General features: G+C 34.9%; 3 protein-coding genes and 1 long non-coding RNA gene across 5 annotated transcripts; 1 reads left to right on the top strand and 3 right to left on the bottom strand.

Annotated features, from left to right (window-relative positions):
- Positions 1–6,740: 6,740 nt before the first annotated feature.
- LOC148779261 (uncharacterized) lies at positions 6,741–11,914 on the bottom strand. Its single transcript, XR_016046779.1, has 2 exons — positions 11,692–11,914; positions 6,741–8,072 (listed from the first exon to the last, which is right to left on the bottom strand). It is a non-coding gene; the product is annotated as an uncharacterized LOC148779261 (long non-coding RNA).
- Positions 11,915–21,416: 9,502 nt separating this feature from the next.
- SIC (hydroxyproline-rich glycoprotein family protein) lies at positions 21,417–27,864 on the bottom strand. The gene is made up of 2 exons (XM_006852857.4): positions 27,293–27,864; positions 21,417–22,899 (listed from the first exon to the last, which is right to left on the bottom strand). The coding sequence occupies exons 1-2, from the start codon at positions 27,582–27,584 to the stop codon at positions 22,106–22,108; spliced, it is 1,086 nt and encodes a 361-aa protein (XP_006852919.1). The 5' UTR covers positions 27,585–27,864; the 3' UTR covers positions 21,417–22,105.
- A 3,123-nt stretch (positions 27,865–30,987) lies between these two features.
- On the top strand, positions 30,988–48,767 carry LOC18442641 (double-stranded RNA-binding protein 7). Its single transcript, XM_011628123.3, has 4 exons — positions 30,988–31,218; positions 43,647–43,906; positions 46,756–46,981; positions 47,807–48,767. The coding sequence occupies exons 1-4, from the start codon at positions 31,194–31,196 to the stop codon at positions 48,349–48,351; spliced, it is 1,056 nt and encodes a 351-aa protein (XP_011626425.1). The 5' UTR covers positions 30,988–31,193; the 3' UTR covers positions 48,352–48,767.
- Positions 48,768–54,563: 5,796 nt separating this feature from the next.
- On the bottom strand, positions 54,564–60,045 carry LOC18442640 (Exostosin family protein). Of its 2 annotated transcripts, none has more exons than XM_088854785.1 (3): positions 59,379–60,045; positions 55,880–56,168; positions 54,564–55,240 (listed from the first exon to the last, which is right to left on the bottom strand). In XM_088854785.1, exons 2-3 carry the CDS (start codon positions 56,120–56,122, stop codon positions 54,689–54,691), a joined length of 795 nt encoding a protein of 264 aa, XP_088710911.1. In that variant the 5' UTR covers positions 56,123–56,168; positions 59,379–60,045; the 3' UTR covers positions 54,564–54,688. The 2 variants fall into 2 exon arrangements, with proteins under 2 accessions (XP_088710911.1, XP_006852917.1); XM_006852855.4 differs by having other exon boundaries at positions 55,880–56,133.
- Positions 60,046–60,948: the final 903 nt, after the last annotated feature.

Raw genomic sequence — 60,948 nt, 5'->3', positions numbered from 1 at the left:
CATTTTTCTTGTTTTTTTTGGCATGTGATCGAATATGCAGGCTTTATGCAGCTTTTTTCAGCCTTTTCATAGATTAAATGGAAGAGAAAGTTCGTGTTTTTGGATCATGAAAGTTACGTTTTTAGGGTTTCTGCCTTTCCTTGTGTTTCATGCCAAATAGGGCATGAATCTGTGAAAATTTGTAGGCATTTTGATGGTAAAGTTGTTCATCAAAAAATTCTGTTACGAATTTGTGATAATCGTTGAAAAAAACAGAGTAATTTGAAGATTGAAGGCTCGGGTTCACGAAACCAGGTAAGAACTTTGGGTTTTTTTTTTTTTTCCGCCATATGATCAATTTCACTGCATATTTTGAAAATAATAAGTTACATTTATAGGGTTTTTAATCTTTATTGTGTCTTTTATCATTTAACATATTCAATTTTATTTAATTTGCTCAATTACAACCTGATTTTTTAGATGAACACAGTGACGTCTGTGAAAAAAAATTTATGCTGTTTTTTTTTTGTTTTCCGCCTTTCGATTTTTTGTTCACGATATATTACAAATAATGCGTTAGATTTCTAGGGTTTTTAATCGTTATAGTCTTGTTTATAATCAGATGTATTCAATTTGATCTGATTTATTCAATTTGAGCTTCATTTTTTAGATTCAATGACTGTTGTCTGTGAAGAACTGCAGTTTTTTTTTGCTCAATTTAATCGATTTATTTGATTTATTGATGATAATGCGTTCATAATTTAGGGTTTTGATTCCTTATATTATTGTTTATCAAAAACTGTACTCAATTAGATGTAATTTATTCGCTTGGAGGTGGATTTTTGAGTTAAAATGACTGATGGTAAGGTGGCTCTGTAAAGAACAATTTTTTTTTTTTTTTTTTTTGTAATCCATGATCGAATTTTTTTTGTAATCCATGATCGAATTTTTTTTTAATTCATGATCAAATTTTTTTGTAATCCATGATCGAATTTTTTTTGTAATCCATGATCGAATTTCTTGTTCTTTTTTTTTTTTATAATCCATGATCGAATTTATTGTTTTTTTTTTTTTTTTGTAATCCATGATTGAATTTTTTGAAAATTTGTTTTTTGTTTTTTTTTTTTTTTGTAATCCTGATCAAATTTATTGTTTTTTTTTTTTTTTTTTTTTTTGTAATCCATGATCGAATTTTTTGTAATCCATGATCGATTTTTTGTAATCCATGATCGAAGTTTTTGTAATCCATAATCAAATTTTTTGTAATCCATAATCCATGATCGAATTTTTTGTAATCCATGATCGAATTTTTTGTACTCCATGATCGAATTTTTTGTAATCCATGATGGAATTTTTCGTAATCCATAATTGAATTTTTTGTAATCCATAATCCGTGATCGAATTTTTTGTAATCCGTGATCGAATTTTTTGAAAATTTGTTGTTTTTTTTTTGTAATCCATGATCGAATTTTTTGAAAATTTGCTGTACTTTTTTTTTTATTTTTATCCATGATCGAATTTTTTGAAAAATGATGATTTTTCGAAAATATGTGAAAAGCGTGACAAGGTTTTGATTATCATGAGGTATTAAACCATATTTTTAATTTTTATTGTGAAAGTTTATGTTGAAAAAATTGTATGTTGATAGATTATTTATGCAAAAAAATGCATGTTATTATATTTTTAATGCAAAACTGTATTTTTTTAATTTGTTGTTAATGCATTTTTGAGTTGGAATGACTGATGTTAGGTGGCTTTGTGAAGAATTGTTTTTATTTGTTTTTTTTTTTTAGTACATGATCGATTTTAAAAAAAAAATCGTGATTTTTCTAAAAGATGTGAAAATAGTGACCAGGTTTTGATTATCATGAGGTATTAAACCATATTTTTAATTTTTATTGTTAAAGTTTTTGTTGAAAAATTGCATGTTGATTGAATATTTATGCAAAAAACATACATGTTATTATATTTCTAAATTCTAATGCAAAACTGTATTATATTTTTAATGTAGTTTTGCATTAAAAATGTATTTTCAATTTTAAAAATTTTGAATGCAAAAAATACATGTTAAAAATACATGATGAGCAGCATGAAAGAGGAAACAGTCAGCCAACGTATCCACAAATCGTCAGAGATGTCGGTGCTATTGCACCTAATGAGGGAGAGTGGGAAGGGGGTCTAAGGGAAAATGAGAGAGATGATGATTCTGAGGCCACCCCATCCCAGCCATATTATTCACATATCGAGTCCCAACAGCAATAGGGTAGGGATGAGCACGAAAGTGTAGGTAAGCATGAAGGATGGACAAGCTTCGGGGATTTTGGATTGAGAACATGACAGAATACTAACACTCAAGGAATTGGATATAGTCAGATGCCTGCTAATATCGATGATTCGTTTTTAGATCGAATCAATGAATTGTCAAACGAATTCAATCAATGGCACCAGCGTGACCAAGAAGAAGAACATCGTCGTCTGTCATTTTATTTTTAGATCATATGTTACTAATTATATGCTTTATTGTCGTCCATGTATGTTGATATACTTATTCCATAATAATTCTATGTTTATCCTTTTGTGTGACGTAAATTAAATGGTAAATATTAGTTCATGCAGGGAAAGAACATATCAATATTCGCATATTCATGTAAAGAAATTAAAATTCTTAATAGAGTACCCACATTTTTATTGAATTCCTAAAAAACAATATTTATAATGAATTTTAATAAATTTTTCGGATTTTTTGGAAGCTTTAATCTGACCGATTCACTCGATTCCCGATCCGGATCGCCGATTCGGATCGATTTTTGAGGTGCCCGATCCGGGTCACCGATCCGCTTTTTAAACCATTGCCTATGGTTTAAAAAACGGATCGGTGACCCGGATCGGGCTTCCAAAAAACCGCTCCGGATCGGCGAATCGACGATCCGGATCGGGAATCGGGTGAATCGGTCATAATAAAGTTTAAAAAAAATTCGAAAAAATTATTAAAATTCATTATAAATATTGGTTTTTAGGAATTCAATAAAAAATGAGGGTACTCCATTAAGAATTTTCATGTTTTTGAATGAATATGCGAATATTGATATGTTCTTTCCCTGCATGGACCGCCATTCAGCATTTAATTTACAGTATTTCGTGCTCATCCCTACATTGTTGCTGTTGGGACTCGATATGTGAATAATATGGCTGGGATAGGGTGGCCTCAGAATCATCATCTCTCTCGTTTTCTCTTTGAATAATATAGATTAAAAAAAAAAAAAAACAAATTTTCAAAAAAATCGATCATGGATTAAAAAAAAAATCACAAATTTTCAAAAAATTCTATCATGGATTACAAAAAAAAATTCGATCATGGATTAAACAAAAAAAATCACAAATTTTTAAAAAATTCAATCATGGATTACATAAAGTTCGATCATGGATTACATAAAATTCGATCATGGATTACAAAAAAAAACAAACAAAAAAAACAAAAAATTCAATCGTGGATTACAAAAAAAGAAAAAAATAGTTCGATCATGGATTACAAAAAATTCAATCATGGATTACAAAAAACTCTATCATGGGTTACAAAAAAAGCAAAAAACAAAAAATTCAATCATGGATTAAAAAAAAACAAACAAACATTTCGATCATGGATTACAAAAAAAAAACAAACATTTCGATCATGTATTCCAAAACATTCGATCATGGATTACAAAAAATTCTATCATGGGTTACAAAAAAAAAAAAAAAAACAAAAAAATCGATCATGGATTACAAGAAAAGAAAACAAACATTTCGATCATGGATTACAAAAAATTCTATTATGGGTTACAAAAAACCAAAAAATTCGATCATGGATTACAAAAAAACAAAAACAATTCGATCATGGATTACAAAAAATCGATCAAGTATTACAAAAAAATCTATCATGGATTACCAAAAAAAAAAAAAAAAAAAAAAAATCCGTACGGAATCGCCGATTCACTGTTCGGACTCGCCGATTCCGTACAGTGAATCGGCGATTCACTGTACAGAATCGTTCGGTTCTCTCTAGAACCGGACGATTTTCGATTTTTTGACGATCCGGTTCCTTTTTCACTATTTCCGAGTCGAACCGGGCGAGTCCGGTTCGACTCGGCGTTTTTTAAAACGCTGCCTAAAACCCTTCATGCACTATAAATAATGGGAGCACCCTATCCAATATTCTTTACACTTAAAGTTTCTATCTCTCTCTCATATCTCTCAAAGGGGGCACGCCCCACTCTTAGAATATCCATTTCTCTTGAAAAGTTTATATATATATATCTCCCTTGTAAATTAAGGGGCACGCCCCACTCTCTTGTTCTCATGGAGTTCTCTCATCTCTCCCATCTCTCATCTTGTGTTGAGGCTAAGCTTTGGGGTGTAGTAAAAGGGACTATATCTCTCTCAATTAGGTTATTAGGGGGTTCATTTATGTTTGAGTTTTGTGATTGAAAAACAGTTCATGTTTCGTTGGTTTGGCTTGGCCTAAACTTGCTTTTCCAGTTCCATTGAAAGTTAACCATTGATCCTACGTCATCGGAAGGTGGTGACTCAATATGGGGCGTAAGAAGCTTAGTTAAGGTAATCCCTGACACCATCTTTTGTTTCTTATATATTTATTTATTATATCTTTTATTCCTTAACATAGATTGTGTCTTTTTTTATTATTGAAAACAAGGTTTTGAATGGCTTCAAGTTCTTCAATCCTTGTTGTATTTTTTTTTATTATTCTATTTGAAATTGTTTTATTGTAAAATGACTACTTGTAAGTGATCTAAGTCGAGAAGAAAAAGAAGAAGAATTGAAAAAAAGACGAAGAAAAAAAAAGAATATATACTCTAGCTAGATCACACGGGTCCTTCTTTCAAAAGTTTCCACTCCTAGTGAGAGAAAGTCTCTCATTGCTATCAAGATTCTCTTTCCGGTAGCGGTATAGTGGTAAAAAAGTATGGTTGATCGACGGTATTGCTCGATCGGGAAAGTGGGTTTAGAAAGGAAGATCGGTAAGGGTATCGATGTTTATAGAGGTATATCTCTTGTAACCCAAAACTGTAATCTTCATTGTGATAGTGGACTTCTACTTACCGAAGCCGTAGACATAGCCCTACTAGATAAACTACATAAATCATGTACCATTGCATGATTTTAGTTTTTTGCTTTATTTATTCCACTAAATTTATAGTTGTATTCATCTATTTGGTATTTACTCAATTATATACACGATCTAAGTTCGGATCTTGTAATTGGGATTTCCGATTGCGATGGGTTCCCAATAACCCCACAAATGGGAGCCTTCTTTTTTAGTTATGGTTATCAAGCAACGTGGTTAAAGGCAAAAGTGGTGAGCCTTTTTCTCTCTTTGCAGTTAGTTGTGTAAATGTGTAATTAGTGGGGTATGTATAAATCTCAATCAAGAGACTCTGAAATTTTTTTTTGTGGTCTCAAAGAAAGTTATGTGTCATGTGTCGTGAGAGAGATAAGGGAGTTAACAATACGATGGGAGGAGATTGGAAGCTCAGCTCTATCTACCTTTTTCTTCATTGATAATGCCGGACCATAGTGATGTGATTGACCTTCACCCTCCTTAATGTAGCAAAGGGGCTGACGTCGTGGTGGTAGCATCCCCACACCCAGTTACCACATCATGGTATCCATTCTTGTCGTTGATACCTCCAATTAACACTTTCAAAATATAACTCCTCAATCTATTGAAAAAACGGATAGGGACCCCTCTTCCCCACTTAATTATCCAAAACAAAAAAAAAAAAGGCCTCTTCAATGTAACATTTTGCAAGAAAAAACTTGTATAAGGTGTCAATCTTGTATTGTACATTTCGAGATGTGTAGATATTAAAAAAAAAGGTTTTCAAATCATCTTGAACTTCGCCATGGCATGCCCAAATCTTATCATGTTGGTCCCAAGTTTGTATAAAGGATGAGGGTTGTGTTAGATAGGGCTGTAAAACTTTGCCACATCTTTTCGTGTATTAACATTTCAAGACTCGGCCATGTTACTCGGACTCTATCCTTTGACAACCCAAGTTATCTCGAGCTATTGTGTACAGTTCACGGTATATTAAAAAATAGAATACACTAAAAACTATATAAAAAGGTGCGATTAATGTATAAAATATTTATATATAATTTTAGATTTTATAGGCAAAGATTGGTGAATTTCTTTTGCCATATTCCTATTTTATATTTCTTTTTTTAATTTTTAAATATCCCCAAATATGATTGAAGTTTTTCAAATCCATGTTTCCTTAAGATAAGATAGGGGATTGTATATAATTAGAGCATTTATCTTTGGTACAAGGTGGTTACAATTAATCTTCATCATTGGATTTGAAATTAGATGGCTACATTTATTTCATTGACGAAGCTTAAACATAGAAATGAATTTTTTCAAACTTTGTGATACACCCGTGATTTCATTCAAAAGTAAATGGTCTCCTTGCAAACAATCACGAAAGATAAAATCCACATGAAAGCCACGGTTTTAATAGCATTAACCCAATACAAACAACTAAGAGGTGATGAAGGTATCTCTTTTCAATATGTGGGAGCTTTGGTGGCGCCCCAAGGGACTAAGTTGTTTGGTCTTGCCCAATGTGACTCTGACGAGTAACTCGGCCTTAGCCTACGACCGATTTTTTAGGTGTATCTCGTCTTTGTTTAAAATTAATATAAAAATTTACAAAATTTGTTCAAAAATCTTTAATATATGATTTATAAATATATTTGTATATGGTTTTAAGGTTTTTATGATGATTTTGAAACTTTTTTTAGTAGCTGTTCTAATTTTTTAAATTTTTCTTTTTTGGTTTTCTCAAATATTTCAAGATATAAATCAAAATTTTCTTAAATCTGTCTTTTGTATATTTTTTGGACTTTTGTAGACTTCTAAATATTTCTATTAGTTATTTTAGTTTTTGCTTACTTTTAGTGGTTTTTAATTTACATTTTGTTTTTGAATTTTCGCCATTCCTTTGTCCAGAACTCGCTGAGTCAGCTTGGACTTGGCCGAGCTACTCGGCTCAGGCCTAGGCCGAGTTTGAGGCCCGAGTTGGGTTTAAAAACATTGGTCTTGCGTTAAAACCCTAGTTAGGATTTAGGAGGCTGTGTGACCTAAACATTTCATATTACATGCAAGTTAAGATCAATTTAAATAAAAAAAGAAAAGAAAAAAAAAAAAAAAAAAGGGTCTTGAGCTATATTTTTCCTATGTGTGGCTTTTATCGAAATTCGCGGTTCAAGCATGGCCATGGAGAAAATTATCATCCGGGGAACTTCTTTTGCTCTTAAATTCATTTTCCACAGAAGATGCTTGGGGTGTTATGAACTTCTTTTGCGAGTTCGGAGGTCCATCGAACCACCAAAAGGTTGACTTGCCGGACAAAATTAGCAGAATAGTCCTGCAGGACAACGCAACTACTTTTCTGTTTACAAGAATCTCTCCTCGAATATCAATGTCTCCCCAATAAAAAGACATATACTTGTATGCTTCTCCTATAGCGTAAAAGTCCAATTCTCCTATAGCATAAAAGTCCAATTTAGATATAGTGAGCCATTAACTATTTAATTAAGATCCGAGGTCTCTGATTATTACTTTTTTAAATTTTTTTTCTAGTAACTATATGGACATGAAATTCAGTACGTGGCATCACTTCAATGGGGCGCACCTAAATAAAATATTAAAAAAATATTTTTGATAAAATACAACGCTAAAATACCCATTAAACTTTCAAGGGCATTTTAATTATTTTATTTTGTTGGGAATAATTATTTTTTATTTTTTATAGGTGCGAGTTCAAGAGAGGATGGGACGCCCAAATTTTGGTGTCAAAATTTTGTGTATAAAAAATATTAAAAATAAAATGGTACAGAAGGTGACATTGTGATTGGGGCAATCTATGCCATCCATTTAGAATGGACCGCTGAAATAGGGAGGTACATAAGTTTTATGCTGTAGAGAAAGCATAGAAAACTTGCTTATTTGATTTTACCTGGTGTTGGAAATCTTACTCGGTACTCGACCTACGCCGGAGCAAAGTACTTGGACCGAGTTGAAGCAACTTGGCCTGAGTAGGGTGGAGTAATGGAGCAGCAAAAAAAATATTAAAAATATAAAAGACAAAAGATAGGAAATTTTAGTTAAAGTAAAATTAAACAAGACACATCTAACTGTGGTAAAAAAAAAGTAGTGGAAACAATAGATTTTCAAAAATCAGTCCGTGACGGAGGTAATTTTGAAATTTTTTAAAAATAGAAAAATGTAAAAATAAGCATTCATGACCGATATACTTTCCATTATTTGTGAAAATGATAGAAAATATAAAAAAACATACTAAAATAGATTTCTTATTTTTGAGATATTTTTATAAAAAAATTTGAATTTTTTAAATTTCTCTAAGTTGGACCCGCGACTCAAGACAAGTTTGGGCACAGTGGCCGAGCCCGTGTAACTGGGCCGCGTCCAGGCTGGCTCTGCCGATTTTTCAAAAACTGATTTTACCCGGTAAGAGTAAACAGTGGATATGCTCCTGCGGGGTCATGCTACACACTGCCAAAATATTGGACTTTTCATATCGAGAGTATTTCTTGAAGAAGTAGCCCCAAACCAGAAAAGGACAAGAGGGAGATTGAGACTTGGTGGGGTTGCATGAAAGAGAGGACCTTTAAATTTTTTTGGATTATATGCAATGAGACCATTTATTTGGTACTAATTATTTATAATTATCAAAAATTAGAAAAATTTTCTTTTAAAATTTGAGCTCGGTCAATTGAATAAATGTAGCAGCGAATTTCACATCCATAATCAATTAAATGGCCCTCATTTTATACTTTTTTTGTTCTTTTTAATTATTATTACTGAATGTTGTCAAGATGGAATTGGTTATTCGACTGGTGAGGGATTTGTATTAGAAAATGACATTGCGAAGTAAGAGCCTTAAGAGATTAATATGTTGTGTGACATAGCTAGGATTAAATTGAGTCAGAATTGGGCTTCGCAATTCATGTCAAATAGTGCGACATTTCAAGTTCAATTCTTACCACTGAACTACCCAAATAAAATTGAGTTATCCAATTATTGGGGAATCCCATTGAGATTTAGACTCCATTGTCATTAGAAAGAGCATGAGGGTTTACCTAGAATTTGCTAAAGTCAAAAGTCTATGTACAGGTGAAGGACAAGAGACCTGAGCCAAGTATATGGGTTTGGCTTTCGTGTGAGCTATTAGAAGGAAAATATTTTGATGGAGTTGCAAATATTTTGATAGAGCTGCAGCCCTATCAAAATCAGCAAAAACTCACCCCAAAATTCATAAAAAAATTGCAATTATGGTATCGAAGAAATTTTAAATCGCTCATCTCAGCCTTGACTATTATAGTTGTGAAAACAATTTAGGATTTCAAGACCTCAAAATTGTATATATATTGTAAGACATTATTTAGACCACCCATTTTGTCCTAAAAATAAGTATTCACATAACTGCAAGATATTGCACACAGAATTAGAACAGGATGGGCAAGGTGGAAATGTGCAACCGAAATTATATGTGAATGTTACATATCAATAAAGTTGAAGAGAAAATTCGATAGGACAACTATGAGATTAGCTTTATTTTACAAGGCAGAATGTTGGTCAGTTAAAAAATAGCATACCCATAAGATGAGTGAAAAAAGATATGAAGACTTACGGCCTCATTAAAGGTACGACCTTTAATAGAGTAAAATAACGGACTAAGATTCGTATAGTTGAGTTGAAAAAAGATTCCGTTGATGAGAAAGAGAAGCCATCACGTCATGTATAGAGAGAAAAAGAGCAAGAGTCAAGGGAAGTCATTGAGCCTAGTTAGAGGGAGAACATTTGTAGAGAGAGAGATATATATAGCCACCCCGTCGAGACCAAAGACTTTTTAAAATAGAAGTTCTCTTTCCACCCTAATTTTTGTGTGTGCTTTCTAGTCGCATCAACACTAAAAGCTTCTGCCCCTACTTTCAACAATTTGGTTAAGTCAAAACCTTTGATTATCGGTCAAATTGACTAAACTGGCTTAAGAGAAAAAAAAACAAAATTAGATATTATAGTTTAAAAATATAAAATATACTAAAAAGATTTGCCTAATTTCATTTATCTGGTCAAATTAAACGAGCTGATGTGGCTGTCTAAAACTAATCAAATGTTGGTTTTAATTAATTTTCAACCGATCCTAATTTTAATTTTGAAAGAGACCTACCAAACTATTGGTGAGCGGTCTGATGGGTCGGACCACCGATTCGGTTTCATCTTGATAAATATTTATTACCTTTCAAGAACAACACGTATTCCTTCAAGTAAGCAATACAAATCTCTCCATCTTTTAAATAAGGGTGCGGTTTGTATAGAGCCTACCTTCAAATAGTGTCAAGAAATGTGGTTTTAATTCCGAAAATCTTTGTGATAGCCTTAAAATAAAAATATATTTTCATCTTTATTTATAAAGTTTAAAGCTTCAAAAACAGTGTAGATCGACTGATCTCTGAAAACTTGAAAATCTTGAAAATTGACGGTCCAAAAATACATTACAAAATATATCATTTTCAACACTTGAAATCTATTTTTTTCTCATGTCCATGATTCTTGATGGCAAGATGATCAATTTGAGGATATTTTGACATCAAAACAACGTCTTCTGGTGAAACTTTTGAGGTAGAATATAATTTGATTGTTTAGAGCTTCGGCTCTATATAAACTTTTCCCTTTAAATAAATCTTGTTTTTAAAAAATAAAATTAGTGCAATGATTTCCTACTCCTGCAGGAGTATATAATCCACTTGCTCTCTCGAATAAAACCCAAGCCAAGAATATTTCCAGGACCCCATATCCTGGAGATGTAATATCTTGAACCTAGCGGCCAAGGGATGTCCAATTTTTGGTTGGTAAGTCCATTTTTTGGACAGAAGTTCGAAGTGTTGAACACCTCAAAATTATCTCTTTTTTTTATACAAGCATTATGATTTTGATCCCAAATTTCTTATCAAAATAAATTTCCTAAGTGCTTTTTTGTACTGTATTCTCCAGCCGGATCATGCTTTATGCCCTAGCTTTTTGTAACCTTAACTTTCTTTGCCAACTAAGAAAAATTGTAAATCAAAGATTAAAGGATGTAGTTTCTATACGGCCTAGCCTTTATGAAAACACAATAAAGCCTCACCTCAGATCCTCATCCTGAAAACACTTTCGGCAAAGAAAATCTCTATAATGGCTCTAAAATCAATTTTCAAAACGGACAAAAAAATTTAAAACTTAAAAAATAGTACAGATCTGTGAACATTTATTTTTACGGTGAAATGGATGGTCTAGATAATTTGATACAATATACACTATTTTTAGAGCTTGAAATCTTAATTTTTTTTCACAACCATAATTTTCAAGCCGAGATGATCGATATAAAGGTTTTCCAATACTTGAAATGCAAAAAAACATTTCACGAGTTATGAGGTGAGGCTTTATTTATTTTGATAGGGCTGCAGCCCTATCAAACCATTTTCCATTTCTAAAGGATATCTATTTTGTTCTATAGTGTTTTGTAAAAGCAATCTATTGAAAAATGTGTTTTGTCTTTCTATGTTGAGAGAGAAGTAATGGATTTTTCAGGCCTTCATTAAGGAATAGAGTGAAAAAAGAGTGATATTTATATGGGAATACTCTCATACCTTATGTTCATCGAATAAATTCTCGAGTTCCATATTTCGAGATTTTGTAGAGCCCCAAAACTCCGCCAAATGCCCCTCCCCCTTCCCCTCCCCTTCCCTTTATACAAGGTTTCAACTTTATGCTACAGAGGTAAGATGCACCTCAAAACTCTAAGAAAATGTTGTTTTAATGATAGAAGACCATGAACCTTCCCAAAAAATGATAAAAAAAAAAAATTCCTATAATTTATCATCTCAACATTGAGATATATATATATATATATATATATATATATATAAAAGAAAGAGAGGACATATTTTGTACTAGTTTTAAAATTTCCATTGAAGGACATCATTGCTTATTATTACTTAGGTTGATGACTTAATAACATATCTATAAAGTCGTTAGGAGTAGGTTTGCTACTGGTAGATAAGATGCACCTCAAAAACTCATCAGAAAAGGTTATTCTAATAGTAGAAAACCCTGACCTTTTAAAAAATATTATAGAAAAATATAATATTTATCATCTCAACATTGAGATGTACGTATATAGAAAATAAAGAAAAAAGAGAGAGGGAAAACATCTTTCTGATTAGTTTTAAATTTTCCACGCAACATCTTTCAGAGTAATTTTAAAGTACATATAACTTATTATAATTTAAGAGTGATGCCTTAATAACATACCTAAAAAGTAGTTGGATGTTGCTTTCCATACTATTGAGGTAAGACACACCTCATAAACTTATTAGAAAATGTTTATATATATATATATATATATATATATATATATATATATATATATATATATATATATAACCCTAAAATTTATCATTTTCGACATCGATATGTACATATGTAGAAAAAAAAAAGCAGAGAGAGAGAGAGGACATATTTAGGACTAGTGAACGGCATCTTTCAGAATAGTTTTAAAAGTATACATTATAATTTAAGATTGATGCCTTAATAACATACCTAATAAATATTTGGGAGTCGCTTTGTTAACTTATACTATTGAGGTCATCAGAAATGGTTGTTCTAATGATGGATAACTCTGATCCTTCAAAAATTAAAAAAGGAAAACCCTAAAATTTATCATCGATATGTACATATACTAAAAATAAAAAATAAAATAAAATAAAAACAACCAAATTAGATCCCACATAAAAAATTCCATTAGAAGATATTGTTTTGATGTCCAAATATCCTCAAATTGATCATCTTGACATCAAGATGCATGGACGTGAAAAAAAAAATAGATTTAAAGTCTCGAAAATAGTGCATCGTGTAACGCATTTTTAGACCGTTAATTTTCAAGATTTTTAAGTTTTCATAGATATGCTCGATTTATACTATTTTTTAAGCTTTAAATTTTATAATTAAAGATAAAATATATTTTATGGCCATTATAAAGATTTCCGATATTAAAACCATATTTCTCGACCCTATTTGAAGGTGCGCTTTATTTTGATCGTTTAGAGCTCGGCACCATGCAAACCAGACCATTGCTTATTATTATTTCCAGTTGATTCCTTAATAACAAACCTATAAAGTAGTTGGGAGTCGCTTTGTAACTTAACTTTTCGTGGAGGAAAATAAACTTCACTTATTGTGGAGGAAAATAATGAAGCCTATATAAATAAGCAACCTAACACGTACGGTGCTCTTAAATTTAGGCCCTTCAAGGTGCTCTTAAATTTATCCCTTTTAAAAGAAGGGAAAAGTTTATATAGAGCCAAGGCTCTAAATAATCATATTGGAGCCTACCATAAAAATTTTACATGTTTAAATATCCTCAAATTGATCATTTCGTCATCAAGATGTATGGACATGAGAAAAAAAATAGATTTCAAGTTTTGAAAATAGTGTATTTTATAACACATTTTTCGATAGTTAATTTTCAAGATTTTCAAATTTTCATAGATATGTAAACTTTAAACTTTATAAATAAAGTTGAAAATATATTTTAAAACTATCACAAAGATTTTCAATATTGAAACCATAGGTCTCGACACTATTTGAAGGTAGGCTCTAATTTGATTGTTTAGAGCCTAGCTCTATATAAACTGCACCCTTAAAAGAATGGACCAATCTTCATTGCTATGCACAGATGCGGGACATTAGGAAGTCCCGTCGATTTAAAAAGTGGACTGGTGACCTAGATTGGGCATCGCAAAAACCAATCCAGATAAGTGAGTAGGCAGTTTAAATCATTGTTTTACTTTGCAAAAACAATAGTATATTGGAAAAAACACGTGAGATCAAAAGCCGGTCCTGATCAGTGAATTGGTGTATTTACTATAGACTACAGAAAAATGCCATTTTACTGTAAAAAATTGCCAATTCTCTTTTAGACCCAGACGATTTCCTATATTGACAATACATGAAAATGACCAAAACAGGAAAGCACAAAGTTTTGGTGAGTCGGCCAACTCCTTCGTAGCCCTCTTTCTAAAGGGTGCAGTTTGCATACAGATGCATCCGTAGGTGTCGAGGTAAGGTGTACCTTCAAATTTATCATGGTATATAATTTTGATGTAAAATGTTCTTAAGATTATTTTAAAATTTATTTTTATATCTAATTATAAAATTTTAAATTTTAAAAATAGTTAAAATCAAGTAGACCTATAAACATATGAAAATCTTGAAAATGAACGGTGTAGATAATATGTTGTAAAATGCATTATTTCTGAGACTTAAAATCTTTTTATTTTTCATGATCATACATCTCGATGTCGAGATAATCAATCAAAGAGTTTTTCAACATTAAAACTACCTTTTCCCATGAATTTTTGAGGTACATCTATAGTTCTACATTATAAAGTTGCATCCTTATAAAAACTTTTTCTCTTTCTAAAACCTATCGTAGATAGATTTTGGACAGTAAAAAATTATGGATTGAAAATCTCAACACGATGAACATGAATATAAAAGAATAAAATATTTTTTAAAATACAAATAATATTTTTTAATGTATCTTTTGTTGGTACATGTAGGTATGTGATGCCATGGGCGTCACATGTGCGACATTTCCTTTTTAATCTAATTAATATTTTTTTCTAAAAATATTTTGTATTAATTCGTGTTTATCTTTAAAATGTGTTTTAGAGATAGAAAATCATTTTTTCAATGGATAATGGATAATTCCTCATCTTTCGGGTATTAATGGTCATTTGTTATATATTTCAAAAAAAAAAACCGAATATTAGATAACAACCTCCTCCCATCTCTCTATAAATCAGAGTTTCATTACATGAAGAGACCAAAAAAAAATATATTATCAATCGTTGTAAAAAATCTCTGACTCTCGCAATTTACAATCCAACTATGTTCCATTCCAATACCTAGGACATTTAATTGCAGGTTTCGTCTACTCTCTCTTTTAAATTTCAACATCTTTAACACTATTCATTTTAAATTTTTGTGGGTTCCTCATCCGTTTCTTTTAGCTAGATGTTGAATGAGCGACGGGACATTCAGGTGGAATTGCGTCCCCTGACACATGAAATAACACATGAAATAATCTTCCAATAGTTTTTTGCAATATGTGTATTTTTTTTTTAATACTATTAGGAGTAATCTTTTTTTTTGAAAAAAACCTAGTTTATTGACGAGTAGTACACTTCTCTTTGTAAAAAACTACTATAAGCTGCAAGGTGGAATAGTTGAGGTTGGAAGGCTCAGATTTAACCTGGCTGATCTAGATGGCTGATACTAACAATTTTTGTTTTATTTGGAATCTAATGGACTTGAAATTAAGACAAATTAGGTGTTCCAAATAAAAATAAAATAAAATACACCAAAAAAATTGCCTTGGTTGTTCCGACCAGGTGGCTCAAAAAATCTATATTCCACTCTTTTATATTTAAAATGGTGTGGAGAAATTTGTCTTTGACTAAAAAGGCAAGGGGGTATCTTCCCTATAACATAGTCACTTGATATGCATATCATTTATAAAGAGCTTTTGCCCAAATCTTATTGTCTCAAATAATCGAAAAGAATTCTATTATATTCCAAGTTTCCAACCATATAACTTTAAATTTAAGGCAATGCAGGCAAAGGGGTCGCAAATTTAATTATTTTTTGACATGTGAACAATTTTATTAATGAAAGAAAATTACAATACACGAGTTACAATCATCAGAGACCAATAGAGACCGCAGGGAGACACCCCTTCTCTCAAAAGCATAACATTTGCTTCCCTACACATAAGATGAATTGAAATACAATACTCAACGACTCCGTCAAATCTAGAACTTCAAACTGTACTTATTTAAGTTCCCAATGCACTTTTTGCTCCTTATTGCACCATCTAATCACATTCATCAAATTATTTTCCACCGAGCAAAAATCCGGCAAAAGACCCCTGATTTTTGCCTATAAAAAGCTTTAAGCTTTGGGGAGGAGCTGAAAATTCAGTATGGTTAGCAATAACAAGTCCAATGGGGCCAATAAAGATAAAAAATAACAACCCCATTCCAATCTCTAACTGCTCCCATAATACTAGCCTCACCCGATTATCAAATTAACTCCCATGAAAATTGAGCTTAAAACAGCCTTGCATTAGAGGTTCCAATCTACTTTTCAGCCGACTTTTAAAAACATCTAATCGGAACAAATTTGAAAGATTAAGCATAAGATCCACTTCCAAAATACCCCAACCATCCTTACTAACTACCAACCAACACAACGAATGATTGGTGTTGTTGAGAACTCTATCAAAAGATAAAGCGAACCCATTAAAAGTTCTCCTATTACGTAGGGTCCTGAATATTATTTCAACCAATTTTTTGTCGTTCTATACGTGTGTAGTAGTTATAACCCTTAATTTCAACTCCACAATCATTAATACCTAGCCTACTATGATTTATCACGATGGGTTCATATACCTACTTTGCTATAAGCAGATAAAATAGACAAAAATTTGTCCACCTTTCTTTGCTTTTCTAACATTTAATAAATATATGCACTAATTTTAAAAAATGGAGGGAGCTAGGACAGCCAGGTCGACCTGGACGTAGACCCCACCCAACTACATTTAGGTTAGACTCAAACCTGGGTCAAGTCCAAGTGAATTGGACTTGGACCCAACCCATCATGTTGGTTGGGTCCAAATCTAGAAATACAAAAATATAAAAGATAATATTATGTTATTTTATAGTAGATATTCATTATATATTTATATATGCCTTACACATATGGGGATTGGTTAGATATGGAGGACACATGGCTTCACTGGAGATACGACCATTAAAAGAGCAGAATGACACCTTAGGGTCCATTGTCTGATGAGTTCAACCCAGATGTGGTCAAGTTGACCTGTGGGGTCCACAAGTCGACCCGGCCCGTTTCTCATTCCTAAAGGGAGCTATGGAGATGCCAAGGGCTAGATATGAGGGTGTACTTTCATCCCCCATAGCTTACTAGAGAGCCAACTCCTATCAATCAGAATGTGATGTAGGCAGAGGTAGTTATTGTGATGGGTGCAACGTTGTCTATAGTTACTCTCATCAAATTCCAAGTTAATATTCAAAATAAAAACAATCATATTGACTTTTAGTTTTTTTTCAGACGGCTTTCGGGTTGTATGTAATTGTCAGCTCCATTTGATTGTAACGGACTCGAAAACAATTTTTTCAGATTGACTCGACTGATTTGTGAGTCACTTTCCAGCTAATGTTTAACCGAAAAAGAACATAAATGCTTAAAAATGGGGAGAATAAGGTGATTATAGAGTTTCCCAAACCAAAATCGCCCGACTCCCAATCCTTGCAGGCGATTTCGAGACAGCTTGGTGATTTTTAAACCACTGCTGTTATGTGTTGGCTAATTTATACTATACATGATAGTATTTTTGCTTTGGAAAAATAATGTCATTTTAAGCCATAGTCTTATAAATTGTCTTCTCGTAAAGAGAGTAGTGGGTTTTTAGTCTGCTTTGAGAAGGGATGAGAAATTCATGATTTAATGTGGGCATACCCTCTTCCGTTTGCTTTTGCAACGGATGGGAGACATGACTCATGTGGAGTGGGCAAAACGTGTGACGGACACAATTGCGAGTGCGAGTGCGAGTGCGATGGCACAAGGCACGTAAGGCGTACCAACTCACATCGGCAGGTATAGAGGGGCCTCCCGGTGGAGCTCGCGACTCAACTCGCTTTCTTTTTATTGAGTCATGCCGTTTAACTTCAAGTCTTCGGACCAAGACGCCCCCGACCGGATGTTATGTTGCCTTAGCCGACATGATGTTTTGCGACTAGTGCATTGCATTGCATTGCATTGCATCAACCATAACCATACATCGGGTCGGGTCGGGTCATAGACATTGCACATGTGACGCTTGTATGTGATGGTTCATTTTGACTATTGGCAAATCAATTATATAAGTGAAAGGGTTTATATAAGTTTGTAGGTGCACTTAAAAAATCCATGCTGTTTTAAAGTTGAAAAACCCTCTAAATTATCATCTTTATGTTGAGATGTATAAATATTAAAAAAAAAAAAAAAAGATTTCAAGTCCTAAAAATAATGCATATTACAATATATTATTTGGACCATTCATTAACAAGATTTTCATCTGCTTATGGATCTACTTGATCTGAATTATTTTTGGAGTCTAAAATTTTATAATTAGAAATGAAAATAGGTTCTCAGGCTATCCAAGAATTTTTTACACCAAAATTACATCTTATAATAAAATTTGGTAGTGCACCTTAGAAAGCCAACTCTAGTGCTCTATGATCTCGTTTTTCTATTGCATTGAATTGGCGAGACAAGTGCTAGGTCTCTTGGACAAATCAACCTAGAGAACCTTAAGCACACTAATTATATCATTAGGAGGTAAATATTTTCTCAAATAGTGCATTGACATGCTTGAAAACATAAAGATCTCTTTCAATCGTTTGCTAATCTTCTCCAGACTCTGATTTTACATTGCCCCTTTGCACCCACACCCACATGTTTTTAACAATGCACACGAAACATATTTACATGTACATTCAATGTTACAGGACTTCGCCGAGTCTCAACCAAGGTTCTCAGCCTTGCCCTAAGGGCGAGGGCGAATTGCCCTAAGTTGTACGAGTACATAAAAAGACTTGAAAATATCAAAAAAAAGTAAAAGATATGGGAACTTTTGAAATTTTCTTGCATATAATTTTGATGCTTTTGGCTAATATTGGTGAGTGTCTTTTGCCATAATCTATATTTTTATATTTTCTTTTTATTTGATTTTTTAAATGTCACCAGCTATAAATCAAATTTTAATCCATTTTTCTATACTTTTCTAGAAGTTTATTTGGACTTTTAGAGGTTCCTTTTAGTTTTATTTTACTTTTACAATCTTTATTTTATTTTTTATTTAAAAAAAAAAAACCTCTAGCGCTTTTAGCCTTGTAATGACTCCTAGGAAACCACTTAAACTCGCCCCAATAACTCACCTCAAGCCATGGCCAACTGCAAGTACAAAGTGCACCACCATCAAGCACCCTTGCACCCACCTTTTGCTCCGCGCATCCACCATCATTCTCACTTTTGTTATAAGAGTGTAAGGCATGATAATGTCTACAATTAAATACCACTCAACTCACACTCTCCTCCTTCTGTTTGGGATTAAAAACCCATACCTTTCTCTCTACAAAACACAACTTCGATGAACAACACAAAACCCTGGTGTTACTTTGACATACACAACTATTTCTCAAAACCAAAAATACGAACATTTTCCTTCACTATTTCAAAATAACAAGAAAATACATTACATATCATGAATGCATCTTTCGATTTGAACATTCACTTAGAGTGTACACTATAATTTGACGAAGTGCCAGTATTAATTTAACTATGATTATCTTTACATTTTATGTAATAATAATACCAAGAGCATTTCATATGAGAGAAACTTATAAGTGCATAACAAGTAAATTTACACACAATTACCATAGAATCCTCACCTCAAAAGTCGGGCTTGCGCTTGAGTGCTTAGTTATTGAATTAGCAGCAGTACATCTCAAGTTCGATTCTTGCAACTGACCCATCAAAAATAAATAAAAAATCCACTCTCTTGATTCTAAGTACATAGGAAGAGTCATGGAAATATCCAGCATGACCCACATTATACAACAGTAAAAATGCAACAGTTTGGGGTCCATGAGATAACATTTGATAGCTGCAGCTATGTTGCTCGGGGTGCAAAACAGGTCGGGTCGGCTGAACCATGATCCAGGTTTGGACCTAACAAGAGGACCAAGCGAATGAGATGTGGTTCCAATGGACCTAGACCAGACTAGGTTCAGAACTGGTCTAGCCCAGGCCTACCAAGGTTGGGAATACAGATATATGCTATATTCAACCCAAACCCAAACCCAACCCAGGTCAGGTCCAGTTTGCAAGTATGACAGTCCTGGACCCTGCTAGCTATGAGTTTGACCTAAACCTTGTCTGGTCAGGTCGACCGGACCTTGATCGGACCCTTTTGTAGCCCTATCCATATTATAGGAAAAGTTTGTTACAACACCGGGACACTTCAATGACCTTCCTTAGCACTGACTTCCCGAGGACTTAACCAGTGGATGCTAAAATAGAACTTTAAAGATACTGCTGAAAGGCAATAATTTTTAAATTTTATTGCCGATGGATTAATTCTTCAACTGTGTTCTTGTGTTGCGAATTCATGCTTGAAAGGTTAACCAGAAAGCCTGCACCATCAACAAAATCCCCAAAGTCTTCTTCCACAAATGAAATTTTCCATGTTAAATGCATTTTCTTGTTCAGGGGGTAAAGGGGTAGCACATACATAATTGCTTTCATAGTTAACTTGATAATACACTGTTGCCAAGATTGGACAGGCAACCAGACCAGTGAGGTCCAATTAAAGTCGGTAAGACCGCCGGTGAAAACTGTTAGACCAATTTAAAAAGAATGAAGAAAAATAGTGATAATAGTTTAAAATTATGAACTACATTAAAAGATTTGCCCAACTTTATTTAACAACCAATCTAACCAATCAACATCAATCCGATCAGATAAAACTGGTCCCATATTTTGCTTGTGACCGGTTTTCGGCCAAACCCAATTTTTTCTTGAGATCACCCTAGTCAAGGCATTACTCTATAGTCCGACAAGTTGGGGACTATCTAGCCCAGTCAGGTCTTTATAACTATGGAAAATGGTTTACAAATGTTCAAAAAAAACATGAGCAAGAATAAAAAAAAGAAAAGAGAGTATTTGGTTGCTATTTCCTCTACATTCCTTATATTACTCCAACAACATCATGATCATCAAAACCTCCATTTAAATGTCGAAGAACTCCAATCCAAACCTCAAATATATATCCAAAATAGACATTTATGGATGATTCGCATCAAAGCATGGACAAACATCCAGGAATTACAAAAAGTTTGGTCAAACACCTTACAGCTACATAAGAGCATAAATATTCATTGCATTTTTACTGAGGAACTACAACCACATATATATCAACGAGTAATGAGCATCCAAGATTTTAATTGCTGACATTATTATCATCATCATCATCATCCAAGCCTTATCCCAATTAATTGGGGCCGGCTACATGAATCATGTTCCTCCATTCTAATAGTTGACATCAAAGGGAGAAAATCCAGAGAGACAAAGCATGCGAATAAAAGAAGTGGAAACATTACGTGTTTCTATTGGGTAAAACCTCATATAGGAGTAATTTTTAGAACCGAAAAATTAAGAGATATGACATATGCAACTTAGCAACCAATTAGTAAAAAGGAGCTTCCAAAAAAACAATCAATATACACTGCTAGTACAGGAGCAAAATCATACCCTAAGATCACATGCAAACCATTCGAGTTTTGGATGGTTTGGTCTAGAGGTTTAGGTACTTTGAATCCAATTGTTTTTCTAAAAATACTAATATGGTGAATCTAAAACAGATCCCAAAACTTTCGGTCAAAAATTTCTCCCAAGTAGGTCATTTGCCACAGGGATTAGATGTAAATTTTGCTCCACAGTAGCAAAGTACAAATGCTAATAAAATAATCTATGCATTCATAGACACGAAGTTACAGGGATCCATCTTATCTAAAGGGTCAATTGCCAATAGCTAGAAGTAAAGGAGGTTTAAACTCCAATGATTCACTTACCCGAATATCTTCATCTGAGGATAAGCAATTGAAGGCCGGGCATATCACCCATAAATAGGCATAACATCCATCACATGCATTTGGCTGGGTGTGCTTAGAATCCAATTCCCAACTTGAAAATGAAGGTCGAGATAGAGCTGTAAACCATTAGGGATTCGCTCAGAGCGGAACCTTCACCAATTTTTTCATATGGAATACGAATGAAATCCATCAGCAATTTCCGAAACCTTGCACCATATCAACAGCTTTAAGAAGCCACAATTTTTTAGAGCGAATCTACTACTCTCCACCCATAATCAGCTTGTCAAACATCTGTTCTGTCATTGGCTGCATCTTCGAAGGCAAGAACGAGGCTATCTGCAAGGCTTGTCTCCGAATTAAACTCATCTTTAATATCTGAAATCCTTGCTTTCTTACTGATTGATTTTGGGAGCCATGATCTTAGAGAATCAGGCGTGCCACTTTTGTTTGAATCAGAAACCACTGATCTGTCTCCAGCTATACCTAGCCTTTTTGTTACAGCTATCAGTGAACTCCATGGATCTTCCACCATGGATTTGTTATAGAACCGCTCTGGATGCTCCTTGGCTGAAACATCTAAATGGTAACCTCTTCCTCTCCCACCACCACGCCCTGAACTATGGCCAGGGCTCCAACTAAAGTGACGACCCCTTCCCATGCCTGAACTAAAGTTAGGGCTACTTCCTCTTCCATAATTAGGGCTAGGGCTACTTCCCCTTCCATAACTAGGGCTAGGGCTACTTCCCCTTCCATAATTAGGGTGGGGGCTACTTCTGCTTCCATAGTTAGAACTAGGGCTACTTCCCCTCCCAAAATTTGGGTTAGGGCTACTTCCCCTTCCAAAATTAGGGGTGCGAATACCTCCATGAAAGTTGGGGGGAGAGGTATGAACAGGTCGTGCATTATTGTTAGTCCATGAACCAGGAATTGGGCTTCCATGAGAGAAAGGGCTGCCGGTCATCATAGGGCCTCCCCAAGACCCAGACCTATGAGGTGGTGTTTCATATTGTCTCTGATCGTTGTAACTTATCTGCATCGGATAGGCAGTGGCGTGGGTCATGGCTGCATTACTTTGTCCTAATACAAATCGATAAATGATGACTGTATTAGTGTTCCATTTGAGTTCAAAGCAACCAAGCAACTTATAGTAAGAATCTTACCCAGGACTAATTCTAAATCTCTGTCTCTCACACACACACACACAGCACCAACAACAGTGACAACAAGGTAAAGGAATAAACAGACAAAAATTAAGATACATGGTTCTTGAAGAAGTAGTACACATTAGAAAAGAATTAGCAAAGAATTTCCATAAGTGCAAAAGCATCACACTTCCTAGAAGGGAATATCTGAAACAATGGCCCACACAACAATTTTAATCGACACTTAACTCTATGACAATAAATTTTAATTATTCAAGATGATTTAGTTTAACCTCAAAGTGGAGTTGAGCTGTTCATGAAAAAAAAAAAAATTTATTCCTGAATCATAAACAATTTATCCCCACTTTTTTTTTTTTGAAAAGCAATTTATCCCCACCAATTTATATTGCAGTTAGTAAATAAACCAGTTTCCTAATCAACTTCTAGTTTATTCCTGAATCATAAACAATTTATCGCCACCTTTTTTTTTGAAAAGCAATTTATTCCCAACAATTTATATTGCAGTTAGTAAATAAACCAGTTTCATAATCACCTTCTAGTTCATAAAACAGAGAGTACAGAAGAACAATTGCAATAGAAAATCCCATTCATACACCCAACAACAATGGATAGGCAACATCAGCAGCTCTAATGGCCAAGTCCTTCTCACGTTACAGACCCCAGCCTAACTGATGTGGTTAGGGTTTACCATTTTTATGTCATAAGGGTTCACCATTTTTATGTCATTAGGGTTCATTTCGGTAGGAATCAGTAGGGTTACTACGATATTCAATTTTATATAAATTTTTTAGGTATTTAAGTCAATTAGTTCTGTAGAAATTTTAAGGTGAATTATGTCTTTTATTATTTTAGCGATTTTTAGGTCTTTTTTCTTTATTATGAACTATTGTAAAGAATGGAGAACCATAGGAAAGCAAGGTAAGACAAAGAAGTGATTTTCTAGAGATATTCTCAAGGTTGACTCCTCGCAGACCTAGAGAGAGGGGCCAAATATCATTTGGGGTGAACTCCCCTACAGACTTATAGAGAGGGTAAATTGCCTCAATCTCCAAATTTTCCCCTTTTTTTTTGTGCCTTCTTCTTACATTATTAGCCACAAAATAATAAATAAAAAAAGCAACCCCCCTTGGCCTAGTGCTAAAGGAGTTTCTGTTAGATTTAAGCTTCAATATCCTCATTCAAGAAACACACTAACTCCTCCTTTGGACTATAGCAAGGGCTTCACAACTAACAATCATTCTACAATACTGGGTCTGAAAAGCTTCAACCATTCTTGGGGCTCACACCTGATAGTGGAAGGAGATTCACAAAATATTCTCTCCTGGGCAAGTGGGACGACTTCTCCACCATGGCACCTAACCTCAATTTTTGATGAAATTGCTCACATTTGCAGGGATATGGATGTCTCCTGGAAGCATATTTGGAGAACGTCCAACGAGTTCGCAGATCTCATGGCAAAAGAGGGAGAAAGAGGGAGCTAGAATCCAAGTAGAAGACCACGCCCGGTCCGACTCCTTTTTCGTTCTGGACCACAGGCACACAACATAGACACTGTGTATTTGGGCATCTTTCAGCCCTGGTTTATTTTTTGGGTTAAATCCTTGTAATCAGGCAGGTCCTATAAGCCCATTTTTTGTACCTGGCAGGTTGACACAATTTTTTACTGAGAGACATTCCATGTGGGTGCTCTCAGACTCTCAAATCTATGTAATTATCACTTCTCAGTAATACAATGTTAACTTTCTCAAAAAAAAAAAAAATCATTTTACATTAATGCATCAAAATTTTCCACTTTTAACTCATGAGAATGCCTCTCTAGTAAGTGATAAGTGCCCGTCAGATAGCATGCATCCTAATCTGCTTGTACACAGTTTCCCTTACATCCCTCACCTTTCCAGAGAATCCATTGTCTCTCTCACTCCACAGCCCCTGAATGACCACCCACAAGGAGCAGTTACAGACAAAGCCAATCTATAACACCAACCAGAGAACAAGGAAACATCCAAATGGTACAAAAGAAGCAAAGAACTCATTCAAAATATCCCTCTAAAATTTGATAATGGAAAAGATGCCACACCCACTTGTCTGCCTTCCTGGACATATACAAATATATGGAAGCTGAAGGCCCTTGTTTAAGACACAGTAAGCCTCAGGATCCTTAATAGTAGTGATCGTTCTAAAACTGCCATCTATGGGGTGAACAAACCTGCCCCACCAACTTCACTGGAAAATTGCCAATGCCCAAACCTCACAGGATCAATGCTCGGGCTCGGGCTCGACCGAGCCGAATAACTCGGGTGAGTCTGAGTGGACTCGCCTGAGTCATGGACGAGCCCAAAAAGGGCTCAAAATTGCCAACAAAAAAATATTTGTTAAAAATAATTAAAACCAGTTAAAAAAACAGAAGGAATTTTAAAAAACAGTAAAAGTCTACAAACGAATATAGAAGATGGGTAATGGAAAAGATTCATTTATATCTTGAAAGAACTCAGAAAAGTCCCAAAAAGAAAGGAAAAATAGAAAATGTGAGCATATACTATAAGAAATTCACAAATCATCATAAAAACATAAAACTACATAGAAACATATTTATGCATCACTTATTAGTGATTTAGTAACGAAATTTCAAATTTTTTAAGAGCTTTTAATAAACACAAGTTTGTCAATAGAACTCACCGCAGCAAGGTAACGAGGCCAAGTTATTCACACGAGTCCAAGTTAACTCGGGTTCTAGAACGCTGCAAAAGACACTACAACATTTGCAAAGTTTACCCTTTTGAAACACACGTGGTACATACGTGGTTTCCCAAAATTCCCAAAATACTAAAACCTAAACAGCTTAGAAATTGTGGTTCCAAAATTCATTCATGTCCAATAGATCAACTGAAAACCCTTATCATTAGTTTAAAAAAACAAAATCCAATCCTATTGAGTTCCCTGATACCAAACCCAATACCCATAGAATTTGCTTACCCATCCTGCATATTGCCTGTCATGGCCCAAGTCCTATAAGCTCTTTACAACACTCTTCAACCCCCTCATTCACTCCATACTTACCCACAGTCAACTCCTTTCCAAAGATGTTACTTTTATGAATATCTATTGTCACAATAAGAACCTAACTCCCTTAAATTCCTAATGCAAAAAGATATAGTACGTACTACATACATCATCCATGCCTCCCACATCATTGAATGTATATCAACCTTCTCAACCACTTCCTAAAAAGTCTCATCGTATCCTCTCAAACATCTCCAGAGACATTGGCATCTGAAGAAAGAAAATCGTGGATGAACAAGGTCGCTTTAAAACGAGCAATATTCCTCTCATGTAAGGTATTGCAGTTTCAAAGGGACTGATACAATTCCAATTTCGCGACTACCTGACTCTAAGGCCTTCTATGTACTAGCATAGGAACCAACACAACACCACAATCAACTTGGGATAGTGTAAGTCCCACCAACTCGACACTTGTTCACACCTTTGTCAAACATTTAATTATTCAGCAATGACTAATGGGTGACATTTCCTCCCAAATTAATAAATGACGGAATGGTGTTGTGCGAGGTTTTTTAAACAGCACTGACAACCAGGGAAAGTTATTGTTACAATGGCAGTTAGAATGGGTGTAGTGACTGTTACTATCCCCTGCCACTTGCGATATTGATGGAACAGACAATGTACAATAGCCTTATAATGGATGTTATACTCACAAAAATCACGAATTTTAAGACCTTGTTTTTGGGTTTCCACCAATGTGGGAAAGATTTGAATGAGTTTCTTCAAAAACCCCATAGGGCAGGTTATAAATAACAAAAATAGGTTAAAATTCACCCTATGAATTGGTACAGAACCCATATCTGTGCTATATAAGTCATTTGTTTTGGGCAAGCTAACTACTTTTTCTAATTATTATTAAAACAGATAAAACTAACCACTTTTCTTTATTGGGTCATTTATGTGGCAGAGCTCCTAGTTCTTGTCCATGAATCTTCTTTTTTTTACAGTAATTTATTATTTTGTTAATAACATTGTTTTTCACTTGTATTGTTGTCAGCCTGGTAATGCAAAAAGAATCACAGCAAAGTCCCCTTTCCAGTGAAAACATTACAGAAGTTTGGAACATTATTTCCGTTAGAGAGAGAGAGAGAGAGACAATAGTTTGCTTTAAAAATCAAACTTTCATAATACTAAAGAAAAACTCAAATTAAGGAAGGCACTCAAAAATTACAGGGAGTCAGCTTCAAAAATAAAATAAAGCAATTCAAATGAAGGGAAAATAACACAAGAATCATGAATGGTATTACCTGGAGTCGGCGCCATAGGAGACTGAGCAGAAAGACTGTGTTGATTTGAGTCGTTGTATCTTTCGCCTTTCCTATTCATCGAAGAGAAAGCTGACACTGGGTTAGTGTAGAAATCAAACCTCGAAGCTTGGGTTGAAGCACATAATGTGGCAGAGAGGTCGTTGAAGGGGTTCGAAAGTGAAGAAGAAGAAGAAGAAGAAGAGAAGGTTTGGGGTGGAAGATTTGGGGTTTGTTCAGCCTCCAAGCGCATGGCTTTCAGTCTTTCTCTCCTCTTCTCAGAGGACTCATCCATGATAAAACCCTAGTTAATACCAGATTCTAAAGTCCCAAAATTTAGAGAGAGATGGGAGTTCCAAGCCCTAAAGTCGAGCAGGACTCAGAACTTCAAAATCAGGGTTCATGGCTTGGGAGCCTATAGGGTTTGTGAGAGACAGATGGGTTTTTAAAACCCCAAAGTTAGGGATTGGGACTCCAAAAATTAGGGTCCTCAACATGAACTTAGGGCAAAACTCCAGAGTTGGGGGGGGGGGGGGGGATTGGGACTCCAAAACTAGGGTCCCCAACATGAAATTAGGGCAACTGGAACTAAGATGGGGGACTTATCGTATGTTTTCGTTTTGGAAACGTTATATTATTACAAAAATACCTATAACTTTTCATTATTATCCTTATATTATTTGTTTTTCTATCTACACAATAAAAAATAAAAATAAAGCTCGATTTCGATTTTAAAAAAATTAAAAAATTAAACTGAATTCGATTTTTAAAAAACCAAAATATAAGGCTGTCCATTTACCTCCATTTCCCATGTTTCTCTCTCGTCTCAACAATTTTTTGAGCTCTCCTCTTTCTCCATTTTTGTGCTTCTCTCTCTCACCACTCTCACGAGATCTCATTTTAAAGATTGGATTGATTAGTTTCAATTATGCCACTCTTTCTAGAGGACCTGATGTAAATTTGGTTAAACAAGTGGTTTAACATGTAGTTTAAAGCATTAATACACGGATCCTCATTCTTTTTTTTCCTTTTTTTTTTAGTTGTTGTGGTTTAATTTTAAACCATCACGAAGAGATAGATGATGTTTCATTGAATTAACTATATCTTTTGGTATTGACTTACGATCCAAAAGTTCTCATGATCAAACCCAACCAATCTTCGAGCCCACATTCACATGGCATTATGAGTGGTGAAAAGTGTTCAAAATGGTCACGAATGCTATGTTAGAACACACCAATTTAACCAATCACAATCACCCATTACAATGGTTGGCTATTACGGTTGAACCTGGTTGAAATTGAGTTTTCGGATTTTCAAAAACCAAAATTTGAGATTTTTGGTTTTTAAAAAATCAAAAATTTAATATTTTCGATTTTTGAAAAACCAAAAATCATGGTTAATTTCCAGTAACTTATTGGAAATTGAAATGAGTTTTCTGTTTTTGAAAAACCGAAAATCATTGTTAATTCCCAATAACTCATCGAAATTGAAATTGAGTTTTTTGGCTTTTGAAAACCTAAAAACTTAAAAAAATTCGGTTTTGAAAAATCGAAAGCAGGCAATTAAGTGTTATGAAGTTGAAAAAATGGATATAGGTATTATAATAATGTAAACTTAAAAATTTTTATAATTACGGTAAATATAACTAATATATACGTAATTTTCCCTTTTTTTAAGGCCCAATTTTCTAATAGCACATCAAATATTTTACTAAAAATATTTATATAAGGTTGCAACTTTAAAAATGAAGAAGGGCATGGTTTATATAGGGCGGAGGCTCTAAACAATCAAAGTAAGGTGCACATTCAATTAGTGTCAAAATATGTTGTTTTAATAATGAAAATATTTGAGATAGCCTTAAATTTTCATCTCTAGTTATAAAATTTAAAATTTCAAAAGTAATGTAGATCGAGTAGATATATAAACATTAGACAATCTTGAAAATTGACGGTCCTAAAATGCATTACAAGATGCACTATTTCTAAGACTTGAAATCTATTTCTTCCCATGTTCATACATCTTAAGGTTTAGATGATCAATTTGATGATTTTTTAGCTTCAAAACAACATTTTTTACTACATTTTGAGGTGCGCCCATAATTGATTGTTTAGAGCAACACCCTTAAAGATAAATGGTCTCATTGTATACTATCTCTAAACTTTCCAATGAGTGAATTAAGGTGCACATAAAAATCCATTGGGAAAAGTTGTTTGGACATTGGGAAAAGTTGTTTGGACATTGAGAAACTATCTAATTAATCATCTCGATATCGAGATTATGAATATGAACAAAAAAAATATTTTGAGTCCCATGCATTTTGCAATAATTATCTAGACCATCCATTTTCAAAATTTTTATGTGTTTATAGATCTACTTGATTTTAACCAATTTTTTAAGTTTAAAATTTTATAACTAGTTATGATAATAAATATTTAGGCTATCCTACAAAAATTTAATACCAAAATTACATCTCATGATAAAAATGAGATGTGCGTCTTAATTTGATTGTTTAAAGTTGCTACCTTATACAAACCACACCCATTAAGTCATTTTATTATTTTACAGACACGGTTCTATGAGTCCATGTAGAAATGAGTCGCCTCTTAAAATTTTATTTTTGAGATTAATTTTTTACCAATACTTATTACCATTACATATATACAAGTATAAATATTTAATTTACATGAATAGATAAATTAATGGATTGGATTACCCAACCCAATCCAATTGGGTCTGGGCTGGGCCCAACCCGACCTCACTCTTGAGTCCATATTGCTGGACCCAAACTTAACCCTCAAGTCTAGAAAGTGGACCAGAACCCAAACTCAGATCGACCTGATCCATTGGGGTCATAGCCAGCACTGCCTCATTCGACAACCATATATCTTAGCAATTACAACCATAATTTTTTTGTCATTTATTTTATAGTAATTTGTGCAAATATCATTTGTTTTTTAATTATTTTTTAAAAGTATCTCCAATATTTTATAGCTTTCGTTTATGTCCATTTTTTTGAGAGCAATCTAGTATTTGGCTTTTATCTGTTAGTTTACATGTTGGATTGAGCTTAAATTTTATATATCCATACTTTTACTTTCTTTAAATTTTATACATCCATAAATTTAAAGCAAAATACCCAAAAAATTGCACACATATTTTGGTAACTTGATTTTTATTTAATTTTATTTATATTTTCGGACCAGAACCCAATTGACTGGCCGGTTTTGGCCTGATAGTGTGGTCAAACCAGAAACTTAATTTTCTTTTTTAAATTTAGAGATAAGAATTTTGTTTGGAGTAGGTTTTTAAGTGTTTTCTATTGTTTTGGAAAAGATTGGAAAATATTTTTGCTATAAATACTTATTTTGATATAAATTGATTTTTTTAAATCTATTTTTTACTTATTTTTTAATCTCATGTGGATGCATTTTGTTTACTTAAATGTAGTTTTCATACTTTTTGGATTTTTTTATTTTTTTAAATCTTTTTAACCTGGCAGGGACCTGCCTGATTAGGGTTGGCCGGGTTCCGTTCCCGGGTCGTTTTGTCTAACACTGGGCAATAGTAAAGAAATATGGATCACATTGAAATACTTGAAATGCTTTTAAAATTGTAAAATATAAAATATTATTAAAAATAAATTTGAAACTTGAAAAATATGTAAGAGATATTCGTAAATTTCGCAAGATCACGAAAATAACCATAAAGAAATTTCGTTTAATTTCACCGCTGCGAAACCAGTTGTGTGCGTCGCAAAACGAATTATCGGGGAAACGAATGAGGTTACGAGAGCCTACTCAAATCATATAAATATATTTTCTCTCTCTCTCACCTTATATTCCCATTTCGGGAAAGCAACGCTAGAGAGAGAGGAGCGAGAGCGGAGTTCTCCCCTGTTGGAAAAATGTTAAACGGCAATGGTTTTGCAGGTTTCTCTCTCTAAACTCTCTCTCTCTGGTTTCTCTTTCTAAACTCTCCCTCTCTGGTTTCTCTCTCTATTTTTCTGCCCCTACTCTCTCTCTCTCTCTCAGTGTCGTTTCATCTCTGAATTCCCTCTCTCTCTATCTATTGTTCTATATTTCCTTCTTGTTACTTCCCCTCCATCTCTCTCTTCCTCTCTCTTTCTCCCTTGTTATTCGTTTTTCAGCAATATTTGTGCTTTTTTTAATTTCCTTTTATATTTAGGATCATTATGCTTTACACGATATGCAACAGTCTGTTTCTTCGATATGTTTATCAGTGATCAGATGATTTATTCTACTTGTTTGACTGCTTAAGCTCATGCCTTTGTGCATCATAATCTTAGTGTGTCTCTGTCGCTCTCTTTATCGGTATCTTTCCTGTATATGCTGTGTTTGTGGTCATGGGTTGTGATTTTTAGGTTTTCAAAGGAATGTATTAGACGAGGAAACTAGAAAAATCGGGAGTTTTTTTTTTTTTGCAAAGTTTGCTCACCTAATTAGCTGGAAGTTTAGAAAATCCATAATTAAGAGGACTGATAGCACAGAATGCAATTTAGTGGGATATCTGGTTTTTGTTTAAGGTTAGGTGTGTAGATTAAATGTGTTTTTGTTTAAGGCTAGGTGTAGATTAAAGGAGAGAGTCATAGAGATTCTAAAATGATATCATGATATAATGCATTTTAGAATTGAATAGAAGGTTGGCAGTAATGTAATGCAGCCACTGATCATTATAAAACAAAATGCAGTCTATTCTAGATTGAGTATATCATATAGAAGTTGCAGATTAGTGAACCACAGCTCATAGCACATTGGTGGTTGACATTTGTTCGTAATGCTCGGTGATTGTTTATGTATAGGATTAATGCTTCGGAGAAACAGCAGAAATGTCGTTGTTTTCTAGATAAACAAGCAAACAATAGTTGCCTTGTGAACAAATTTATGGTACTTTATTTTGCCAGAGAATTGGGTTGTGATTATTTTTATCCTTATTTTCTACTTTTCACATGAATAGCACAAGAGTAAAAAAAAAAACGAAAAGAAAAAGTACATTCCGCTCTGTTATCATTCATTTTGGTGATGTATATGTAGGATTAATTGTCTGTCATTTGAGTCTCAATTTGAACACTAGATGCTCCCACACACTCCCAAAGAAAAAAGAAGAAAGGAAAGAGTTTATTATTAATGGTTAAAAAAGTGCTATAGAGTGAGAAAGACTGTCTGAAGGAGGTGCTTTCCATTTTTCTTTTGGTCAATATTTTCAATGACTTCTTGTGGCCATTTTTTTCTTGTACCATTTGGTAGCATTCATTTTGGAGCCACCAAAGAGGGCTCACTGGAATTTCATGGATTTATATGGATTGTTGAGGAAGGCCTTTGATCAGGTGTTCATTCTTTGTGCCATCAATAGAGAACCAGCTGGGTTTAAACTTTTACAACAAAAGCACCTATAATACATTTCAGGTTTGCTTTTATTTAAGGGATTATATAGTATGATACCATTTATCTTTGTTACAAGGAGGTCACAATTACTCCTAGCCATTAGATGCTGAATTGGATGGCTTTGGCTGTACTATGAAGTTCGAGAGAGTTTGTTTTGAACTTCGAGTCTAGTCAATGACACACTCACAACCTCCCAATTTGAAATATGACAGACAAGTGTGACTGTGACCTCCTTGTACTAAAAGTAAATGGTCTCTTTCTATACTTTTCTTTTATTTAATTATTCCCTAATTATTATATAAAAAAGGGGATTTGCTAAGTAGTGACTGTTTGTTTTATAAATAGTGAACTGGTAATAGATTTGACTCCCATTGTTAGTGTGTTCTAGAAGTAGGTGTAATGTTAGCAACTATGTGTAGTTTCCTGACATGTAGTGTTATTTAGTGCTCGATGCACCCATGAAGCATTAAATCCACCTCTTGTATCTACACTGTCATGCTCTCATGTGTTTGTTTGTTTGTTTGTTTGTGTAGTATATGTGTGTGTACTTGCATATATCCACACATAGACATTATATGGATCGTCTAGTGTGTATGTTAATGTTGAAAGTGTTGATATTTCACTCCGTTCACCAAATAAAAAAAGAGGTTTAAAAGTTGATTCCATACTTGGACCTGCAAATTGAATGAGATAGGAATAATAGTGCAATGTAGACTCTCCATCTCCCCTCTACACGTGTTGACACTTAGACACATGTCGACACACTTGTACTCGTGTTCAACACGTTAGCTATACGTGTCGGGTGGGATTGTTGAAATTCAGTACGTATCATCACTTTATATAAAAGCGCCGTCAATTTTTGACAACTGAAGGCTCGTGGCCTGTAAGTAGACTGGACACTTTTAGTACAGGAGAACCCCATTCCATTCCTATGATGTTCTTTTGGAAGTGGGCTTTTAAAATACCATGATGTTATTTTTCTAAGGTGGGCTTTTAAAATAGCGTCTCATGAAGCAAAGATACTTGTTTGATGTTAGCAAATAGTAATTATAATAGTAGCTTTATTTGATAATAAGACACCTTATTTGAAGACAACAATTGTTTGTGAAAGGAAATGTCAATTTGTTTTTTAATTTTAGAAAGTTTTATAGATTTTGAAATGTTTGGTGGCATTTGAGCTTGGTTCACTATAGGAAAATAATAGTTCTACTAACACAATTATAAAAAATATTGACAATATTAATAAAAACAAGTATGTCTATATCCTTTTTTGCATAGACCAAAGTACTAGACACTCAAGACATGTACTAGACATGACACCTGTGTCCGTGTCCATGTACACTGCTGCTTATGCTCTGTTTGGTTAAATCTTGGCCGAATATGACTGTAGAGCATCAAGTAATAGTCGAATTTGGCAGAGTCTGGCTGAATCCCTGATAACAATGATCTGTGATCCAATGGCTGTGAAAGTCAAGCTGACTTGGGTCAATCCTTAGCAGCCACTGACAAACACGTATTATACCATGAAAACACACTCTATAAATACACAAAGCAAATAGATATAGAGGACATGCATAAATTTACATAGATATGCTGGTATCTTCTTGTTTATATGGCCATATGGACACATTGTTTGTGTGTAGTTTGTGTCTTTCATTTTTGAGAGAAGATAACTTTAGTATGTGTCTTTCGTTGTACCTGTATTTATGTTATATCTTTCAGTTCATGCTTAAAAAGCACAATCTGCTCATTCACTTGATCAGCTATGAAACGGAAAATTTTGGTCATCTCTATTCTGGCTTTTCTTGGAAATAGTGATGGCATATTGTCTTAAGCAAATTCGATGAATATGAATGCAATTATCTATTGCTATAGCATGAAGCAATAAATATTACAATTCTTTTCATGTTCTCTGTGTAACATATTCATAGAAAATATGTAGTGAATTTGAAAAAGTAGCGAGATCATATGCAAAGAATAAGTTATTGATAGAGATTCTGTAGATAACATTCTTTATTTATCAACTTGTGTGTGTTATCTTTATGCAAAAGCCACTGCTAAGAAGTGTAGGGTGATTATTTATCAGCTATTGGAATTTAGATGCAATATTTTTTTGGTTGAAGGTTTTTTTATCAATGGAACAAGGTTCGCAGGGAAAGGAGATTAAGAATTGTAATCAAATGCTAGATTCTAAATATTTTAGGGCAATAGGCCTGAACCCCTAATCTTTAAGTACAAGCTTAGGGATAGTTTTCAGATTTCCCATCCCTAAAAACCATCTCATTTTTTCCACAGCAAGTGGAATTACAGTACACTGGGAATCCGTGCCAATAAAGTTGGAGAGTTGGTGTCACTGAATTACTTGGGACTGGCAACCTGCCAGTTCTGGACCCCCAACTTGCTGGCAGCCGTGTATTAGAGTAAACCTCCCAGCTTAACATTCAGACCAGGGTGGTTTCATGTTGGATTTAGCCCTAATTCTGGTTGAATCAAGCTGGACACGTCAAGTCGACAATTAATTTTATATTTTCTCCAACAGTGGAAACAAAACGAAAGTTCTGTTTTCTGGTGGGTAGCCTTAAAAGAGGGCTATACTCCTATCTTCTATTCTTTATCAGATCTGAAAATTAGAAGACCAAAGGAACTCCTAGGAAACTCAGATTAGTGAGATACTATTTGGTTTTTCACATTGGACGTTGGGAATGTAAGTTTTGGATCTTCTAGATCAAAAGTCCAACCTCCTAGAAAGTTTGAGGTTCATTTTCGTTATTTTTGCTTCCATTTCTGGTGATTTGTCACTTAGATTTCTTTGCTTTGATAAATTGGACAGATCTGGTACAAACCAACATTGAAATTGGGGATAAGGCAATATTTAATTTGTTTCTGGAGTTTAAAATGCTATAGTTGAATCTGATTCGGCCAAATATCACTAGATATATAGAGATATATATATAGTGATGTTTTTGTAGGTTTAATATCTTTGTTACATGCAGAAATCAACTCATCAAATATGCTAAGGGAAGTGTCCCTAAACGCACACTAGTTGTGCTTCAACTAGCCGCTCCACCCCGATCAGATCCCTTTGATGATCATTCCTTTGATCACCTTTGTACGCCCACACAATGTTGCTCATCCCCTCCCACATTCTTTTTTCTGTTTCTCCACACCAATTTTTGTACCCCCTCTTTAGAGATCAATTTTGTAACACTCTTTTCTGAAATACAAGTTAACATTATAATGAAAATGCTGAGAAATTCATAGGTAATAGTAATTTGTATTTTTGTTTTTTGAGAAAACCATTTTATCCTTTTAAATGCTGTTGTGAACCATATTGGTGCATTTTTCTCTTAGGGCTGCCTGATCAAGGACTTCAAGGGACCCAAGTAATAGTCATGAAATCCATGGATGTGGCCATGAGATGGAAATTTCTCTTTTCTTTTGAGTAATAATCTTTATAAGGATGCAAACTAATGTTTTAAAACCGGAGCTAGGTTTAGACTCAGGCAAGACCCAGGCCAAGTCGGCTTGCTGAGTTTCCCCAAGTACTAATTAAAAAAAAAGTGAAAAATAAGAAACAATTCTGAAAAATAGGGAAAATGTGAATTTTGAAAAAAAGAAAAGAAAAGAGAAGAAAATTTGTATGTATATGGAGATAAAAATAGAGTACTTATAGATAAGTAGTGTTTACAATAGCCAGTCATGTATTCAATGGTCCAAATTGGAGTACATAACAATGATCACATTTTCATATTTATAGGAGCATGCCAAATTATGAATGTACCTTGAAAGGGACTCAAACTATAATCAATATGAACGACTCCAACTAAAACCAATATTAATGGCATTGAAGATCATGGTCATCTCTACTCTCTCTGTAACAGTTCAGGAAGGACTCTGCTCATTGGGTAACTTGGTAGACCCTCCTAATCCAAAATCCCCAAGGTTAGCTTAACCCTCTTGCTCGCTCGCACCATATTGCTTGTGCTTGTGCTTGCACTTAGGGGCCCCTTTTTCTTCATCATCTGCTTTAGTGGCTTCATCATCGTCATCATATCTTACTCCATCTTCCCCTTGCTCCTCAACTTCCACCTGTGCCAACTTGAAAATCTTCATTCCTACCTTCCTCTCTTTCCTTGTCAATGGGCCTATTGACTCCTTCACTTCTACCATCCACTCATTTGCTAGATCTTCTACAAAGTGGTGACCCAAACTGATAGATCCTGTCTTCCCCCTCCTCAACTGCTGCTTTCAGAGGTTTATGTTGCAAGGGACATAGACCAGCTTATGAAGCTTGACTGCAGTCAACCTGTTTCTATTTGGCGTGTGGATCCACTAAAATACCTCATGCCCTGTTGCCGAACAAATTTGGCTAAGCATCTTGATCGCAATACTTTATAGGTGGGGAGCTCTAATGCTATGTATTTCTCACCACTTCAGTGAAAAGCAAAAGGAACTCATAAGAAAAGAGTCAAATGATTGTAAAAGAATGTGCAACACAATAGTGTAGGTCTACCACAGGAACTTGAGATGGACTAGCCAAGTGCTGGGTTTTCTAGCCAAAGTTTGTTAGAAATTTCCCTATCAATATATATACAGAGAAAGCTAAGATAAAAATTTGAGGTTTAGTGGTTTACAAATGTGGTAAATGCCTGAACTTGGGCAAACTTTTTCGCAAAAATGTTTTTCTTACCTCCTTGAAGCTTCAATTTGCATTTTTCCATCTCGCTTAAATAATTTGATGCAATATTTCAATTCCTCCATGATCTCTGGGTGGGTTGATTGTCTAGGGGCATAGAAGTATGTAAGGTTAAAGAAGAAACCTAGATAGCACATGCATTTAAGACAATATCTCATGATTAATAACATGAATGCTCACCGATCAATCATCCATAAGCATGTAATCCACTAAATGGTTGTACCCATTAAATGCTTAAATGGTAAACTTTTTTACTTGCTGGACCTATTGGTTAATGCCACTGCTTCATACAAGAACCTTATAACAATCTTCCCATTGGAGTCCGTCATCTTCAAAATTGCTACTAGATGAGTTGTAGCCATTACAATCTGCTCACACCTATCCCAGAACCTCATACTATTTATTATCACTTCAACTTCTCTTGCAGTTGGAGTCCCTTAAAGTGCCGCTGATCGATTCTTTGGAAGCAAAATCTTTTTAAGTCCAACTTGCTACCTGACTATCGAATAAATGGATAAGTACAAGGTATCGAATCATGAGATGGCTGGCTTAATTAGCCCCCTCCTTTCTCATCAATAATAAAACCCACAGATGGCTCCACATGAATTTGGTAATAGTTTTTTCCCTTCTCAACATAGTCTTTTTCTTGCTTAAGTTGCCAGATATATTCAACATCAGGTCGATGATATATTCGACATCAGGTCGATGCAGGGGACTACACAGGGACTCCAAACCAAGTGCTTCCTCTTCCTCATCAGCCTCCTTTTTGCATTGTCTTCTTCTTGCATTGTTAAATATGTTCTGGACTAATGCATTCCTCACCAACAACCTTCGCCACATCAAATAGAAGCTTGAACAATAGGCTCCTCCCCTTTACCTTATCAGAGGCATCCAACACTTCTATAGAAGATTATATCTTGTGGACAATATACCAGAAAATTCATCAGTGTTCTCCCATTTATGTCCTTCGGCCACCTCCTCCACCTCCTCATTCAAGCAGGGCCAACTAAGTTTATATTCAATGAGGGTGCTTGATTCCAGACCCTACATTAGCTATTGTGGATCATGGGCTCATAGTGCTTGCTTTGGATTGCCTTAAAAGGGGTGACAACATCATAGAACATCGGATTTACCTTCATCATGCACTTCCTTATAGCCTCAGCGAAGCTGGACTTGATGGTCTGCTCCAGTGTTTCAAAAAGCGCTAGGCAGCACCTAGGCGGTCGGTGTCCAGGTCATCTAGCGCCTAGGTGGGCGCCCAGAACCTGAGCGGCCCAGTGATTTTTTTTTTTAAGGTTTTTCTCTCTCTAAAATAGCCTCTAATGGGTTTTAGGTTCATTTGAAACCTAAAACCCACAATTTTGCACCTTTAGTATTAAAAAAAGGACCCAAAATGACCCAAAAATAGCCTCAATGAGTGGCATTTCTGCCCCTGTGCGGCCGCCTAGGCGGGCGCCCGAGGATACCCGCCTAATTTGGTCGTGTAGTCGCCCAGGCCTTCTGGACCGCCTCGGCGGCTGCCCAGGCCTTTTGGACCGCCTCGGTGGCTGCCCAGGCGTTGGGCGGTCCGCTTTTTGAAACACTGGTCTGCTCTGATGATGGCTTTACTAGGAAAGGGTCAATTCAACCTTGGGTAGGTTCTGTGTGTTGGGTATGTTGCGTGGGTTGAAGAGGTGGTCTAGCCTACCATTCTCCATCGTGCTCGTAGACTTGAATATACCTTGTGGACAAGCCCTGATATCATCATTAAATGGGCCTATAGCTAGTAGGCCTTGACAACCTTCTGCATCCAAACCTTCCCACATAGCTTATGCTAGTCCCTGAGGATGTCTTGCCTCCAAACCTCCCAATATGGTTCTGCTAGTCCCAGTGTTACATGGTCACTGGTACTATTATCGATGTCCAAAATGTGTCTGCAATGCCTACTTCTTTGGCCTAAAAAGCAATTCGGCTGGACATGTCTATATATTTTATTTTGTAATAAAATATTATGTTTATAGAGTATTTTCCCTTATTTGGTTTTTATATGAAAGCTTGGCAAAGTGATAAGAGGGGAGGGTTTTTATGTAAACTATCCCATGTTCAAGCGGAGGAGCGTTGTTTTATTTAGTATTAATTCATAGAAGTAACATTGATTGGTGTATATATTCTTAAAATTTTCCTTACGAGTTCGAGTTGGACCTCAAGCTCCTCATCATCTTCCCCCTTTTGCTTGGGCGCAAAGTTGAAATTACTAAAAGTAAACATTGTAAGATCAATAACCAGTCCTAGAGTGACCAATAATTGATTCCCCAATGTATTTTTCCCGGGATCAACTTGATTTGATGTTAACCAATGTTTCTTTCGACTTGAAATGTAGATCTCAAATACTCGGATTTTTGTGAAATTGGTGAGTTTTTATTTGCAAACCTTGTTCAAGAAAATTATAGAGGGCTCTGAAACAGCCGAGGGCTAAGAACATATGTTTGGATGTTGCGAGTCTCGCTGACCTCTGCTAGGACTCGGGGACTTGCCCAATTCCTATTCGAACCAGGAATTGGCCTAGTCCCTATAGGGACCCAGCTGGTTCTATTTAATTGGCTCGGATTCCCCCATTTGGGACCCTCCTGACCAGCACCCTGCCAGCTCCGAGTGACTCAAATGTGTCCGAGCCTGAACACTGAGTTTTGATACACTGCTGCACGGTTTAAACAAGTTTAGGCTGTTATGGTAATAAGAAATTCCATCTTTTCACTGAGTACACATGTAAACTGAAGTTAGCACCTAAATACTTGCAAACTAGCTTTCCTTGGACTTGAACAAAATCAATAGGCTGAAAGTCTCATAGGGTCTCTATTGCTGAGAAAAGTTCCATCCATTCTCTGTTGATGTAGAAGTCCCTGAGTCACATCTGTTTGTGTCCCATGTTGCACTATTACAACAGACTTTACTATGTGTGAGAACTCGTTGGTTTAAACATGACAAGCCAATTTTCAAGTTGTAACCATCTTAGGGCTTGCCCAAAAGTCATTGTTGTGGACGCCAAGGAATATGGTGCATGCTCCCAGGCACATGCTAGGCCATATTATGAATCGATTTGACTTTCTAAGTATGTCGTTTTCTCTTACAAAATCTCAAAATATGCAATTCTCTTCCTCATTTTGCAGTCCCATTCTCCTTCCTTCCTCATGTTATATTCACCACATTAGAGAAATTGATGATGTTTTTGTTCCATCCTTGAGTTGGGCAGCTATGGTCTTGTATCACTTTTTGCTGAATCTTTTCTTCCCCTCTTGGGGTTGGTCCTGTCGGATTTCACTTTTCTATGGCACACGTTTCTGGCTCCTTGAACCTTACTTGTTTATAGTTTTCTTGGCCTTTTGACAAAATTGTTGAAGATTTGTATGGAATGATGTTTTTTCACATTATCTTCTATAGAGCATGAGTATGGTGTAGTAACATTTGTGGCTGGTGACTCTTGTAAGAACCCTTTTTAGTCACATCATTTTGGCTTGCATTCGGTTGTAACAAAGGTTTCAGGACCAATATGTATCTTGATCTGGGTTTTTTTTTTTTTTATTTGTTTTCTGATGGAGTTGAAATAGAGTCATATTATTGTCCTGAACAGTAGTTGTTAGGAGTGGGCACAATAAGTATGTTGAAAACTTAAAGAAAACTTTAAAAATAACTTAAATGTAATTTTATTGAATATTTATTAGGGAATTGTGAAGCACAAATAAACAAGTACTTTTTTTTCTCTTTTTTTTTTTTGGGTTTTGTGTGTGTGGTTTTTTTTGGGGGGAGTGCACCAGGAGATGGGGATGTGCAACAGTTAGAGGTGCTCGACCATAAACTTGATGAGGGAAAATTTGGGGCTTCCATTGCCAAAACATGAAACATATATCATTTGAATCATACTAAACTACACACATGATATGTATGAAAATGGGGGCATCCACCATTAAATCAGAAAGTATATCATACACTTCATCATACATCACAACAAGGTGAGGGAGGAATGAGTTCAGGGCCTTGTTGCCTGACATATGTATGGTCAAACTGCTCTGTAAATAGTAATAATATCTAGAAGAAAAGTGTTAATTGTTTCAGCCATGCAAGTCTCTAATGGATATTAAACAATAAAATTGCCTTTCTCAATTCAGAGGTGCCCTGTGGAAGCTAAAGCAGAAAATCACTATCCTTTTTGTACTTGAACCTGTCATCATTTCGTCCAGATATTTTTGCTTGGGAAAGAAGGTAAGAAGGTCTATGTATTTGATTATATAGGTATATCAATAGAACTGGTCTAAGAAGGGTGAGGACCTTAAACTTTCCCTTAACCTATCCTAAGCCCGGGTAAAGGAGGTGGGTTGTGTTTGGTAGGCACCCAATGTAAAATTTTGTCAAAACTTTTCAGGATCCTAAATCGACGATATCTGCTTATGCTAAGGCGTTTCCTGTAAGCAACGTGCTATACCAGGGGCCTCATTGAGGCTATGGCACTTGACAAACCAGGATTTGTGTAGCCGACCCAAATAGTTAGGAAAAGGCTTTGATTGTAATGAGGTATATCAATAGAATATTTTGATATTTCCATGGTTATCAACAATCTTCCTAATCTAATTTAGATGTTCTTGGATAACAGCGAGAAGTGAGTTCCATTTTAGCTATATAAATTCTTTGCCCTTTCAAGGTTATAACTCTATTGCGAGCAAGAAGATATTTCTTGGATAAAGGGTATAACAGGTAATTCATGATACGATAACATGATTGAATCTTTAGGCATGCAAACATATAGGACTCTCCAAGGTTTTATAATTTTGGACAATCCAACCTATTAGTTGTGCGTCAGATGTCATGAATACCACAGATTCGATCTTGCATATTTATGGACTGGCGATTTCACTAATTCGAATTTTTCCCAAAGTGAATAATAGAGGAACAATCTGTTCACAGTGTTCTTGTTTCTGATGATTTGATTTACACTAGCAGTAATCAAAACAAACAAAGAAGTTAAGTGAACTGTGATTCATGGTTACAAAAATGACAGATTTCAAACTCATGAAACAATTTGTTCAAATAGAAGGAGGCAAAACAATTTTTTTTTAATTTGTCAAGGAAACCATATTAATAAATCTAAGAAAACTTATGATGGAAACTCATAGGTATACTTTCATTTGTGACTCCACAAATGCTCTTTATTGGCAATAGGTCAAATGGTAATCACATCTCCTTTTCGTAAGTCAAACTGTCAAAATGACCTACTCAGATTTGTCTTGAGGAATCCCATGGCCTATGCTGTTTTATAGGCCGTGTGCTCATAAGATCTTTTCGGATATATCTGCATCTTTGTGTAAGGTTTGTCTATAGGCTTTGTGCTTTGAAGGGTTGTTAAGGTCATATTATGCCATGGGTCTGTCTATAGTTAGCAACCCCTTAAAATATAAAGTTTAATATTATAATGGGTTATGATGGTTGTATTTAATAAAATATTGTTTTTTTCTTTGGTGAAAATTTTATTCGCTATAGGTAGTTTAATTGTTGAATAGGAATTTTCACAAAAGAACAATTTCATTTTGAAATCAAGTGTAAACTTTAATACAGTTACTATTGTTCTTTAGTGAAAATACCAACTATATCCTTATCAAGATGACAAAGTACTCGTTGTCTTTTAGTGATAATTACACATGCGCCCTTACTTGATGACCAAGCTACAAATAGAAAAAGGTTTTTAGTAAACATCACCACAAATTTATTAAACTTACCCTTCAGAACCTATTTTAATCTTACCCTTTTGTATTTTTAAGGGTTGGTGTGTGTGTGTGTTGACCATTAAGGTTCTAGAACATTATAACCATGTAATTAACATCAAGGGTTTGCATTTAGTTGAAGATAATGATATGAAATAGAAATCTGAAAGCTAGAGTGGAAATTGGCCTTCCCCAAAATGTTATGCATTAAAGGATGGTATTTCAATGCCCATAAAGTAGGGTTTGATAATCTGGCTGACTTGAAAACCTTATCTGTTCATCATCTGTTCTTAGCTGAGAAACTCTCACTCATGTCAATTAGGAGGGGGTGTATGCTGGAGGGTGGTATTATAAAGTATATGTTCCATTAGGAGCTGTGTCCATTTTCTATTTTTTCTTCTTAATATCTTTTTCTTTGGTTCTCTACAATTGTGACTACCTTTGTACATGCCAATTCAGGGGTTTCAAATAACGATTGTGTTCAAAAGTTATGTTAGTTTCTTATTTCTATTTGTTTATGTCAACCTCAGGGGTCTCAAATTGCTATGTATTCAAGAGTCGATTGCAAGAATATGCACAGAAAGCCGGCATTCCTACTCCTGTATATGAAACTGTGAAGGAAGGACCTTCTCACGAACCAATCTTCAGGTCTAGTGTAACTATAAATGATGTTAAGTATGATTCTTTACCTGGGTTTGCAAATCGAAAGGCCGCAGAGCAGTCAGCGGCTGAGGTTGCTCTCATGGAGTTGCTTAAATCAGGCACTATGGATTGCATTCCTCATCCAGTTGTAAGTTCATCTAACCTTCTAATGGTATACTAAAATACTAGCTAGTTCTTGAAAGTACCATTTTTGTGTGCGAAGATTATCAAAAGATATTGTCCTTAATATTGCAGAACTTTTTACCTTTTGTTTGAAATATATCCTAGGTATATTTTGAGAAATAGATTTAACTTAGATGTAAAACTTTTGAGAAATTAAAGTGATAAAAGGTGTACAAATATTAAGCCTACAGAAACTAAAACTAGAAGGGAGAAAGTTTCTTTCTTTTTTAAATGTTCATTTTAATGTTTATATTTTTGAATTTTTCATTTTTATTGACTTCTTTCTTTCTCGAATGTTTTCAATAGATTTTGTACGTTCCCAAGAATTTCCCCATTGAAAACTAAAATTTTAGAAGGGTCGTGAGAAAAAATTTCACCTATATATTCTTAAGCACATGCAACCTAATGAATACTGTGGAGAAACTAGCACGGCTGTTCTACAAAAATTGCTTATCAATATTTGCTTAGTTGTAGGGAAGACCAAGGAAATCTAGAAAAATTGCCAAAAGAGCCATCTCATGGAATTTATCAAATTGCCCATAAACTTTCTGAAAATCCTTGACATACTTGTGGATATGCTTATGTTCTATTGTTTAGTTTTTATCTCCTTGTGCTTTTTTTTCATATTGTGTAAGTGTGTGTGTGCGTGTGTGTGTGTGTATGGGGAATGATCTCATGTCACCATGTCATTGTAATATAATGAAACCACACTTCTAGAAATCCAAGTTTGTGGCATTTGTATGACCCCAAATTTTGCACACACACTCTCTTCATCCCAATAATCAATTCCTAAAAAAATTTCAATTTGTGCCTAGGTATAGCCAAAATCAGTCTCCTCCAACAATGAATCTAGATCATCTAATTGGTGAATTTTAAGACTAGGCCTCTATGAATTTAAAATCAATTTTTTCTTTTTCAAGCTTGTTAATCTAATTAAAGCTATTTAAAAATTTTGGAAAGGAAAAGATCTTCTAAGGCCTAAATTTAAGCATCTCACTAAAATAGACTATCTATGTTAATTGGGCTAAAAAACACTTTCTAGGTTATGTTTTCAAATTTTGCTTTTTTAATTGTTCATTACAATGAAATGAGTGTATACGTGGAAATTGGGGTCAAACTAATGGGCCTAACATGGTTTTTGAAGGTTGATTCGTTATATTACTACAAAATTGTTGCATGAAATTACTCCCTATGTGTGTGTGTGGAAAACATAAAAAAGCACTTATGAGTGAAGTTTTATAGTATTTCACTCATGGCTCATCTCTGTCTATAGTCTATCAAAAACACTCATGAGTGAAGTTTTACGGTATTTCATTCATAGTTCATCACCGTCCATAGTCCATCAAATGATCACGATTGCTTAATTTTAATTATTATTTTTAATTAATTAAAAAAATTAATTATTTTAATTTTAAGTATTAGAATTTTAATTATTTTTTTACAAAACTGATTGACCTCAAATGTTGTGGGTGTGCGTACCTTATCGAGGCACATTTAAATAAAATGTAAAAGGTAATTCAAATAATAAGACTGACCAAATTACCCCTATTAATATTTCAGGGGTATTATCATCATTTTATTTATTTTTATAATTATTTGTAAATATTTTTTTAGGTGCGAGTTGGTTAGAGGTACACACCCAAAATTTCAGATGAATATGATTTATAGAAAAATTATTAAAATTCAAATACTATCAAACAACCATTACCCTATGATGGACTTTAGATGGTGATGAGCCATGAGTGAAATACAGTAGAAATTCACTCATTAGTGTTTCTAAGTGTTTTCCTATATATATATATATATATATATATATATATATATATGATCATGTCAGCCCGTGGGCTGACTGCTATAGTGTCAGCCAATAGCCCAGATTGAATTTGGGCCGATCTAATGGTTACGACCTCATTTCGTATTTGAATTTTCATTTTTTTCTACAAATCCAAATCACTTGAAATTTTAAGCATTCATTCTTCTCATCAAGGCGCACTTAATAAAAATATATAAAAAAAAAATTCATAAAATACAAATTAATCAAAATACCCTTGAAACGTATCGGGGGTATTTTGATCAATTTATATTTTACGAATTATTTTTTTATTAGATTCTCCTATTTTTGAATAATAGACGCTCAAAATTTCAAGTGATTTGGATTTGTAGAAAAAAAATGAAAATTCAAATACAAAATGATGTCGTGACCATTAGATCGGACCCAGATTCAATCTGGGCCGTTGGTTGATACTGTTGCTGTTAGCCCGTGGACTAACAGGATATATATATATATATATATATATATATATATATGAGAAAGTATATAATGCGATCATTTACCTTTGTTACAAGGTGGTCACAATAAATCTTGACCATTGGATGTGAAATTGGGTGGCTGTAGTTATTTCATTGACCAAGTTCAAAAGAAATTTTTTCGAACTTTGTGACACACCTAAGCTATCAGATTTCACATCGGGTGGTTGTAAGTTATTGTGACCTCCCTATTCCAAAGGTATATATATATATATATATATATATATATATATGAGAGAGAATAAATTAGAAAAAAAAGGACAAAAGGTATCTGCCAATGAAGGGGAAAATACAGTGAGGTGAACATGCAAAGAACAAAGGATGAATCTCAGCATAGACACGATCTCTTGAGGCCGAGTCATACAATAAACACAAATAAATTTGGAGTATTGTGTGTGTGTGTGTGTGTGTGAGAGCCCAACAGAGAGAGAGAGCATGAGAGAGAGAGCGGGAGAGAGAGAGTCCTAATTCTGAACCTCTTGTTCTCTAATGGTATTTCTTGAACAGCATGAAACTGGCCTATGCAAGAATTTACTCCAGGAGTATGCACAGAAGATGAGCTACTCGGTTCCATCATACACATGTACAAGGGACAGCAATTCAAATATTAGTTCCTTTGTGTGTACAGTGGAGATTGGAGGTATTCAATACATCGGTGGGGCTGCAAAGACGAAGAAAGAAGCAGAAATTAAAGCTGCTCGGACGGCTCTCTTAGCTATCCAATCTAACAATTGTAAGTATTCTTACCATGCAATGTTGGTCCAATTTTGTGGCGATTTTCGCGGTGGAGAATTTCTTATTGAGTATATTTTTTTTTGAGACTTTCAAGTTTTGGGTTTTCTTGAGGAATTTCTGAAAAAAGAAGCAAAGGAAATTAGAAGAGAAAATAATAAGAAGAAAACAAAAAAAGGAAGTTTTCCATTATGTTTCTTTTAAATTGAGGACTCTATTATTGTGAATTTATCGTTTTTGTTCGCTTATGACATTATATTGACTTTAGGCATGAAATTTATCTAAAAAGAACTTTCACAACAAAGTAAATAATGGAGAGTTTATTGTGAGATTAAGGCAAGCATTCCCTTTCAGAACCCTGGATAGTTTTCCAAGATTGTAAAAACTATGATATCTCCTAGTTAGGGGTTTAATGGACTAATGATTATCACAGTATAGACCTCATGTGGTGAGGTCTAGGCGTACAATGCCCTATATACATCCATTTGTTGGTACATATTGATACAATGGTCTGAAGGGCCTCTGGTTTATGGCGCTCTATGCTGGAGCTGCATCTACTCTCCAGTTTCATAAATAGATGGTTAGAGATTAAATGTGCCCTGGATCTTGTCTCCTTGGGCCCCAATTCCAATTAACATCCGACCATCCTGTAGTGGGAACTGACAAGGGATGCAGCAGTGAAGTACCATACCATATACTATGATCCTTTTGAACTAGTTTTACTTTCAAGTATTTAATCTATGTAGCTCATTCTTTTCGAAATTTATTTTATTCCATTTCTTATGACCACAATCTCATATATTTACCTTTTTTTATTTTTTGACAGCTGAGACCTCGAATAGCGGATCTGTCTATACTGTTCTCCCTGGTAATAAGAAGGAAAAAGTTTCTGATGGGCGATCTGAGACACCTGCACCTCTAAAAACAAAGAAAAAAAAAAGCAAATTTAAGAAGGGATCTCAGAGGAGGCACCCTCGTTTTAAGGGGGGGTTAAAGGTCTCCGAAAATGAGCAAGAGAAGCTAGGCCCCACTGATGGGTCAATTGTTAAAACTGAAGGTTTTGGTGATGTGGTAGGTGCGGAGGCACGAGCCAATGATAGAGAACACTTAAAGCCGGATGAAGCAGTAACAAGAGAAAATGGGGAGCGATGCCATCAACTTGAGCATGAAACAGAGAAGGCATCAACTGACAGGGACATACCTAACGGACTTAAAGGATTTGATCACACACCAATAAGCGTGGAGCCATTGGGAGCTCAAACTTCGTCTGTGAATGGAGATTTAGGAGAGAGGGTTGAGATCAATAGTAAGGGCCAAGGAGCTGCCATGGAGGGGTTGCCTGGCGTAACACCAAATCTCAGTGAGGACTGATCCTGCCTAGTTCACATGGCATCGCCATTTCACTTACTTGACCATACATATCAATGCTTGCTAACATGCCTACAAAGAGGATTAGTTGTTGGCCATCCCGTGAGTACACTTGAAAGATTTTCTATAGAAATTTTAGCACACGGATAGAGTTTTGTGAAGAAGTTGACGTTGAATAATTATCAATTTCTCCAGAAAATATAGAGAATTAGGAGTAGAAGGCCTAGCTTTTGAATCAGGTTTTGGCATCTGATGTATCCTTCTGTCTTCTGTGAAAGTGCATGCTTCGAGTCCTAGGACTTGAACCATGGACAGTTTCGGGTGATATCTATGATGGAATGATTGTTTTGGTAGGTATTATTTTGATTTGCTTTTGGGGTTACATTTTTCAGGAATCACAAGCTCGCAATATTTGTTAAGTGTGTTGTCTTTTGATATTTTATAGCTAGATACATGCCGGCCTCCTTTCACATGGTAATTGGCAAGTCATCTCTCTCCCTCTCACTCATACATGCACAACTGATTACTACTCTTCCCTTGCTCTCTTAATTCTTCTCACAGCTTTAGACACAAGTGCACTCACATACACCTAGAAATGTGCGCACCGTTATTATTTGCAAAAGTATTGTTATTGGGAAATTTTCAGAAAATTCTTGGTTTATTTCGAAATTTGAAACGAGCATGTACCTACTTGGGAGGATTTTTTCAATCTGAAATTCTGGGAATCACTTAGAACTAGATGATTGTTCTCAAAAAAAATTGAAAATTGAGTTTTTTATTACTTAGATTTTTACCATCTAAAAATTGGATGATTGCTATTCAATCTGGAGACATTATTTATTTCAAGTGCATAGAGGGTAATTAATTCTTTTATTGATGTTAATCTATGAGTTGAAGAGGTTACATCCTCAAAATTTGGGGTCCCAAAATTAATTCTAAGTGGGATTCTACCCTAGGGAATAAGTGGATGTTATATACTCCTATAGGAGTATAATATTTTTTGGCATTTTAAAAAGTTTTGTATTTTATATTTTACATTCAAGTCTCGTTACTTTTTAGCATATAAGTCTCATTTCTAAGAGCATATAGTATATTTTTACTTTTTTCTATACATTGGATTAAGTTGAAATTTGGGATGTCCATATTTTTCCTCATCGCACACCACTAAAAAAACATTAAAATAATAAACGGCCAGATACTCCTAGAATATTCAGGGCATTTTTGTATTTTTATATATATTATTTTTTTGTATTTGTTATAGTTGCATCAGAATTATTGTAATACCAAATTTAAATGTAATTGAAAAAGTATATGCTCTCAAAAAGTAGAATTTGAATACATACTATAAAATACGAAGAACTATTTTTTAATTCTAAAAATAAAAAAGATTTTTTATGTAAATTTCCTTGTACTTTTAAGCATACATAATGTAAGATTCACTATAGTGAAGAAATGAAGTAGATGGGGCCTGGTGGATTGAGTACACTCCTAAACTCCAAACAGCTTGAGTTTCGAACGCGGAGACCCCTTTGTCATATTTTATTAATTTTAATATGCTAGAAGTATCAATGCGTGTCGATGAATAACACTAACCCTAGACTGCAGTGTCGCAGGGACCCTGCATCAGCTGTCAATTTATCTTTATTTTGAAAGTTGCCGACCTCAAATAATTGAGATAAAGTTCGGATGATGATGAAAATATTGAAATTTTCCTCACATTAAACGACATTTTCATGAGAACTTGAATATGGAATACCAAAAAATGAGCTAAACGTATAAGGATTATTTCTTGATACCATCCTTGTTAAAGGACAAAGGGAAGAGAAGACTTATATGAGTGCACTTAAATATGCTAGCATGTGCTTCTTCATGCTTCATACACGCTTTTGGGACTGCATATAGTTTTTAATTTAGATTTACTATTTGTTGATTCGTTCTGATTCTTTGTTTGAATGAGCACCCATTTACCCTCTATACAAGGGTAATAACATCATTATCAGAATTTTTTTCTAATTATTTGACATCGGCTACAAATATCTTGATATGCCATTTTACACTTTCAAAGGGCATGTCTTTGAGACTAAAATCCTCATATTAAAGGCCATGCACTACAAAAGTAGTAATGTCTCATTTGAGGAACAAGTTGATACCAAATCCAATCTCTCTCTCTCCTCACCTTTGTGTGTATATCATTTTCGTTTTCTACCCAAAAGAATGGATGACTCTCTTGTACTTCTTGGTTTCTATTGTCTACAAAAGTAATAATGTATCATTTAAGTAACAAGCTGATACCAAATCCAATCTCTCTCTCTCTCCTCACCTTTTGTGTGTATATAATATTCGTTTTCTACACAAAAGAATGGATGACTCTCTTGTACTTCTTGGTTTCAATTGTTCGAATATATTGGACAAGTAAAATTTTGTTCATTTATGGGTCGAGGTGGTAATACCCCAACATCCTAGCCATCACGTTGTGGTTTTCATTTCTCACTAAAACCACATTGTGCGGAGCGAACGGCTCTTTTAAGGGGAATTGAAATTTTCATTGGGAAGAATTTAGGCTCAAATTGTTATCTAATGTGCGGAGCTAATGGCTCTTTGAAGGGGAATCGAAATTTTCATTGGGAAGAATTTAGGCTCAAATTGTCTAATAGAAGGGGATTATCTTAATGTTATTAGATGGTGTAAGGAGCAGAGGGTTCCGTTGGAATTGTGATCTTTTTGGTTACAGACTTTGGATGTAGTGGCAAACTTATCAGTCTCCTTTTCTCATATTTAGCGTGAAGCAAATGACGTTGCTGATGCTTTGGCTCAAGGGGGTGTTTCTCTTACTGTTTCTAATAATGTAAATTTCCTTTTAATCAATTAATGAAAAATTTGAATCTTAGTCAAAAAAAAAAAAAACACACATTAAAAACTAACTCCTAAACTATTTGATCAAATAGGCAATTGCCTCTTTAGCCTTTGATGGGCCTCTTTAACTCGGAATTGTACACTATGACACCATTTATCTTTGTTATGAGGCCACAATTGCTATTAGCCATTAAGTATCAAATAAATAGTTTGGGACGTGACTCAGTTTACTAAATTATTTTTTGAACTTTGAGCCTAATCAATGCCACAACCACCTAATTTTAAATGTGATAACCAATAATAATTAAATAATCTTTTTGTATACTTTTCCATTTAAGCGAGTGTCAATTGAGTTTGGTCTCCTTAACAATTGTTCACAATATACTGCAGTATTGTTATTCATCCAAACCACTGCTCATCTATTACATGATTCAACTTAGGGTGTGGTTTGCATAAGGTTGCAACCCTAAACAATCCAATTAAGGCTCACTTCAAAATTTTATCGCGAATGTAATTTTGATATAAACCTTTTTAGGATGGCTTGAGAATCTATTTTCATTCCTAATTATAAAATTTTAATATCTAAAAACTATTCAAATCAAGTAGATCTATAAACACCAAAAAATCTTGAAAATGGACAGTCTAGATAATGTCGCAAGATACACTATTTTGCGGACTCAAAATCTCTTTTTTTTTTTTCATGTTCATACATCTCGTTCATACATTTCAATGTCGAAATGATCAATTAGAGGGTTTTCCAACATCCTTATAACCTTTGATGATGAATTTTTGAGGTGCACCTCTAATTCTACATTTTAAAGTCGCAACCTTATATAAACTTTTTCCTTCAACTTACGGTTTTATTTTCTGCCCTGGTTTCACCTAGTATTCTCCAACAGTAAAAGCATTCAACAACAATATTAAAACTTTAAAATTATAATCATGGTAGTATAACTAAGATTTAAACAAGAAACAGGGGGGAAAAGAAAGGACTTAAATAGAGTTAAAAACAATGTTCAAGTAGAAAAGGCATCGATCTGCAAAGCCTAGTGCCATTTTACATACATCACATATCATTCTTTAAACTCTCACAACTCATCCCTTTGTGCTCACAACATACAAGTCGCACCCTTATTAATATTGGGACTATAAAATAAATACTACCACAACCTCAAGCACACAAACAGTATGCTGCATGTATCTCAACAACCTCTTTTCAATAACCGAAAAAGACGTGCTTGAGAATAAACATTGCTCCACCGAAGCAATCATTAACAGACTTAAGGCAGAGGAACTGATCTCAACCGTCCATTGTTCATTGATGGTTGACTTTATATGCATCATATTTTTTCTATAGTGCATCCATGGTATGGTATAAGGCCAATAAAGTTCATTAGTATTTTTTTTAAAAAATGCATACATCATTTACTTTTGATACAAAAAAGTCACAATTATCGTTGAACTTTAGATTAAGATTGAACGGTCGAAGATGTATCATTATTAAGGCACAAAGTCTAAAATAAAGTTTTTTGAATGTTGTGTCATTTTCATCTATTGAATTTTACATCCAATGGCCAAAAATAATTATGACCTCCTTGTACCAAAAACAAATGGTTTCATAATATACAATCCCTTTTAAAAATGGACAGGTAGGACAAACTGGCTACCTACACGTTCCTAGGCAGCTCTGAACTAACCGAGCCAGCTAGCCGGCTCTCTGGCGTTTATTGTATTAGAAACAAAAAAAATCTATGAGATCCGGTGAAAACCATGCAAAACCGGAGGCTTTTAGACCTGGACTACTTTGTGATGCGTTCATGTGAGTCCAATATTAAGAACACGAGTTTTCCTAGTGCAAGTTAGAATAATCTGAAGCAATATGGTAAAGTTAGTAAATAACCTGTTTCCTTTGCTCAATATTTCCAAAGCATAAACTTTGAAAACAAAAATTCCTATTGAAAACTTTAGTGGAATCAAAGATTGACATATAACTACAATGGGAGTCCAATTTTTCACACAGATTTAGACAGGTGTCAACAAAATCAAAGAGTACAATACCAGTTGAATATTCTTTTGTGGGAATGATCTGATCCAAAAAGGTGGGGGAGTAAATTTTAGGAACAATCTAATCCCATTTTCCTCAGGATTTCATTTGGGATCAATGGTGGCAAAAGGAAGGTAATGGATTAGTGGTTATGCTCCATGAAGTGAGGATAGAAAGGGTTGGGACCTCTTCTCCAAGGATAATACAAAGTGCTACTTATTAGCTGAATTTGATATAACTGTCTAATAGAAAAAGGGACAAAAGGGAGGTACCAAATAGTGGAGTACGGACCACCAATACAATGAGATGGATTCAGTGAAAGAAATAGATTTCAACCTCTTCCCAAGAGCACCATAAACTAAAGGGAAAATATCATTAAAATGGTCAAAGTACTTCAAAAAATAATGAGGTGATTAAATAAAAAAACTTATGAATAAGCTGATTACTTTTTAAAATCCTTCAACTTAATTACCCACTCAAGAATTTTACATAAAAAGGTTAAATACCCTTGTTCTGGGTTTGTAATCTTAGAGAAGCAAATACATTTCGGTAATTTGACCCACTTAAGTCGCTTGTGAAAAATGACCTATATATTGTATGCATTCTGGGTTCGAAACCGATACATGTGTCTTTCACAAAATAATCTCTTTCATGGTTTGAAACTCAGAACCAGCTAGGACATTTAGGCCGTTTAGCTCGAGTTGCTTTTAAGTGGCCAACTAACAAAAATATGCCACCTCTTGCCTAGCACAATTTGGGTACTCCCTAAAAAAATTGTTGAGAAAACTTAAGTTGAATAATTTTTGTAAGCCAGCCATTTTGTTGGAAAATTATTTACCATTTAGTTGAAAAATCAGTTTATTTAACCCCCTCATTAAATTTTTGAGGTGGCTAGACCATTTTATTCAAGAAAATGAATCAGAAATAACTGTTGCAGACCTAAATCTTTTCAAAACCAGCAGTACCATTCTGTTTTAAGCATACTACAATCTAATGAACTACAGAAAGAGCGTACCTGGGTTTGGTCACCACCAACAGTTGAACTGATCGGTAAAAAGAGTGGGATTTGCCCTAACACACTATGACCTCACTGGTGAATCCTTCTCCCTCACTCCCCATTGTCATCCATCACTCCAGCGGATGGTAATGATCCAGTATGCAGAGATTATAGCATGCTGTGCATTATGTTTAAGCAAGAAAGGGTTTGAAAAGGCAGCCATTTCCCCATTTGTGTGTCAACTTCCCAATAAATAAATAAATCCAAAAAATTTTCATCAAGGCAAAAAGTTTCAGTAGCTATTTTGTAAACAAATTAGGATGGTCAAACAGAAGCTATTATACATCCTCTAACCATGGCTACAAGATTCACAACTCAAAGACATTGCAAATTTCGGTCATTAATAAGCAAAAAAAAAAAAAAAGCATCAAAACTTCAATTGAATGTCATGTACAGTGGCAACGAAGCGGAATGGATGTGCCTTCTGGTTTCCTCTTTTCTCTTACTATGGCTTCCCTGATCATAGGCACTTTCTCATGTATCTTCCTCCATATGTTATTCACTGCACCATCAGTAGCTATTGGCCCAATACCACCAGGATGGCCATTATCAAACTCAAAAATAGGCTGAACTTGAGCAAGCTTCTTACGAAAAGAATCTCTCTGCTCTTTTAAGAAGCTTCTCAAATGACCCAAGAGCCATTTTGGCTCCATTGCTTTACTAACAGAGACAAATACTGAAAATGAAGAATAGTCAATGATACCCTCGAACGGGAGCTCTATATTGTCACTTACAATAAGAGGGATACAAAGGCTTTGAATTGCATCAAAAAGCCGGCAAGAAGTTGGGGTGTCTCCAGCAGGGTGCAAACAAAACTCGGAGCTCCGCATCCCTCTTATGGATTGCTCCATGCCTGTGGCATTAGGGAAGCCTTCCTCCATAACAACACCAGGCTCATTCTCAAGCAAATCCCACAATTTTTCGCGAACAAGGCCACCCTAAGGACGATCCATCAAAAAGAAATAGGATCTCATCAAGATGTTTGTCTGCTGTACATATAGATAATTCATACATGCAGGCATGCACACACACACATACACATATAAAGAGAGAGTAAGGTGCACACATATGATGTAGATGTTTAGTAATGAGTATGATGATGAACCGGTATCCACTACAAGAGAAAACAATGGCTTATAATGGAGAGTCAGATTTGAAAAGATAGGTTTAGTTCAAACAAAGGTTCGAACTTCAAAACACTCTGGAACTTGTTCTATATGAGCAACAACTGTGAGAATATATACCATGTTTCTCTGAGTGGAAGAGAGAGCATACATAAAAAGCCTGTGTATGGCAGGTGGTACCTAATTCAGGCATCTTTCTAAAGAATGGACTGTTTAGATCAACTGCAGGTCCCGATGGTGGACAAGCCACTAAGGCATGGTTAATCATATCCATCCATCATCGAGAATGAATGTTGAATACCCAAACTGCGAAACACACAGCCACACACAGGATGTGTATACATACTATCATGTCATAAACCCGTGAAGATGAATGGTATACTTCCTCAAATGCCCAATGCCCCCAGATAGAAAAAGAGAAAAGGGCCAAAAAACTAAAAAATACAACAATACCCGATGCCTATGTTTAGCTCCCTTGAAGTAGAGAAGTGTATGCCTCTCCGCATCTTCTGACAAGTGAAGTCTAGGGAGGAGATGAGTGTATGGCACAATCACATCCTTAAGTAACGAGACTTGGGTATGGTGTATCATTCCTGAAGAGTTACCAGAGGAAGCCTTTGAATCTTGCCTATACCACCCACCGAAATCAACGACGAGCAGCACTGCCGAAGCTATTTCCTCTTTAACATGCCACATTGCAACTGGGTCTGCCAAAGAATGCTTCAAGTTTATTTAACTGAACCTGAGAATGCAGAAATTATGTAATAAGAAGCCAAACCTCACTTTGTTTCACAGCATTTCGAGCATGGCAGCCAGTGATAACTCTAGGGAAAAGTTAAGAATTAGGGAAATGGCATGACCACCAAAATTCCCAACACACATATTTCAAAGAATTATGACATATACTTTTGGTGCACACATGAAATTCTCTGTTTATCAAATGCCCATATGAGATATTCTTTTTTTGGTTAGGTCACATGCATAAAATCTATTAAACAATCAGAAATTTTTATGGCAATGTACACAATGAGACCTTTGATACAAGGTGGTCCCAATTATCTTGACTATTGGATGTGAAATTGGATGGTTGTATTTATACCATCGACCAAGCGCAAACTTTCAAAATAAATTTTCTTGAACGTTGTGACACACCAAATCTATCAGATTTCACATCAGATGATTATAAGTACTTGTGACCTCCTTGTATCAATGGTAAATGGTCTTATTGTATACAATAATATTATTCAATCAAAATTTTGTATTATTCATCCATGAAAATATATATTTTTTTGGATCAGTACATGACTTTATTAATTTATCATAAGAATACATATAAAAAATATTAACGGTGGACTACAATGTACTTGTTCAAATTTTCAAGGTCCTTCATCAAAGTTATTCACAGATACTTCAAAATGCCGTGGTATCTGTGTTGATGCCATATACACATGTAAAAGTAAAACTCAATAAACCGATGAACTGTCCATGCTCACAACTGTATTCATGAATCATAGCTCCAGAGCAGCATCAGACCCATTCCTCCTATTCTCTATCTTTCTTTGATGTCCGGCCAATTTGGCTGGAGTCCTGAGCTGTGAAAAGTATCCCCCAAGGGTATTATCCCTCAATCAAGTGTTCCAAAAATCAGAATCAGGCTCTGACCAGCCAAGGTCCCATTTTGATCTGCCAGCTCTGACTCAGGCAATTACTGAGTGGGGTCAGGTAATATTTAAAAAGAAGCTAAAAAAGAAAAAGCAAAAAACACGAAGAATGGGGGCATTTCCCAAGTCCCTTGAACCAGATTTGCCTGGCTCCTGATTTTGAACCGACTCAGATGGTTTCGAGTCCTCTCAGTGATTTTTAAATCAATGGCTCAAAATCATGCCTCATTATGGAATTTTGTGGTGGGGGCCACTTCTAATATTTCTTAATTTCAGTTGTTACTTGTGGCATCTCTAAAGCGGTTTCTCTTAAATATTTAAGGAAAAAGATTCATGTATACCTATCCGAACATTGTTATTTTATTTTTTTTAGGTAAGTAACATTGTTAGTTTCTTTTGGTCAGGGTAGAGAAAATACTTTCAAGTCTTAAACACCTACATAATACTTCTCTAATGTTTTAAACTCAGATTTGCTTTTTAGTTTGGTAGGTAAGTTTGAACGATTTAGTGAATGATTTATCTGTTTCAATGGATGATTAATTTACTAATTCTTTTAAAAATTAGTGTTTAATTTTATCTTTTTACACTGTTTCTATTTTAATTATTATGTTTGTTTAACTGAAAATAACTCCATCCCATCCCTCAATGTGTTAAAGCTCTTATCATCCAAAGACAACATGAAGTTCCACAACACCATTTATATGCATTATCCTACTCATATAATGTCATGAAAGATACCACAAAGTCCTTGATATTATCCCCTGTTGCATTTCCACTCCATCGGAAATCCCTTTGCAGCGCCTAAAAGGTCGTGGATATTACATGTGACATCCTGAAGCCTTTGCCTGTGACATGAATCACATGATTGACCAGTAGCCACTGTCTCTTTTTTTTTTTTTTTGAATAAATATGACCTGTGTTTTTAGTATCTTCGGATGATTGACAAGGATAAATACATGGAAATTGAGTCTTTGATTCAAGTAATAGAATATCTGCAGCATTACGAACCAATCCTAGCTTTTCTTCATTGATATTTTCATATAACCTTGCACTTGTCAGTTACAAGAAAGATATATAATGAACATAGAGCCTCCCCCCAAGTTGAATTGATCGCTTTACCAAGGCCCAAATAACAAAAGATAATAATACTGAATTCATCTTTGAAAAATCCTGCTTTAGGAAGCATGGAGTCTTACTCACTGCATTCAACATAGTTGCAAACCACATATTCACCAGGAACTCGGATAAAAAACATCTTAGCTAAGAGACTCTACAATTCTCTATGACATTTACTACCGTAACCCCTCAAGGAAAGTGCTTAATAGTTAGGTAAGCCAATAACAATAGTGTAAATGGACTTACCCATACACCCACTTAAAGTAAAATATAAGCAAATAGAAGTTAGCTATTCTCAGAATATCATAAGTAATGTGTGCTTCATGATTTTTATGCATTTCCATGATAAGTAAATTCAGGAAGATACAACAAATGGGCATTCTTGATATGATTTTTATGTTCTAATTCGAAAACAAGAAAGCGTTGCTTAATAGTTTCATGAGCCAAAATGTGCATGGCTCCCAAGCATATGGACTTCATGCACCTGTAGCTGATACAACAAAAGGAAAGGAAGCACCAAATCTATCAAACACTAAGTTCTAATATCAAAGACTTCATAAATCATAACCAAAGTATCACATTGAGAACTAAATAATTTAGAGAATTCCTAATTTAGAAGTGGTTCAGTTTGAGATACTTTGATTGATTGATATGGTTCATGACAGATGTACATGCCATGAAATATACAATATTCAAGAACCATTCTCCATTACTCAAACTACATTACAGAACTGTAAATTTTATGAAAAACCATTTTTATCCAGCAAAAATACCAGATTACTAAATATAACCATAAAAAAAAGAAAAAGAAAAAGGGGAACAATCAGAAATTGGAGAAATCAACATGACGAAATCCAACACCTCACATAATTATCAAACTTCTTTAGGAAAACCCATCTTTCTCAGACCAAAGATCAGAAAACTGATAAAAACATGTAACCCATTAAGAAAATAACAAAAGAAACACGAAAAACCAAAAGCTCACAAAATTATCAAACTCTAAATGAGGAGAATCAACACATTACAAGAAGAACAAACTTCATTAATAAAAAATAATAATCTTTGTCCAGCAAAAACACCATAGATAATGAACTAGTGATAAAACAAAACCAAAAACACTATGATACGTTAAGAACACGAAAGCAGAAGATGACCCAATATCAGAAAACCCTAACCTGTCAAAACAAACACATGATCTCGCCCACCCGATCTCTTCCACGCTTCGGACCCCATGACCAGGTCCATCACCTCTCTCTGCCTCAAATAATCATCATTCTCTTTCTTCCCTCTAAATTTCCCCTTAGCCTGACTCAATTGCATCTCAGCACTCAAAGTCGCAAAAAATGGCACAAGAATCACATCTGCATCTTCAGCCCTGTACACCCTCTTAGCCACTGAATTTCCCCTCAATTTCTCAGGCGTCATGAGATCACCCAGTAACCAATACTCCGCACTGTACTGTTTTATCAATGGGTTTTCTGGATATGGTGGAAACTCCATTTTTGAAGAACCAGAGGCTCTCAAAGCCGCATCTGCTTCATGGCCAAGCCTGGTATCATGGAGAGACCAGTATTCTCCTAGGAGACCATAGTTGAGAGAGGTGGGGAGCTCTGCAACAAAGACATTGAGTTGGGGTGAGGGGTTCGGGTTAGAGAGAGGAGAGAAGTGGGTTAGAGAGAGAAAGTGGTGGGTGTTGAGGGTGGAGAGGTGGAAGACAAAGAAAGAGAGGAGAGAGAGGAGGAGTGAGGAGATGAGGACTGGGATTGAGCAGCAGTGTAGAGAGATCATGGACTTCTGAACCATTGTCTTTCGCTCTCTAGATTTACACCACCCCTCTGCGGATCTTGTTTTCCTCTCTCTCTAGGTTCTTAGCGGTCCTGGAGATCTCGCGAGTGGTGGGACACGTGCAGATCCGAAAGATTTCTTGCTCCTGCCGGAGCATATTGTCTATTCACTCCACATGGTAAAACCAATCTATGGGCTCAAATTTTGTAAACTTCAAGTTCAAATTTTGGATAGGGTTGGCAATGGACCGACTAGACTTGGGACACAATAGGTACACCCAATCTCAGTTCTGGATGTCTAAATTTTGGATCCCAATATTATTCGAGTAGGGGTTTAGTTGGACCCAACCTTATCCATAGTCATAAGGTATGTGATGGCAATTCTTTAAATGCACGTTAAATATTCATATTATCACAATATTGACAACATTTTTAATATTTTTGGCCAAAAAAAAAGAAGAAACTCAATAAGTAGGCCTCGGACCCGATATGTCCGAGTATGGATCCTGCTAGACCCGACCCATTGCCATCCCTGATGGTAGTAAGCTGCCACACTCACATAGTTAAAAAAATTCTTTGATGGTGATGTGGTCGGCTTCAAATTTGTAGCGAACCTCAAATAGTTAGAAAAATGATTCCATGATTATGTGGCTAGGTTAAAAAGTCTGTCCAAGGTTAAGATCGTTGTGTTGATGAAGAACCCAAACATTCAGAATTTTTTCTATATAGATAATAATCATGTCATTCGATCCCAAAACATCGATTCGGAATAGGGTAGTAAGTGCATAGTATATGCACCCACGAAGTATAATATGGTACTCAATTAGCTTGGCAAATATAAGAAAACAACCAATTCATTTCCTTTTTTTTAAACTGGGAAAGGTTTTTATACTTTCCCCAACGTAGGGAAGATCTATGCTTCCCTTACTATCCAGCCGTCTAATTTTGATAAAGAGAGTCA

Source organism: Amborella trichopoda, chromosome 13 (genome assembly GCF_054954075.1).
Source record: "Amborella trichopoda isolate Santa Cruz 75 chromosome 13, AtrichopodaSantaCruz75HAP2 v2.0, whole genome shotgun sequence".
Taxonomy (NCBI): domain Eukaryota; kingdom Viridiplantae; phylum Streptophyta; class Magnoliopsida; order Amborellales; family Amborellaceae; genus Amborella; species Amborella trichopoda.
The sequence above is the reverse complement of the archived record's forward strand: the minus strand, read 5'-3'. Positions and strand labels throughout refer to the sequence as shown.

Excerpts from the sequence above, each read along its gene's own strand:
- LOC18442640 (XM_006852855.4), bottom strand. The coding sequence starts at position 60,006 with ATGGTTCAGAAGTCCATGATCTCTCTACACTGCTGCTCAATCCCAGTC. Across the intron at positions 56,134-59,378 it reads TCATGTGTTTGTTTTGACAG|ACCCAGTTGCAATGTGGCAT; the intron begins GTTAGGGTTTTC and ends ATTCTTTGGCAG. Across the intron at positions 55,241-55,879 it reads GAGCTAAACATAGGCATCGG|GGTGGCCTTGTTCGCGAAAA; the intron begins GTATTGTTGTAT and ends GATCGTCCTTAG.
- SIC (XM_006852857.4), bottom strand. The coding sequence starts at position 27,584 with ATGGATGAGTCCTCTGAGAAGAGGAGAGAAAGACTGAAAGCCATGCGC. Across the intron at positions 22,900-27,292 it reads TCCTATGGCGCCGACTCCAG|GACAAAGTAATGCAGCCATG; the intron begins GTAATACCATTC and ends GATTTGTATTAG.
- LOC18442641 (XM_011628123.3), top strand. The coding sequence starts at position 31,194 with ATGTTAAACGGCAATGGTTTTGCAG. Across the intron at positions 31,219-43,646 it reads AAACGGCAATGGTTTTGCAG|GGGTCTCAAATTGCTATGTA; the intron begins GTTTCTCTCTCT and ends TGTCAACCTCAG. Across the intron at positions 43,907-46,755 it reads ATTGCATTCCTCATCCAGTT|CATGAAACTGGCCTATGCAA; the intron begins GTAAGTTCATCT and ends TTTCTTGAACAG.